Here is a 71,213-nt window from a genome sequence, read left to right on the forward strand (position 1 = left end):
TTATGTATGCAATGAGTTGCACTAGACCGGATATTTCATACTCGATTTGTAGACTAGCTAGATACACTAAAAATTCAAGTAAAGATCATTGGAAAGCTATTTGTAGAGTGCTTGGTTATCTTAAAAGAACTAAAGATCTTAGACTCTTTTGTAATAGTTTTCCTAGTGTTCTTGAGGGATTTTCAGATGCTAGTTGGATTACTAGTATTAGTGAGCAAAAACCAACTAGTGGTTGGATTTTTATGCTTGGTGGTGGAGCTATCTCATGGGCTTCAAAGAAGCAAACGGTGATAACTCATTCAACCATGGAAGCTGAATTTATTGCACTATCTTCAGCTTGTAAAGAGGCTAAGTGGCTAAGAGATCTTTTACTCGATATTGATTTTTTGCCCAGACCAATGCCTCCAACAACTATCTTTTGCGATAGTGAAGCTACTATGTCTAGAGCATTGAATAAAGTTTACAATGGTAAGTCTAGACATATTAGTTTGAGACATGCATTTATAAGACAAATGCTTGCGAGTGATGTTGTCAATATTGTGTTTGTAAGAACACACAAAAACTTGGTGGATCCGTTGATTAAACCTCTAACAAGAGAGTTAGTGAATATGACAACATCCGGAATGAGATTAAAACCCATATACTAAAATCACTTAGCAATGGTAACCCAACCTTTCTTCTAGTACTACCCCTAGTTTGGAAGGTTTAAAAGGTAATAACAAGTTGCTTCAAGTGATAGTGAACACTACATTTTTGTGTGTAGACCGTTCCAATTAGTAGTGTTATGTGTTACTCTTAAGTGAGTAGGATGAGAAGTAACTCTTAATAAACATATTTCTTGTGTTTTATTTGTTAAAACTAGAAAGATAGTTTACCTATATGGTCATAGAAGTGGTGCCGCTTCTAACAAGAGTTTTGGGTGATCTCTTGTATATGATCATGAATACGATGAGCACATGGCCAGTAATAGTGCTACAGATGGTTGTGAATATATAAATGCTACATGATTCATGTATGTAATATTTCTTATTTTTGTGAATCTTGGTTTAAGCAATCTAGCCACCAAGGGTTTCACTTAAATGTGTATTTCGGTTTGGAGACCAGAAGACTCCTTAGGAGTTAAGCGTGCCCACGCTTAAAGATCAGAGTTCCAGTTACAAAACAGAAGACTTCTTATGAGTTAGACGTGCCCACGTCTAATCCGGAACGAGTTAAGCATGCTCACGCTAAGTGATCACGCTTAAAGATCAGAGTTCTAGTTACAAAACAGAAGACTTCCTATGAGTTAGACGTGCCCACGTCTAATCCGGAACGACCAAATCAGATCGAAACTTAATTTTTCAGCAAGGGAAGTTTAAGACGAGAGTTACTTTCCTTGATGCATGAACTTTCAATGTTAGTTTGGCTTTCTATTTTGCAAACTAAGTGGGGGATTGTTAATGTAGTTTGCAAAATAGGAAAGGTTTGCACCTTTTGAAGCACCCTTTCACAGTGAAACTACATGTTCCTTTGAAAGGGTACATGTGCACAATTTCTAACAGTTTTCTGAACATTGTGGGTGTATAAATCAATGGGTTGAACACCAGAAAACTAACTAAAGCATTTTTATTCTTGACTAGACAAATCCAAGAACTTGCTACTTGGTTGTCTAATTAGAATTCATTGTATCCTAGAATTTTTGCCCAGAGACCGGATTAGTGCGATAGTGGGGGCAATCAAACTTCAAGAAAAGTGATTACACGCCTTGAATTCTTCAAGTTTTGATTCCCGTTTATATAAACTTGTTTCTAGTGAATTCTCTCTTGAATTTTTCTGGTTAGACTCAATACACTCTTGTACTCCTATATTATTTTCTACAGTGGGCAATCAAAAAATATATGGATGGCCTGCTTCTTGCCGGGGGAGGAATTGTGACAAGTACCGAACCTGTGCAATAATAATTACTAAAAAGTTTCAATTACTACTACAATTAATTATAGAACAAATCCAAGTACTGGAGCAGGAACCCTAGGTGTGCAATGGGTTACTTGATTCACCCTGTTTTTGAAGAGTTTGCTTGATCCGATATACCAGATTTGCGCAACGGATCCTCTGTACCACAACCCTGTCTCACACCCTATCCCACCCCTCCTAAACTTGCCAAGTGTCCTTTTATTAACCCAATCCTGAAACAACCCAACTCGAACCATGTTTATTTAATTAACCGATTAATCGGGCTGAGAAGCTTAATCTCTATAACCAAAATCAATTAAAATAAAAACCCAAAAAACAAAATTAGAGATTAAACAAGGCACAAAAAAAAAACCCCACAAGGCCACGAAATCGGTTTCCCATCAGATTTCACTCCTCCTCAAAAGCTTCATCACAAAATTCGGGCAGGACAACAAAGTGCAATTCAACGCAGCAGGCCACGATTCTGGTTTCCCATCAGATTGGTATCCTTCTCAAAACCTTCATCGCAACGCAGCAGGGCTGTCCGAGTTCATCATCTTCACCATTCAGCTTTGACGAAATATTCACGGATGAAGCTTCGAAGCTCTTCCCAAACAACTGACAAATTTAACCAAAAAGTAAAGGACAAATTTACTTCAGTACAGAACATACTGACATTTGTATTAATCCTATGTTACACGGTCAAAGTAATTTTGATAGTGGTAATATCAGCTAAAAAAGGGAGCAAGTTCGCAACTAATACCATTTAGAACTCTGAGGTCTAGGGAGTCAATATCAAACCCAGCGTGTTGCTTTTCCCTACCATGTTGCTTTTCATACCACTTTGGTGATTCTATATTTAATATTCTTCTTATTAACCAAACTCTTCATTGTTTTTGTAATAGTTAAAAGCCTGGATAGATATTTTCTCCTTTCAAAGACACATCAACAGGTACAATACAAACACAAAAAGCACAAAAATTTGTGAACAAAAACATCTTAAGCAAATAGATCTTCAATCAACAGAGACCCAGAAAAATAAATCCTAAAACTTAACGAAAATCATCAAAGAGTAAGTATTTGAAGGAACCCAGCAATCCCTTTGCATAAATTCTTTAAGTTCAGAGGCTTCAGGTTGACTTCAGAGGCTTGTGCTGATGTTTACATGAATAACGCAATTCGTTGCATATGAAGCGCCACATGAATAACGCAATTCGTTGCATATGAAGAGTACGTATTTGAAGGAAAATTCATCTACGTACCTTGCTCCGTTGAAGACTAGCTTTAGTTTAGGAGAAAAGGCTTTAGTTCTCAGACCACAAAAGTGTTAATCTCTGGAGGGATGCGTTGCGATGAAGCTTTTGAAGATGAATGGTGAAGATGATGAACTCGGACAGCCCTGCTGCGTTGCGATTCTGGTTTTGAGAAGGATACCAATCTGATGGGAAACCAGAATCGTTGCCTCCTGCCCGAATTTTGTGATGAAGCTTTTGAGGAGGAGTGAAATCTGATGGGATACCGATTTCGTGGCCTTGTGGGGTTTTTTTTTGTGCCTTGTTTAATCTCTAATTTTGTTTTTTGGGTTTTTATTTTAATTGATTTTGGTTATAGAGATTAAGCTTCTCAGCCCGATTAATCGGTTAATTAAATAAACATGGTTCGAGTTGGGTTGTTTCAGGATTGGGTTAATAAAAGGACACTTGGCAAGTTTAGGAGGGGTGGGATAGGGTGTGAGACAGGGTTGTGGCACAGAGGATCCGTTGCCCCAGATTTGTCTGTAAAAATATTAAATTTACGTACAATGGCAAGTAGGGTCGATTCCACAGGGAACGAATAGGAAGTGGTTTCTTTCCAAATCAATAGAATAAAAGAGAGAGATAATTAATGGGGTGAAAGTAAAAATAAAATAAATAAAATTCAAGAGCTAACTCAATAAGTGCAATTTAGTAAAAATAACAATTAATAAAATTCTACCCAAAAGATCAACTGTTCAGGCACGGTCCAATTAAATGCTCATCAATACAAAGATATTTCATCCATTCGTCACTAGGTTGGTTACAGCTATCAACAAGCTCTGACAACCAGTTCTTCCTTACTTTTTTGACAGTCAAGGTACGACCATTGACTGTTTCTCTAATCAAAAAATAACTCTAGGTACGACCGTAGGAATTTAATTATCCAATCGCATTAAAACTAGAAGAACCCAACCCTAATTAATAAATACGCTAAGAGGATTTATTTAAACTAGATCTTGCGTTTCCCCAACATAAAATCAATTATGGTGGTCGTCACTAGTTGTCAACTAAACGAACAATTACGGATTCAATTTAGTTAACATGACAGTATGCTATTGAATTAAATTAAATATCCGGCCGTTGATACTCAATTAATAAAATACCCATGAACAATTAATCCAGGAAACACACGAATAGCAACAAGTTGGAAGAAGTAATGAAGATTCGATTAGATCTCACAGATATTATGGACCGCGCCTTCGCGTCGAGTTTTGGGTAGAGGAGAAACCTAGCCGCTCCTCATCATATCAATCTCGCGTGATTTGATTGATTCCATCCACACAATTGCCAAAGATTAGTGAAGATGAATTAACGACGGAACCGAGGAGAAAAGCCTCCTTTCACTTTGTTTCGTGTTTATATCCAAGCAAAAGGTAGAAGCCCAAGTCTCACAAAAGGCGTACGAAACACAAGGAACAAAAAAACGAAAACTCCAAGTCGTCTTCCAGGGATAGCCAGCGAAAGCTACTCCCAATTGCCCAGAACCAGAGCTAAAAGTCAAAAGGAAAAAGACGTCTGGCCCTAGGAAAATAAAACTAAAGCTAATATATCAATTACACGTGAATCTGGCCTTGCTCCTATTGGCCGCTGAAGAGCCAGAAGGGAAGACGTCTGCTCGCAGGATAAAAGCTGATCTCCTAATTGATCGTGAATCTGGGTTTTTTTATTCTTTCTTTGTAGCGTCGCCAGGAGAAGAAAAGACGTCTGGAGCAAGGTTTACCTGAGGGTTCTAATCCCACACCTCTGGTCCACGTGGACCCGGTTCCTTAATTGGTTCTCCTGCTGTTACCAAGCCCGCGGGTCTAGCTTTTAGGTGAGTCTCCTCAGTTTCTGGCGTGAGCACGCCCTGAAACAAAAGGTTTTCTGGAATTTTGTCTCAAAAAAATTATTTTAACACCAACTACCTGCAATTCACACAAATATTAAATATCAACAAAATCTCAATTCTTAGCATCATGAGTAGCCAAAATTAGGACAAAATGATAGTGCAAAATGTGTAAAATAACCGCTCTATCAAATCCCCCCACACCTAGACAATGCTTGCCCTCAAGCATTTCGGAGCTCAGAAGCACAACCAAAAAAGCAAAGGTTATGCAGAAATTTATACTAATACAAGCATCCCATCTTCCTGACAATATTGCCGAAATTAGAACACACCGGACAGGTGGTAATTCAAAGAAAACGTATGAATACTGGGAACGCTCAAATCAACATCACGGAATGGCATTATCATAGGCTTGCACATTTATCACATCTCCACCACTTGAAAGTGAACTAAATACACAAATCAAAGGGACTTAGTTAAGGTTGTAATGGGGTTTAGGTAAAAGGTAGGATAAAGAGGTAAAAATAGGGTGTAGTGTGTCAAGAGAATGTCTACTATCCACCACATCACCACAACGCTTCATCAGAAAAATTTCACGAGCAAGGCATTTTCATTTGCCATTTCCACTGTGCAAGTGTCGAAACTCTTCCCCTTTTCTCTTTTTTTTTTTTGTTGAACAAGCGGCTCGCAAGGCGTGGGCACGTCTTGTGGGCCGGAGTCTTCTACTCACGAGTTTTTTTTTTATTTCAGATGCACAGAGCACATACAACTTCTATTCCGACAGCACTTGCCACCTTAGATTCATTTGCCTTGCACAAATAACGGAATTCAGACATCTCTTGACGACACAAGGTTAAACAAGAAAGTCTAAAAAGGTCATGAGTTATCAAACACGACTAATCGAACAATAGCGAAGGATAAAAGCTCAAATAGGTTCACTATGGGGAGACAAGATGAAGGCATGGTTTGTAGAAAGTTAAAGAATGTTAGATCCTAAATGCCCTTATCATTTCAAATGCATCTAGTTCAACAAAATGTGGTCTCGACATGTATAAAATAGCAAGTTCTAGAATGCATATACCATGTGTGATACCCACTCAATCAAACAAAAGCAGAGCAAACAAGAATAATGTGCTCATGTAAGGTTCAGATGTTCCCAAAAGTTCCAAGACTGGGTAAAGTCCAGCAAATTCAACATTCAACAAAACTGTCAAGGCAAAGCGAAATGCATAGCTAGTATATCTAACCACATACCCATGCACCTTGATTGTGTTATTCATCATAGCAAAGAAGTCAACTAACTACACTCTTTTTCTTTTCCTTTTTTTTCATTCTCTCTCTTTCTCTTTTTTTTTGAATAAGAGGAATTAATAGAACCAAAAAGAAATAATAGCAACCATTCCCCCCCACACCTAAAATCTACATTGTTCGCAATGTAACATAACCAAATAAAGTGCAAGGTCAAGGGGAGCGAGACTTCCCTGACTCCTGAGAAAGTGCGGTTAGATCCTAAGGAGGCCGAGGATGTGGCGGCTAGAATCCAATGTGAGCATAGAAAGCTGCTTGATTTTCTGCCTGAATACGGACGAAGACCTATAGCGCTGCAAGGCGACCATCTAATCTCGCCACCTAGGTGCCCAGCTCATCGAAGGAATCCTGGAGGTTTTGGTAACGGGATTTCCAAACAGGAGGAGCATGATAGGAGAACGGATCCGCCTGATCCGAGTGCGGTGGAGGCTCAGTGGATGGGGCAGTCGGAGGAACTCGGGGCCGTGGCCCGCCATCGCCAGGGGACGTGAACTAATAGACATCCCCTACTTTGAAAATAACCCCCATCCACTCCAAACTGCGCAAATCCAGTGGCTCAATTTTCCGAGCTAGAGCGAAGTTGTGCTCTTTATCGAGATCAAGCACTCCCACTCAAATGGCCAAGTGAGTAATGAGTGAGCCCAGAATCACCGGTTTATTACGCTTTTGAATGACCGATTGCATCTGGGTGGCCACCCAACATCCAAAGTTAACCTGAACTTTGTTGCGCATGCACCAAAGAAAATAAAATTTCGTCTTGGTAAGAGTGCCAGAGGAATCCTTCCGCCCCGAGAAATTGTGAGCCAAGAACCTGTGGATAACCTTCAAGATCGGATCCTTAAAATGAGAGGCTTTGGACTGACTCGGATTGTAAATCTGACGATCCGTGGACCACTCCCTCCAAATGTCAATGTAGTCAGTAGAGAACGGTCTGATGTAGTCACACGCACTGTTTATATATGCTCCAGATGCAATGGTATCCTCACTAACAAACCCCAAAGTCAAATTAAACTCATTAATGGAGAAACTAAACTGGGTACCTCTTAACCTAAATTGAATAATTTCCAGCTCATCCAAAGTGATGAATTCACTTCTGATGAACTCGAAGGTGGAGTAGAATTCACAACACAACTCCTCAAACGTAGGATAGTCAATGATTAGATACTTTTGCCAACCTATTACCGAGAACAACTGTTCAACTTCTCGTGCAATTTGTAAATGGTCCAGGGTTGGGGCATGAAAACACTTACAGGGAGCAAAAGGCCGGTGCACCAATCTATTGAACCGGTCCTGTTATGCCCTTGTAAGGTTAGTAACCGGTTCCCTCCATTCCCCAAGAGACATAGTGCTCTTATTCAAACCCAAACGGGACCGAATGGGGGGTTGAACCGGGGCTCTCCTCTTACGAGGTTGGGACCCAGATGGCCCAGCAGTTGTTGCCTTTTTCGGGGGTATTCAGAACCCACAGAATTGAATATAATTAATCACAAAAATAATTAGGCAACCACCAAAAGTGGTAGGGGACTACAGTCAACAAATGAAACTTCAACAATCAACAGTCCAATGGCAAAAGATACGCAATTACCTCACCAAACGACGACAAGGCAGCAAACACATGCAAAACGGCCCACTAGCGTCACTAGGCAACCAATAAGTAAGATAAGCAGGATCGAGCCCCCAAACAATGAAGTCAGCATTCAAATATGTCCAATAGAGGGGAATTACTAGCCACGTGTACCAAATAATCGATTCACCAGAACCCACAGATATAGCAAATCCCAATTCAAGTCAAAAACAGCAATAAAATTCCAAATGCGAAGATCGACTGACCAAAAATTCAATAAAATAGGGGTACCACTTTTATTTTCTGGTCCACACTGGAGGAAATCGACGCAGTAACCACGGTGAAACAAAGGCTTGCGATGAAGGCATACGGGAGAGGAGAATACGCTGCTGCTGTTGGTAGAAGACAACTCGCGCGCTGTTAGAGAGCTGTTGGCCGAGTGGGGCGTGCGGGCTGGCGGTCGCTACTGACTGCTGCGCGGACTTGCTGGCAGCTCGCGCGTAGGTGGACTGGGCTGGGCGTGCAGTTGGGCTGGCTGTGGTAGGGGCAGTCACACACTGGAGTTGCGCACGCTATCGCGTGCCTGGGACAGGTCGTGCACAGAGGCGCGCGCTGAGGGGTTCTGCTGCGTCGCGTGCTGTCGGGCGCACGGGAGCTGCTGAGGCCGCCCGGAGGTACTTAGGGCGCGCAAAGGTTAGGCTAGATCTGGGCATCGTGCGTGCTGGCGTGCGAAGGAACTGGGCAAGCGGGCAAGTTGCGCGCGCGGCCTCGTACAGTGGATCTGCGGGGCCTCGCGGACAACAGCGCGCAGGGGGTGTAACTGGTGGTGCGGCGCGACGCTGATGAGAGCAGCGGCACGTGACGGCAGCTGTCCCTGGAAGGCGAAGTGGGTGCTGAGAGCAGCGGCGGCGCACGGTGGATCGCCGGCGACAGTCGACGGGAGTGGCGGTGTGATGGCGGCGACGGACGGCAAGCAAGAAAAAGGAAAGAAGAAGGTGAAATGGAAACTAAGACAAGAATAAAGGAAATTTCAATGGGAAAAACTCAGACAAAGGTTCTTGTCAAGACCAAACAAAGAAATATGATCTTGGTCAAAAAAAAAATTCTTTTTTTCTTTGACATTCGTTATCGGAAGGGTTGGAAGGCGTTAGCATACCTTGAAGGACATGGTCTTCTGACCGACGCATCCTAACGATGCCCGAAAAAATTTGTGTCAAAGCGTGGGCACGCCTTGGAACTGCCAGTCTCTAATTTGTTCAGGGCCTCTGGTGCACTCCTTCCAAGGCGTGGGCACGCCTTGGAACCCTTAGTTTTCTGTTTATCACCAAAATCAATTAAAATAGAAAAAATATAACTGAAAAATTGCAAAGTAATGAAAATTGACCACAACTAATTTTATATTCCTTGGGTTGCCTCCCAAACAGCGCGCCTTTCTTCAACGTCTTTTACTAGACATGGCCATCAGTTGTTTAGACCTCCCTACCTGGATCATCAAGAAATATAACATCCACTTGCTCACTATTAAACCCTTTATACTAGGGTTTCAAACGGTGACCATTGACTACGAACTTTTTCTCCGTCTTTAAATTTTGGATTTTCACTGCGCCATAATGAAAAATATTACAGATAACAAATGGACCAATCCAACGCAAACGCAACTTACCCGAAAAAAACTTAAATCTTGAGTGATAAAGGAGAACTTTTTGCCCTACGACAAATGACTTCCTCGAGACTTGTTGGTTATGAAAGATTTTGCTCTTCTCCTTATAAATTGCGGCGTTCTCATAGGTTTCATTCCTTAACTCATCCAACTCTTGTAATTGGAGTTTTCTATGCCCTCCGGCCTCCATAAGGTCCATGTTACACCGCTTAAGCGCCCAAAATGCTGGATGTTCAAATTTCACCGGGAGGTGGCACGGCTTCTCAAAAACTAACCTGTATGGGGACATCCCAATCGGTGTTTTGTATGCGGTGCGATAAGTTCAGAGAGTATCTTCCAACTTCAAACCCCAGTCCTTCCGGTCAGGCCACACCATCTTCTCCAGGATTGACTTAACCTCTCTATTCGACACTTCGGCCTGACCATTCGTCTGTGAATGATAGGGAGTGGACACTTTATGGAGCACGCCATACTTATGAAACAAAGCAGCAATCATCTTATTACAAAAATGGGTGCTCCTGTCACTGACTATAGCTCTCGGCATTCCGAAACGGACAAAAATGTTAGATTTAAGGAATTCTGCAACCACTCTCGAATCATTAGTTCGGGTGGCCTTTGCCTCCACCCAATTGGACACATAATCGACAGCGAGTATAATATATAAGAACCAAATGATGAAGGAAAGGGACCCATAAAATCCATACCCCAGACGTAGAAAATTTCAACAAACAATATTGGGGTTTGACTCATTTGGTCTCTATGAGAGATATTCCCCACCCTTTGACATTTATCACAAGATTTACAAAATACATAAACATCTTTAAACAGGGTAGGCCAATAAAAACCACTTTCTAACACCTTGTGAGCCGTTCGCTTTGGACCAAAGTGCCCCCACATGCAAATGAATGACAAAAAATCAAAATAGAATGAAACTCACTGGCACTTACACACCTTCGTAGCACTTGATCCTAGCACTGCCTCCACAGGTAAGGGTCATCCCAAATATAATGTTTGGCATCACTCTTCAGGTTATCTCTCTTAGTCTTTGGCCAAACTGCAGGCAATTGATTTGTTACCAAAAAATTTACAATATCTGCATACCATGGTACAGACGAATCAATGGCTAGCAATTGCTTCTCGGGAAATGACTCTCTCAACGGCAGATCTTCCTTATTCGTGAGCAATCGGCTCAAATGATTGGCCACTAAGTTCTCGACTCCACACTTATCCTTGATCTCTAAATCGAATTCCTGCAGGAGCAGGATCCACCTAATGAGTCTCGATTTTGCATTCTTCTTCGCCAACAAGTACCTCAAGGCTGCATGATCAGAGAAAATAATTACTTTCACACTTAATAAATATGACCTAAATTTTTCTAGTACAAAAATAACGGCTAATAATTCTTTCTCAGTCGTGGAGTAGTTGAGTTGGGCTCCGTTCAATACTCTCGATGCATAGTAGATTGCGTGTGGCGCTTTTCTAATTCTTTGCCCCAACACGATCCCTGCGGCATAATCACTTGCGTCGCACATAATTTCAAATGGTAGGCTCCAATTTGGTGGTTGAACGATGGGCGGCGATGTCAATAACTCCTTCAGCTTATCAAAGGCTACCTTGCATTCACCAATAAAATCAAATGGCATGTCCTTCTGTAGCAACTTAAACAGGGGTGCTCCTATCGTTGAAAAGTCTTTGATAAACCTCCTATAAAATCCTGCATGGCCCAAAAAATAACGTACTTTCCGTACACATACGGGGTAAGACAGAGCAGAAATAAGGTCTATTTTAACTTTATCTACCTCTATTCCCTTAACCGACACAACGTGCCCTAAGACAATACCATGTTCGACCATGAAGTGACATTTTTTTCAATTAAGAACCAAATTCGTCTCTATGCATCTTTTTAAAATTAGAGCTAGATTATCAAGGCATTTATCAAAACTATTCCCGTATACACTAAAATCATCTATGAACATCTCAATAATCTTTTCTATATATTCGGAGAAAATACTTACCATACACCTTTGAAAAGTTGCAGGAGCGTTGCAGAGACCGAAAGCATCCGACGGTAAGCGAATGTATCAAATGGGCATGTGAATGTAGTCTTTTCCTGGTTCTCTAGTGCTATCGCGATCTGAAAGTAACCTGAAAATCCATCCAAGAAACAATAGTAAACACGACTGGCTAATCGTTTTACCATCTGATCAATAAAAGGGAGAGGAAAATGGTCCTTTTAGTCACAGAATTTAGTCTCCGATAGTCGATGCATTGACGCCAACTAGTAGCTTTCCTAACCGGGACCATAACACCCTCCTGATTTTCCTCTACGGTCACTCCCGCCTTCTTCGGGACCACTTGGACAGGACTCACCCACGGGCTGTCCGATATAGCAAATATAATCCCTACCTCGAGGAGTTTAAGTATCTCCTTTTTCACAACTTCCATCATCAGGGGATTCAACCTCCGTTGCCCCTGTCTTACCGGTTTCGCACCATCTTCGAGTCGAATCCGGTGCATGCATAGGGATGGACTTATTCCCTTAATATCTGCTATACTCCACCCAATTGCCTCCTTATACTCCCTAAGGATTCGCACCAGTTTGTCCTCCTGACTTGGATACAAATGTACAGAGATGATTACCGGAAGCGTCTCCCGGTCTCCTAGGAATGCGTACTTTAGATGTTTTGGGAGAGGCTTAAACTCCAACTCCGGTGCCTGCACAACTGAAGGAAGTAACTTTTTCTGAATTTCTGGCACAAAAAGGGAAGTAAGCTCATACTTCGGAGAAACAGTTGAAATTGAGTGCAGGGTTCCAACTGCATGGTGTAACTCAACCCTCATGTCCGCATTAGGGGTTGCACCCAACTCGAGATGCTTGGCCAACGCCACCTCTAGTGCGTCTTCGCCATCCAGTTCGAAAGTTTCCTGCACAAGAGGCTCAATAACACTCAAAGTAAAAACTGAGTTAGATTCCTCTGGATAATTCATCACCTCAAAAATATTAAAATTCACAGTTTCACCATCGAACTCCATTGATAAAGTACCATCATTCACATCTATTTTAGTCCTGACAGTGCTAAGAAACGATTTACCTAACAAGATAGGTGACGGATTTAACGACCTCTTATCTCCCATATCCAGGATATAGAAATCTGCAGGGAAGACTAATTCACTTACCTGAACCAAGACATCCTCAACTAGCCCCTCTGGGTAGGAATTGGTGCGGTCGGTTAGTTGGATTATGATAGCTGTTTCTTTTAAGAGCCCAAGATTTAGGGACGTATAAATGATTTTTAGCATCAGATTGATTGACGCCCCTAAATCCAACATGGTCTTCCTGATCGACGTATTTTCAATCTTACAAGGGATAGTGAACATACCTGGATCCCCACATTTGGGTGGGAGTTTTCTTTGGAGTATGGCTAATACGTTTTCTCCCACTACTACTCTTTCATCCCCTCTCAACTTCCTCTTATGGGTGTACAGGTCCTTGAGGAATTTCGCTTACTTGGGCACCTACTTAATCGCCTCCAACAAAGGGATGTTGATCTCCACCTTTCTGAATACGTTCAGGATCTCTTTCTCCTGCTCCGCCTTCTTCGTCTTCTCCAACCTGCATGAATAAGGTGGTAAATTAGATTTAATGGGTACAGATGGAGTAAGAATTACCTCAGGGTTGCTAGGGATGCGTCCTTCTTCTTCCATCTCCTTCTCGATGTCATCTTCACTCTTACTTTTCAGGTTTGTGGCTTTAGGCCCTTCCATCTCTTTGCCACTCCTTAATGTCATGCCACTTACATTCCTGGGATTTGTCTCAGGTTGCGATGGCAATTTCCCATAAGCGTGAGACTCCAGACGATTAATGGCAGTTGCCATTTGACTCATTCGAGTTTTCATGTCTTTCATGTCTGCTTTGGTGTTCTGTTGGAATTGAGTAGTGTTTGCGACCAGGGCCCTAGTCTCCTGCTGGAGTTGAGTGGTAGTCATGGCCAAACTCTTGACAATTTTCTCCAAAGAACTTCCTGAACTGGAGGACGAAGGTTGAGACTTTTGTTGCCACGGTTGTTGGAATCCTAGTGGACGATTGGGGAATGGATTCTGTGGCTTATTACCATAACCGAAATTGGGGTGGTCTCGCCAACCCGGATTGTATGTATTAGACTATGGATCGTACTGTCTACGAGGCGCGGGCACGCCTCCGGCCATGTTCACTTGTTCAGCCCCATTCTCTTGCAACATAGGGCATGAGTCGGTGGGGTGGCCCACATTTGTGCAAATTTCACAGGCCTTAGCTTGGTGCATGTTTTCCACGGCTAATTGTAGAACAAAAGATGTTAACTCTGATATCTGCTGCTGAATGAACGACGTCTCTACCTCGTTAACCCTACGGGTAGGGTTACTCTCACGGAAACCAAACTGTTGAGAATTTTCCGCCATTGATTCAATGAGTATCCATGCTTCTCGTGGTGTCTTGTTCACCAGGGCTCCCCCACTCGCAGCATCGATGATGCTTCTATCAGACGACTGGAGTCCCTTATAAAAATATTGGATCAACAGTTGTTCACTAATTTGATGCTGTGGGCATCTAGTGCACAACTTATTGAACCTCTCCCAATAGTCGTATAAGGATTCTCCAGGATATTACTTAATGCTGAATATCTCCTTTCTCAGGCTTGCAACCTGGAATGCTGGGAAAATTTTTTTTAAAAATTTCTTCTTAAATTGGGCCCACGTTGTAATGCTACCAGCAGGCAGGTAGTACAACCAATCCTTCGCTGCATCTTTGAGGGAGAAAGGGAAGGCTCTGAGTTTAATTTGCTCCTCAGTAATTCCTGGAGGCTTCATACTGGAGCATACCACATCGAACTCTTGAATGTGTTTATGGGGTTCTTCACCCGAGAGGCCATGGAACGTGGGCAGGAGATGAATTAGTCCCGACTTCAGTTCAAAGGAGGTATTTTCAGCCAAAGTTGGGAATGTGATGCACAAAGGTTGTTGGGATAATTCTGGAGCAGCCAACTCCCTTAGTGTTCTTGCATTCGCCATAGGGATGCCCTCTTGGCTTGGGTCACTTAAAGTTTCACGACTTGAATCTGCTGATTCAACCTCAGGATCCAGTTCCTGAGATGCAATGCCGGATTGCTCCTCCCTGAGTTATCTGGTCTCTTTCCTAGTTTGGCGCGCAGTCTTCTCTATTTTTGGATCGAAAATCAATTCGCCTGTACGAGAAAAGTGAGGCATAAACTAGAAAAATGCCAGACAAATTCAAAGAGAATAACTTAGAAAGAAATAAATTTAACCAAAACACCGCTCCCCGGCAACGGCACCAAAAATTGACAGGTGCCGAACCTGTGCAATAATAATTACTAAAAAGTTCTAATTACCACCACAATTAATTATACAACAAATCCAAATATTGGAGCAGGGACTTTAGGTGTGCAATGAGTTACTTGATTCACCCTGTTCCCGAAGAGTTTGCTTAATCCGATATACCAGATTTGTCTATAAAAATATTAAATTTACGTACAATGGCAAGTAGGGTCGATTCCATAGGGAACGGATAGGAAGTGGTTTCTTTCCAAATCAATAGAATAAAAGAGAAGGATAATTAATGGGGTGAAAGTAAAATAAAATAAATAAAATTCAAGAACTAACTCAACAAGTGCAATTTAGTGAAAATAACAATTAATAAAATTCTACCCAAAGGATCAACTGTTCAGGCACGGTCCAATTAAATGCTCATCGATGCAAAGATATTTCATCCATTCGTCACTAGGTTGGTTACAGCTATCAACAAGCTCTGACAACCAGTTCTTCCTTACTTTTTCGACAGTCAAGGTACGACCATTGACTGTTTCTCTAACCAAAAAATAACTCTAGGTACGACCGTAGGAATTTAATTATCCAGTCGCATTAAAGCTAGAAGAACCCAACCCTAATCAATAAACACGCTAAGAGAGTTTATTTAAACTAAATCTTGTGTTTCCCCAACATAAAATCAACTATGGTGGTCGTCACTAGTTGTAAACTAAACGAACAATTACGGATTTAATTTAGTTAACATGACAGTAGGCTATTGAATTAAATTAAATATCCGACCGTTGATACTCAATTAATAAAATACCCATGAACAATTAATCCAAGAAACGCACGAATAGCAACAAGTTGGAAGAAGTAATGAAGATTCGATTAGATCTCACAGATATTATGGACCACGCCTTCGCGTCGACCTTTGGGTAGAAGAGAAATCTAGCTGCTCCTCATCATATCAATCTCGCGTGATTTGATTGATTCCATCCACACAATTGCCAAAGATTAGTGAAGATGAATTAACGACGGAACCGAGGAGAAAAGCCTCCTTTCACTTTGTTTCGTGTTTATATCCAAGCAAAAGGTAGAAGCCCAGGTCTCACAAAAGGCGTACGAAACACAAGGAACAAAAAAACGAAAACTCCAAGTCGTCTTCCAGGGATAGCCAGCGAAAGCTACTCCCAATTGCCCAGAACCAGAGCTAAAAGTCAAAAGGAAAAAGACGTCTGGCCCTAGGAAAAGAAAACTAAAACTAATATATCAATTACACATGAATCTGGCCTTGCTCCTATTGGCCGCTGAAGAGCCAGAAGGGAAGACGTCTGCCCGTAGGATAAAAGCTAATCTCCTAATTGATCGTGAATCTGGCTTTTTTATTCTTTCTTTGTAGCGCCGCCAGGAGAAGAAAAGACGTCTGGAGCAAGGTTTACCTAAGGGTTCTAATCCCAAACCTCTGGTCCACGTGGACCCGGTTCCTTAATTGGTTCTCCTGCTGTTACCAAGCCCGCGAGTCCGGCTTTTAGGTGAGTCTCCTCAGTTTCTGGCGTGAGCACGCCCTGAAACAAAGGGTCTTCTGGAATTTTGTCTCAAAAAAATTACTTTTAACGCCAACTACCTGCAATTCACACAAATATTAAATATGAGTAAAATCTCAATTCTTAGCCTCATGAGTAGCCAAAATTAGGACAAAATGATAGTGCAAAATGTGCAAAATAACCGCTCTATCAAGTTGATGAGAAATTTCCACGGATGTTACCCCATCATTAATTGTCACCTACAAAATGATCCTTCCTCTCCTCTCTAGCTTTTATATATACATATATATATATATATATATATATATATATATATATATATATTCGTGGTTGAGATTCGAAAGGTGCACATTTAGCATTCGTACATAGGACAAAGAACATCTTTCCAAGGAAATTTCCCATTCACATCCACAAGATGTTTTAAACGTCATGATCTTGAAGCCATCTACAGAAAGAATTAGCCTTTCAACATCGTTGGAGTTTGGAGTGCCTGGGCTGTCTTTAAGAATGAAGAATTGAATGTAATGCTTCTAACAGCCAATGTAGAATGGCCACACTTTAGCAGCTTGATGCCATGGAGATTGCAAAGAAACAGAGGATTAAGTAAAAGATTAAAGTTGGGCTTCAAATTCATGAATCTAAACTTTCACATGTAAATAAATATTCACATTGTCATTATTATTACTAGACCTCTTGAAAAATGCAGAGTTTCATTTTCTTTGATGAATTTCGGTGAAGAGTTTATTTGAAAGAGTTATTTAAAATAATATCGTGGCACTTTTTGTGATGTGATGCATGTAAAATAGAAAGACGATTGATAATATAACTAAAAAAAAAAGGTAATTGAGAAACGTGCTTATAATTAAAAAGAGTTAGCAAATAAATTCATATCCAAACAAACCAATTTTGTACCTTGGATTGCGTAAAGTAGATGAATAGGACTACATGATGGAACTAACTAATATAAGCCTCTCTAACTCGAACGGGTTCAGACTTTAGACACGATCCCAAAGTAAGGATAAGTCAAAAGTCTTGATGCTACCGGTTATGCATCCAAAAATCATATGCCCAGCGGCCACGGCAATGGCAACTGGCAAGAAACAAACAAAAGATTGAAACCCATTTTTTGTCATTATATCTCCAAAGATTCCAAACCGCGTATGCCAACCTGTGGACAGGTGGCTTCAATTCAATATTTACCTAATGCGTGTGTTATATAAATCAGTTAGACTCAAACTCAAACATTCGATTCTGAGAGATTTTGATTCTATCTATCCAGTCATGTTTTTATGCTAAAATCTTTCATAAAAGCCTCTGTAGAAGCTGCATTTTGCATTCAACTTTGTCAGTCATTTCTTGTAGAACACATCCCGACAGTCTATATTCCAGAATCTGCAAAAAAAAAAAAAATGATGATTCTCGCCTTTGCACGAAAACTGAAAGCTCCATTCTCTCGAGAATTTCTATAATCACGTTATTATTTTTCTTATAATCACGTTATTTTTTTTTTTTTTGTGTTGCAAAATTGATTACAACAAAAGAATCTTGAAAATTCCTATAATCACGTTATTATTTTTCCTGTTATCACGTTATTATTTTTCTCGGTGTGTTGCAGAATTGATTACAATAGAAGAATCGACGTATGCTTCTTATAAAAGAACAAGTCTACCAGCCACAAAAAAATCAGCACGCGTGATGGTAAATTTAATCGTTCCCTTCCCATACAACAAAACTGTACACGTTAAACAAGAGTATGAAAACTCATTGTACCAATGGTCTTTAATAATTGAGAAATACAGAAATTTATGAAGTAAAGCAAGACCTTTGCAATTCTTTGATGAAATCTTAATATTACTAAGTCTAATGCAAATGTGAAACTGTTGCAGACAACCAAGCGTGCAACGGGGACTTTAGTTACATGGGTTGAGAACTGCGGTGTTTGTACACAAATAGTCAAGGCAGTAAACTTTATAACATTAGGTTCAAAAAAAAAAAAAAAAAAAAGATTTACAATAATCACAGGCAGACAACCTCCCGCAATGTCATTCATAGTTGTCCAGAAAACCAGAGGAGCTGTTGAATTTAGTCTCCATGAACCATAACTGACTGAAAAGGTACCCTCTTCATTTCAACAAATGTCGAAAAATCCTGGTTTATTGGCTGTTTCCATGGCTCACCATCCATCTGCATGAAAGCTTCTTTCCATTCTCCCCCTCTGAGCTCAAAACGAATAGCTGAAGCCTGGAAAAGCCATTAGAACTAAGACTCAGTCGATCGTCAAAGCAAAAATTTAACTCCAACCAGCAAACCTAATTAAAGTGCAAAGGTCATGACCATATTTTATTTTATTTGTGCTAACACTCTGCTTGCAGTACCTGTGCAATGTGTTTGGCAGAGATCACTTCAGCCATAACCATTGAAGCATGCCATCCATGCTTCAGACCAAAAATTTCTAGCAAACCATCATCAGCATGCGCTTCAACGAAGCCTTTCTGAAAAGTAACAATTGAGGAGAAGGAAACCATATCAACATACGATAACATGCGTTCTTTGAGAACTATCTACGAAAGCTTCAAATCAAACAGTGTGTGTGGTGAACTTATGATTTAGATGCAAGAAAAAGGCAATGCAGAAGCAGCAATTCGATAGTCGAAAACAGGGAAAATATATGCAAATATCTGCAATCTACAGCAACTGTATATAACCATTTTAAAATGTGTTAAGAGAAAAGGTGAAAGTAGAAATAATTACACAATGGTATATGTTGCACTTTAGGAAATAGGAAGAAACAACAGTTGGAGCTGTTTTGCAAGTTCTACTTGATACTCTTAATCTGGATTTTAATTACAATTATAGTCACTAAATCATAAATAGATCAAAGGACTACAACATGTCAACAATTAAAATAGAAGTCCAGAATGGTCAACCAACCAGGTTACCACCATTTATGGTGATAGATGACATACAAGGGTACCATTAGCCCATTACAGTGCAATCGATATAACGTTTATTTGCATCAAAAAAAAATGCTCAATTATAAGAGAACCATTTAGTCTTTGCCAACCTTCAAATCTTTTCTGCAAGAGAGGTGGTGAGAGGCACATTACCGTTCTATTCTAAGCCTTGGGTTGGAACGACATTTACCTTTTCCAAATAGTCTGGCTTCAAATTTCCCCATGGGTTTCTTCCACTTCCATAACTAGGAAGATTTAGAGCAACTACAGATCTAACACTGCAACAAGAAATCATTACTAAGCTGAGCATATGCAAATAACAGCCACAAACTTCAGTTATCAGTTGAAAATTGTGCTACATGAAGGTTAATAAAGATAAGCCACAATATGCAATAACCGAATTGGTAACGATGTCAGGTCAAAATTGGCGGCAACAGGCTCGCATTCCAAACCGGCCCTACTACAAATAGTGTCCACTAAAAGAATCTTCTAGATGAAATGGCTTCTTCACACTGCCAGAATCCTTTGATTTGCTTACTTATCACTTGAGATCATATACAAAATTTGCATGAGAAACTTATACACCAGAAATCTGTTGGCCATCTTTGTGGATGTCACTTGCTTTGGATGTTGCAAGTAGCCGGGCTTAGTGGGGCATAAAAATCTTTAGAATATTTATAACCAATGCATGTAGAATTTTTATACCAAATCATCATGTAAGCATAAGTCAAGATGGTTAATCACTCATGTAATTTCATTGAACTCATTACTCATCAATACTACTTAGAATAACTTGCCTTGTATATTCAAAGAGATCACTGTACTTCAACGAATCCTAAAGAAAAAAAATAAAGATAATTCTATATTCTGTATCCATGCATCATTTTGTGTTAATGACTCGGGTACTTTTATTGATAGATTTCTTATCAACACTAACCATTAAATTTGAGTTCTGCAACATCTACAACATAATCTTAGACGTGCTAAATGCAATTATGTATCCGAGCATGAACAACAAATTGAGTTCTCAGAAACAACCATTAAAATCACCAAATATTTATATAGTAAAACAAACCTAGCTGGGATAGGGATTTGCTCCCAGTCTGAACAATTGACCTTCTTTATGTGTATCCTCAGAATGTTCTTAAGTCCCCTACATCGAAAAATGAATGGCAAATATCTAGTTAATTAACCAAGACAAACATACCCTATATGACTAAACAGCCAAGCTATAAATAACCTCAAAATACTTGTACAATAAGCAAAGCAACAACAGTATCAGATATCATTATTACAGCTAGTATACTTCCCAATTCTGGATAAGTCAATATTGATTCTCAGAAGAAAATACAGGAAAAACTAACACAAGGAGTACACAGGCAACTATGGTTTAACCAGTTAAGCTGTAGGTATTACAGAACATTGTGCTATGCTGACATGAAATTGTGTATGAAAGATATGGAAAACCAAACAAGCAGAACTGCAAACACATGAAACTCAAATAATAGCTAAAGACCTACTACTGCAAATATGGCAGATATAGTATCAACATACAAAAGCTACGTCAGTTAACAACCAAAAAGCCCTTGTTCAGGATGCTTCTTTCTCACAGCAGAAAGGAGAAGCTACTTTTAGCATTTGTTAACAATGCATCCAAAGACTAACCGAAGAAAAACTCCCTCCTCATCTCTTCCAAATTTCAAGTAGAATATAAGATGCATTAGCATTTTATGACAATATTGACATACATTTCAAAAGAGAGTAGATAGCAAAAGATGACTTTAATGCACCACTCCATAAAACTTTCAGACTCGAATTAGATGTGAACATAAAAGACAAACAGACAAAACAAAATGGCAAATCAGAGGAAATTACATCCTGACCTCAAACTTGGATCACTGCTGCAGGGTGTGAAGAACCATCCTTGCTTGCAACTATATCCTGAGTAAATTAACTGCAGCCGAAGAGGTAAGCAAAGACTATTAGTATTGAACATGCTAAATTTAATAAATATAATTTCAGCATCAATCATAATGAAGCTTCAATTACTATGTCACCTAATAACTTTTATTTTCATGAACGAAGATCAATAATGCTAAAAGAAGCCTACAAGAGTTTTAGTATCATCTATATTCAAATAGATATCACAAAAAATTTAATACCATTTTGGAATTAATACTTCATAGCTGAATTTATTGACTAAACTTTTTTGTTTTTGGACATCTATATATTCTGAAGAAACTGAAGGACTTCAACTCACAATTAGATGGAAAAATTATTAGGTTTATATATTTACATAAAGCACATGTGAATATGTGTAAGCTATAAAACCACCAGAGACAATAATGTATGAAATGAATAGTGGATAGACCCACAGAAACCAGAAACATTCCAGTGACAAATTCTCAGAATTTGATGTATTATCTCATATAAGCTGAAGCAACTGAAAAGCCCCATTACCATATGGAGCTAAAATTGAAGAAGAATCTTAGTGGGAAAGTTTAACATGCATATAATCCCAAAATGATCAAAAAAATAAATTTACTAGCCATTCATTTCACCAGAAAAGAAATAACTTGACAAACAGTCATGAAACTATAGAGGATGAATTATAACAGAATTTACAACTGATTTCCTTCAAATAGTTAATAGCAACTGTGAGGTATCATTGGATGATGCCAGTTTATTTAAATGAAGATATATAGGCAATTGATCCTATTTAACGGCAGAAAAGGTAGCCAAAACATGACTGATATCAGAAAGACAAACAATGGGGCTCTTGAGCATTCTTAAGAATAGACTCCGATTACCTGTTGACAACAACTTCAGAAAGTAATTGATAGGCTGGAAAAATAACTCAAAAATTTTGTAACTGAAGTCAGAAAAGTTAAGTTTTACATACATTATCCTAATTATGTAATTAAACCTTTTAACTAAACACAGAAGGGTGCCACTAACCTTGTTAGAGAGAGGACCTTGAGCAAGATAAGGCTTTTCATTGCGTAAATGGTGGAAGCCATAGGCAACCTGGGCATCCATCCCTGTAGTCAAACTGAAAAAGTGAATAATTTTACCATGACCATCTGTCTTTCCATAAAAAAGACACAGATGCAAAAAGATATCACAATCATCGTCATCATCATAGCAATGAAAGCAATGGAGAAATTTTAACGTCATTAACTTCACAATAGTTCCTGTTTTTCTTTTTTTCTCTCTCTTTTGTTTCCAATACATATTTCCTCAGCTCTTCAAAAGGTGTCAGACTTAGAATGCCAGGAAAATAGTAGATCTTTTGAAAGCAACATTCGTTTGAAGGAAAAGAAATACAGAAAACAAAAAAGGAAGATGGCTTAAGGTATAGGACTGTTCTATCGCTGTTTATTAGCAAATTAAAGATTTGGGCTTCCTAGGTTGAGGATATATTCAGTAACAACTGTAACATCAGGAAAAAGCAAATTAGCTTCAAGAAAATCAACTTAGTAAAACAACAATAGTCTAATTTTTTTGGCCTATTGAGGCTTGCCTCTAGTTTATCTTAGAGACAGCTACAAGCTTCACCTTGTTGGAGAATATGACAGAAGAAGACGATATACAAGGAAACCACAGTACAAAGTGGATTGTAAGATACAAGAGATCCATCGTACAATATGATAACTTATGAAGTCGTCAGAAAATTAATCAGAAGATCAAACACTTGCTAGAATAAAATCACATGCAAATTTGTAATCTTTCTTCAGATTAAACAAGGATACCTATGCTAAAGTAATTATAGAAGACCCCTTGATAGCAAGACATCATCTCCGGCAGCTCCCCTTCAACCTCCAATCCCTTCACAACACAGACTAAGGTTGAATCACGAAGAAAAAAGAGTGCAGGCAATAATTCAAACAGAGCTAATTTGGAATAACAACTCAAAGAATCAGGAAGGGAGACAATAGAACACTTAGCAAATTCAGTTTTGACTGAAACCAGATAATAACAAAAAAATGAAAATACAGAAAATGATCTTCACCATACAATTATGCATATCCATACTTCTGTACATGAACATCATATCTATAGACACAAATATACTCAGATGTCCACCTATGCACATGTATGTCACTGATAAACAGCTTGGTTCCCAAAAATCCACCCTTACAAATTCCACTTCCCACCCAAGTGGACCCAAAACAGCGAGGGGTAGAGAGAGAGAGAGGATGAAGAACGAAACAGCAAGAAGGAGAGCATAAAAAATGCATTTATATAGTGGACAGTTACATCTGCATTAAAAAACCTTACTAAAGAATGCCGATTTACACTGTCATGTTATCGCCAAAGGAAGTTCACGAGGAAAAGAATCCAAAAGAAAAACCAAAAGCAATCAAACAGTGAACTTTTTCTCCCTGAAAATGTGGCATCATAATTGTGATAACTAGGTACAAGGAAAAACAAATCAGGACCCCAAAAGTCTTGGATGTATTATAAAAACCCAATACTTGGCTTAGAACTCTTCTACTTAAATGAGTAAAAAGGAAGACACTATCAAGCGCCCAAGTTTCTTTTCAAAAAGACAGGAAAGTTTCAAAACTCTAAGGTCCAGACCTGCATTTCATACAAAACTTCCCTCGATGAGACCGGTAAATAATCTTCTCACCTTTGAGCATACTTTCCAATATATACTTGAGCGTCATGAGTTGAGTCATAAAGAAGCGAATGAAAATGACAGGACAATTCTGTTCCTTTTGCCAATGGCAGGGATCTGCATCGTGATAGTCAAAACTGTGCCCATCTACCTTTCTTAGTAAGGTACAAAAGTATACAAGTATATCAATATTGTCTCCAAATTACTTAAGTTCCTGAACCTGTGGAAAAGCTGAAGGCCTTGTGCAAAAGTTTTAGCTTAACCCTCCGGACAATATTATTAACATGACAACAAGTGGATTTCAATTTATGGACTCAGGATTAAAAGAGGCAATCACTATCTACTCGACATGATATTCAGCAGATCTAACACTTGCTATCAACTATATTATAACATCCCGTAAAACATTTCTCATCCTACTCTTTCTAATCTTAACAGTAACATGAAAGGATGAATGAACTCCTATACATCTAAGTTCAACAGCATCATGACAATTTGCAGCCAGAGAAATGGGTTAAACTACATGGGCAAAAAAAGCAAACAATCAACACTAACATATTTCTAGTGCAATTTTTTTAACCACCTCATCAAGAGCTATCTCTTCACACTGCTTCAAAGAATAAGGAGTCTCCAATGCTTCACCAGCAGGCATTGATAGAACAAGATTCCAACTGCATATGAAAGTACATTCAGAAAACGTCTAGGAAGACCATATTTAACGAGGTATTTTGACTGAAAAAGAAAGGATGGTTACAGAAAATGCATAGACCCATAAACAGAAGCTTCTCAATTCCATTATGAGTGCATAAGCATCTATATAAACCATTAAAGCAGAAAAAGGAAACCAAAAAAGATGCCACTAGGTTACTTTTGAATGTTTTCTACTTGTCAAAATGACGATGCAATCAGCAATCAGATCCATTAATAGTTTTACCATCCATTTGTAGTTTTGCTAGTTAAACATATAATAAGTACAAGAGACCTCTATTGACAATATTTCAAACATGGCTGAAGAGATACAACCCTTGCACCCCCTCCCCCACTCCAAACAGAAAATGGAAGAAAACATTTTCAAGTAACCTAAGGCTCTAACATATCTAATTGGGCTGTTAAATTTCAACAAAATAGAGTTCAAACATGTAAAAAGTTGTTGTGAAAGAAGCAGCAGAATCAGAAGACAGAATATACTAGGGGGCAAAGTAATCACAATACTAACCTATCAAGCCGGCATGTTGGACCATTTGGAACGCTATCAAGTGTTCGTTTGATGGCTGATTTCCAGTTAAAAGGAAATGAACCACCCTGAAACAGTTTAAGAGAAAACTCAGGAATGACAGAGAGGAGAAACCCTGGAAAGTAGATGCAGATGAAAGGCTTACCCAACCAAAACTCCTTGATAGATCATTTCCTGTACCAAGTGGAATAATTGCTGTAGCTGGAACTGGATTGCGGCCCTGTTTATGCAGCTCCCCTAGACATCCAAGCACCCATCCTACAGTTCCATCACCACCTGCAACCTGTCAAATTAGCCTACCAACTTAATCTCCTCAAACTGAGATATTCAAAATCTTAAGACAATAGAATACGCGGCATTCTAGCTGACAAATTTGAGCAAAATTTCAATGCTTAAACAATATATTCAAAGTTCATATAAAGAAAAACTTTCAGTTTGAAAAAGCATCCATACCACCACCCTAAGCTTCTGTCGGACCTCATTAGCACAGCTGTCGCCAAGAGTAGAGAACTTCTCCAGGCAACCCAATCCATACTGAACAAATTCATGTGGCTTCACAAGGGATAGGTCATAAACCTGGCAGCATTTCAGAGAAAGGAAGCAAATTTATACCAAAGAGTAATCACAATTGAGGAGAGGACACAGAAACATAAGGGGATAGCAAACAAAACCTATCTGGTTAACGTTCAAGCTGTAAAGTTTTGGGTTCCAGCTCGAGATGAGTTTAATGTTGTTGACAAAAACTTCATGGGAAATGGGAAGGCCACTTTGCAAAGCAAACCATAATTTCAAATTATCTCCCGTGGGAGAGAAAATATTGATGATGCTCAGTGAATGGCATGTTCTAAATTGAGAAATACCAAATTTCAAGAAAAAAAGTTGGTACACCAGACCTTTTGCTTTCCTAGAAGTCGAACTAAATTTTTGATATTTAAATCTCCAAAAATGAGAGAAAGTAGATAGATTTCACTAAAGTTCGTGAATCTATCCAGGAAATCAATCGAAGGTAATAAAAAAAGAAAAAGTCTTAAAGGTTTTTTTTAAAAAAATATAGTCTACTAATTCAAAGTACATGATAAATTACGATGTTTGTTCTTTAAAAAAGAGAGAGAGAGAGAGAGAGAGAGAGCTTATATGCTCCTGGAGCAAATTTAACCCTTTTCACTAAAGATTGAAAAATGCATTGCTTATTCCTGATCCTACAACGGGAGGTTAGATACTCTCAGTCCCATGCTCTAACCCGGCTTCCTCCTCCCTCCTAAACAATTTTTTTCTGAAAAACAAAAACAAACAAAAACACCTTTTGCCTGATACTTACCACCAACTAGATATAGCAAAAATTCCATGGCAAAACCTTAAAACTCGACTTCAATAAAATCCCACATCTAAGTACAAACCCACTACCAAACCACATTCCACCCACAAACCTAACTGTCCTAAACCAACCTCCTTCCCAAGAAAAAGGTACAAAAAAAAATGTAAAAGTTAAAAAAAAAAAAACCTGAAATCACTAGTACACTAGGACAAGCATAAATCATTCTGATAACTAATAAATTCAAAAATAAATCTTTTTGAACATTACCACTTCAGCAGGTGCACACGGGTGGCTTCCCAGGTAGTAAGAGAACTAAATGAGAAGACAAAGCAGTCTCCATGTACCAAACCAGCTAGTGGACCCCACACAGTACGTGATTACGTAAATATACACAAAACCAGTCATACATAAACGTATGCAAATGCCAAAAAGGAACAACCAAAAATCGGAAAAAAAAATAAGAAATACAAAAATAAATTTAAAAAAATTGAAAAAAAATGGAGGAGGAGGAGAAAAAGTCAAAGACGGAGCCACCTCTGACCTGTTCTTCACCCATGAGACACTGCAACCGGTCTTTAAGCTCCGGCCCATGTCGCCCACCGCTTTTGGAATTAATAAAAACGATAAGTGGGCCCTCCGGCGGGGTCGAAGCCTCGGCGCCGGCAGCATGCGCGGCGTCGAAAAGAACCTTGGCGGCGGGGGCATTTACATCTTTAGCAAAAATGGATTCTTTCATGGCTATCCGTAGATATTCCGGAATAGTGATCTTCTTCCGTAGCTCCTCTTTTGGGATCCGGATACCCGCCAGAGTGCACCCTTTCAAGGACTCGATGACCGACGACCTCCCCGACGACGTGGCGGCACCGGCGAGAGGTTGCCGGGATGTTGCTGACGATGAGTTGGTGGTATCTCGCGCCGAGGATGCTGCTGCTTTCATCCTCGGTGAGTCCATTTGGTAACGGGTGGAGCAGAATTACGGTTCCGCCCTTGCTTAATTTTGTGGGAATGGGAATACGGGGGGGATCAGATGCGGAGAAGTTTGATGTTAGATATTGGAATGAACAAGTTCGGATTCTACATATAGAAGTCAAGTATCTACTGTATTCACAGAGACGAATTCTACGTATCTCTGTATATCTGTACGTCTATTACTAGTATAAGTTAAGAGAAGAGAAGAGAAGAGAAGAGAAGAGAAGAGGAGAGGCAGAAGAGGGAGATGGATAGGGAAAGAAGAAGGCTGGGAAAAATGGTCGGACTTTTGAATTATGGTTTTGTTTGTTTTCAGTGGAGATTTGCTGGATTAGATTGACCTCGTGGACAAAGTTATCTACGGAAATGACACCATTCTGTTTCCAATTAACAGTGTACTATAAAAACTTCTTTCAGTTCTAGTTTTTTAACTGATTTTGCTTCCAACCGTCATCCTTGCGGAGTGGACGCGGTGAATTCAGGTGTCATTTGCTCGTAATGTAGAGCACACACAGCTCGTTGGATTCTGTAATGTGGGTAAGCATGCAAAGATTCTATTTAAGGTTGGTGGCAAAAAGAAAATGATGAAGAGGAGATGTTTTTCGGGTATATATGGGATGGTACGACTGTGAATTAACGTGTTTTTATAAAATCACGTGCACTATTTCGGGTTTGGGATGTTTTCTTGTGTTATTTGGTATGCAAGTGTACAATGTTGTCAAATTAGTGACTGATTAATTCATTCGCGTACATCAATATCATATTTCACATACTTATGAGTGCATAATATATTATTTGATTTTGCATCAAATATTATTGTACTGATAAATACAATAACTAGACGATATTGAACAGAACGTAATAATTTGTATTTTCTTTCAAATCTTGTACCAAACCAGGATTCGCCCAATAAGGAAAAGAATCACAGTACATTTTAATAAATTAATATGTTATTTCATCTTTCCTATTATTATTTTTTTTTATAAAACAAAAGCCAATATTATTATTAATAAACTAATTGAAAATTGTCCAACACGATTTATTTGACAAAAAAACTGCAATAATAATAGAAAATACATAGAACATATCACAAATTCATTTGATTTGAAAAATTATTAAATTTAACAAGAAAGATTACATTATGAATCACATACTATCACAATCTGATTAATTACAGGAATTGCACCATAAATATCTGTGCATGTATATTCTCACGGATCTACAATTCAATTGGTTCAAGTTCAAAAATGATGTTAAAATCTGACGACGAGAAGATTTGAAAATTTTCAGATCTAACGTATAGAGACCATTGATTAAGTAGATACAATTGGTTAAGTAGTCATTTGGGTACAAGAAGATTCTTTCTTTGTAATAGATTCCAAATGATGTAGTATTTGTTAAAGTGCTGGCAATAGAATGAACTGTGTGGGCCACAAGCACTGATGGTTTGGTAATGACATCAATGGTGACTATTTGAGCGCATCTAAATTTTGATGCAATTTAAAATCGTTATCAAACAAGGACTTTCGTGAATGTACATATCCTTAGATTCCTTTCCCTAGCGGTAAATATTCAGGGACCTCATATTGTTCACCAAAAAACATAGAGTATTATTTGGAATATTTACTGTAGTATTTTTTATGATATGATGTATGCGAGATAAAAAATAATTGAAAATATAAAAGATGAATTAAAAAATATGTTTATGATGCAAGCGAAATATTATTTGGGATAATTTGGCAATCCAAACACACTCGGTACCATTAATTTGTTTAAAACAAGGAAGAAAAACACCATTTATTTTAGTACAAGGGAGGTCTCAAGAGAACTCCAAGTTTTGAACGGAGAAGGGGGAAAAATTAAATTTGAGAGTCAAATCAAGAAACTCATAATTTCCTGATTAATATCTCCATCAAGTGTAGAACTCGAAAAATTTCACCAAAAATATATAGGAGATATATTGGATAAAAATTAATGTATATGTAGAGGCAATTTACACACATACATAAATGGCATATGTTAAAAAAAATGATAACAGCAGTTGAATTTATGCCTCAAATAATAAAGATCATCATTTTTCATTGGTTATGTTTAGTAATGAGAAAATTTTTAGAGCAATGTAATAGACCATTTGGTTTCATTGGCCTATTGTATATGCCATTTATGCATCATGAACACGAGGACCACAGGTGGCGTTTATCAAGGATTGAGACGGCAGTCAAGTTGTACCACATTAATATCGAATAGTACTAATACATTTCTTAATCATCATTTGAATGGGTCTGAAAAATGGAGCTGTTGCACTTGCACAGTTGCACTTCTGGAAAAAAGAATAGTAGCAATAAGTTGGTTATTAAACGCCCCCAACTTAATGTCCAACATCTAGAAGCAGCGGCCTTTCACAAAAATCAACTCTGCAGGCTTCTCTTGTGGCTGTTGGATGACTTTGAATCTCTATTCCTATTTCATTAAACTTCTTATCGTATACGCGGAATTATGGATCAACTGAGGTGTGTGTATATCTAGAAAAGAAAAATTCGAAGCTGAATTGCCAAAGTCTATAAGTCAAGTCAATGGAACGGGACGGTCTTCCTCGCCAACAGTAAACATTCATTTATTAATTTCATGAAACTTCAAGTCCTCGTATTTGATCTTAAACGCAAAAAGAAAACAATTGATAGGAAAGTTCGCATACACCTTTCCTCGAGAAATCACGCGGGTCCGTTGAATGGAAGTGTAGTATTTTTTTTTTTTTTTTTTTTTTGTCAACTACGGTACATTTGTATAACCTACTCTATCCTAATTTAGGGGGAGGGGAGCCTAAAGAAACTGTTGTAGGGGTTAGTAGGTATACAGACCCCAACTGAATGGAAGTGTAGTAGTTCTGTATAATTTTCAATTCAAACGGACTCCGGGTATGACAGTTCGATTTAATCGGTCCAACTCATGCACTACAAAAGAAAATGGGGGAAAGAGGGGTATTCCTGTAGTTTGGCTGAGAATGTAAGGATTAATGCGGGAAAGGGACCAAGGCAAAGACGGTTACAAGCTCTGGTGTGGCGGGAGAAAGTGGATTTCCGGCTTTCCCACGAGTTGGCAGCCGGTACTGAGTTCTGAGTTCTGAGTTCTGACGCGACCCAGGTGTGGTGATGAAATGATTGTTTAGTCATTCAAAGAAAGTCGGCTTTCCAGTTGCGTGGTTTCAAATCCGGGAATCATTCCCTTCCCTTCTCTATCCCTGTCTGTACCTTTTCTTGCATTTTTCTTCTATTCTTTCTTCTTCTTCTTTTTTCTCTTTTTTTTGGGTAAGTATCTATTTGTTCTTTTCTTTCTCTGGGGAAATCGTTACTGTATCTAAGGTATTTTTTAATGTATTTTTCTTTCATGCTTTTCCTTTAGGATATCTAATCACTGATGAAATGGAGATGGATTGAGTCGGTGAAATATTCTGACCTTATTCATGGGTTTTGGAATGTTGCCATTTTAATTCAATTCTTCTAAAGAGGAATGAGGAAGCGTGACTCTTGCCAAATCTATTCAAATACTAAAATGTGATTTTGCTTTAATAAATACCTTCTGCATTCAACTTTCCTCGAAGCATTAAACAAACAAACAAACAAAATGTCAACAAAAACACCTGTAGTCACATAACATCAAAGTATGCATTATTCATATTAAATCGATAAGAAAAGCAGTACAAGAACGCAGAATTTTGTTTTTAATCCCTAAGGTTGTGTTTGGATTGCATTTTCCATGATTTTTCATGGAAAAATTACTATAGCGATTTGATGTATGTGAGGAAAAAAGATAATAGGGAAATGTGATCACGAAAAACGACATAAAATTTTCCGACGAAAAACTGCAATCCCAGAAAGTTTCCCAATTTTTTCTACAAATTGTGTTTATTAATCATCGTAAGTAAATTCCTTCCTCGTGGAATCTCTTATACCTAAACGAATTTGAAATCAATTTTTAGTTTAAATTTACTCATTTTATAATCCATCATCTAAGATCCTTTTTCGGATCCAAACGCAACCTCAATTGCGTGGTAATTTTAATACTTTAGTACCATTTTGTTTATTAAACCTTAATTAATTCACTTCCAAAAGTATAGGAATATTCCATTAACTAATCACAGTTCACATGCATGACTTATCTTGCGCAATGACTGAGGATATTTGCGAATTGGTGTACACTATTTTTAAAATTTTTTATTGCAGCAAATCTTTTGGTCCATGAAGTACTCATAAACACGTAATTGCAAATGAGATAAACTATCTTATCAAAACCAAATAAGTTACTGAACTCTTATTAGAAAAACCAAACCCATTAAGCATATATCGAACTACGAACCAAGAATTGTTTAAATACGGAGTCCGATGGGCAAGATCCATGAATCATCATGAAGTCTTAAAGGTGTGTTTGGATTGCAGATATTCAAAGAAAAATTGCTACTTTTTTTATAAACATATTTTTTAATTATTTTTTTGTTTCACGTATATCAAATCGCTATTGTAATTTTTTTTTATTTAAATTCAGACAAATGCAATTGAAACAAAGCCTAAGTTTAACAAGATCGAGAAGTCACTGTCTCTGATTTTGACAAAAAAAAGAAAGAAAGAAAAGAAGTCACCAGCTGATTGACTCATGTTACTAAATGCCTCTTTTTTATATATATATATTAACTACTGATGAGGACAATGAAGGGTTTTGTTTGGATTCACATAATTTCAGATAAAATAATTTACTTCACAAATTTTAATTATCTTTTTATCTTTTCAATCACCTTTTCATCTCACATACATCACATCATAAAAAGTACTACGGTAATTATCTCAAATAAATCATTCAAATAAACTCCTATTCAAACAAACCCGATATTCCATAACGACATTTGTCTTGATTCCTGAAGTGTCATCTCCTTTTACGGAATAAAAATGTAATGTATGGTTGCAGACCAATTCGGAAGCCAGTAGTTTTTTTAATATATAAAAATAATTTAGATTGCATAGGTTTTCCTCCGAGATTATTTGTTTATAAATCTTTTTTATCAGAAGAACAACATGCATGAATTCCAAAAATGGTTTTCATTTTAAAAAAAATTTAAGCACAAGTTTCTTACCAATTTTTTTTCTCTTTTTGTAAGGTAGTTAAAGGTCTTTCTCTCTTCCTTTTTCTTTTATGCCAAAAAATATGAAACGGACATTTCATGAATTCATTTATGAGCAAACCTAAGTAAGATGTTCTTAATGGCAACTGGCCCTCTTGTCGTTCAAAATTCATCTAAAAAGGCTGCAATTGGATTGAATACACACACGGTCAGAAAGTGATATACATATGTATACAAAATCCCACTTTAACACAAGGTGCAGTCAAAATGGACCATAAGCCTCACAAGTTCCCGTTTAAACCAATTGAGGTAGAATGGTTATCTTATCATTTTTTTTATACCACAATTCGCCTCATTTACGCCCTGTTTAAATTTATTTATACTATACTTTTACTTATTTACACCTCCAAAATAGAAAATACTGAAACCAGGAGAGGGCAGCAGATCAAGTTGGCTTTGCCCAATCCCAAACCAAACCCCGGCTAAAGTTTCAATCACGAATTTCGTTGGGTGGTGGGGTTCATAGTTAAAGCTACAAAGGCAAAGTACCATGCATTAAATATTTAGAACTCTCGCCCACCAACAACTCAAAGCGGGCCCAGCCAGAATAAATTCCTGTCGCCTTTCCGTCTTCCCCACTTTGGAAGACATTTAAGGCGTTAGGTTCTGATGCCCTTTTTTTTTTTTTTTTTATAAAGCGTCTACGGGTTCTGATGCCTAATGCCATGTACCAAAATAGTCGAATATTAAATGGGTGCAATAGTCTAGTACCTGTCTACAGGTTGTTTGTGTTTTTTTCTTTTTTTTTTACCATGATAATATTTATTCTATTTTACGGAGAGGAGAATTTAAAGAGATTATAAAAGGAATTAATAGATATATAGAGTTGACTATATCAAATGAACGATTTGATATTTTTTTTGAATTTTTTTGAAAAAAGATCAAAGAGATGATATAATACCTCTTCTTTTTAAAATAGATGAGATTCAAACTCTGATCTATGGTCCAAAGACAGACTTAGGTTTGATGGCCTCTGAGCTTTACAGGTTTGTTTGTGTTCAGAATTTATCAACTGCATTTGGTTGTATAAAGTTCCAAGGTAATATCACACGTGAGACAAGAAGCTGCTCATTTTGGTACAAACGTACCGGCTGTCGGCTGATGTTACTATCATCAGATTAATACTTTCTATTTTAAGGTTAAATTATGCGAAATTGGGGGCAATGAATAAATTTCTTTCTACATTTTGGGTGACAGGAAATTGTAGGGGCAGATGTTATACAGAACGAGTACCCTTCCCCGCTCCTTACCCTACTATACAAAAGTTTTTTTTTCATCCTCACTCCATCCCTTGTTGCCCCCCACGCCATCCCACTACTCTCGCAGGTGCGCCCATCTCAGTCTACTATCATTTTATTTTTTATTTAATTTTACTTTATATATATAACACTAATAATAGTTTTATTAATCAGCCATTTGAATTTATTAGCAAAAAATTGAACGTGAATTAAAGTTTAATAATCACTTTGATCTTTTGAATTTATTTCTCCATATTTAATACCATATACATAATAAAATCCAAGCTAATTGCTATTGTTTCTTTATGAACAACACGCAATATGTGAAAAATGGCCAATGAACATAATAAGATAATTATTTTACCACAATAAATTTATAATAGAAATTACATCATTTTATCACAACAAAATATCATGTTATTTACAATAATAATAATAACAACAACATAGTACTTATTTAATGTTATACATATAAAGAATATACACATATATTATGCTATATTAAAATATGGGCCGCACCCTTTTAAAGTAGGGGTGGACAAAATTATCTGCTAATCCAAAAACCTGTTATATCCAATCCAATTCGATCTGAAAATTAGCATACCTGATTTGATCGAGTCAAAAGAGGGTCGGGTACCTGCTAAAATGTAGGGCGGGTTAGGGTCACATAATTAAAAATTCACGGGTACCCAACCCGCTCCGTGTACATATATATATATTTTTTATTATTTTTATATACATACTATAAAATAATAATTTAGAGTTAAATAAGAAATTTCATTGAATAAATTACATTACAAATATGAGATACTATAGTTTATTTATAAGATTCATTTATAAAGGTCATGATCTTATATTTTATAGAAAAGTGTTTAATTAATGCGGAACAGATATTTAAAAAAATGTGCTACTTATTTCAAACTTTTATTAATTTTGAATTTTTTTTTAATTTTTGTCCTTTATCTTGTATTCTCTTCGCATGCTTATTTCTTGGTGGGAGACTTATTTTGAGAAAAAAATCTTTATTAAATCTTATATGAATGTGTAAAATATAAAATTAAATAAGTATAAATTATTTTTTAAAAAATTAAATGATAAGTAGGGCGGAACGGGTATCCGTTGATTCGACCCTATCTCAGCGGGTATTCTATAATTGGGTACCCACTGATATACGGCGCAGATATCAATCAAAAAATGACTGACTTGTAAGGTACGGGTCAGATCAACCAAACAGTGGACAGGTTCGACCCGCGCCCACCCTTACTTTAAAGTAGAAGATTTTTCCTCTGCGGGCATTTAGTCCCAATGTGATCCCCAAGAAGGCGGGGTTTAAAACATTGAGAGGGTTCCAACTGGGTAAACGTAGCTCCGCCCAAGTTTTGAATTGCTAAGCTAAACTCCCGTTTTCATTACAGAATATCATGTGTAGCATATATATTACATGCACCATTATAGAACATTCTAACACTTCCTCAATTTTGTAGGTCGTGTCAAATGGATGGCATGAGCAGATTCATTAAAACACAGGAGACCACGATTCCAAGGAGATTTTGTCATCATACTCAAAAGTAGTTGCAATATTTCAGATAAATTGGGAAGACGGATCAGCTCAAGCATATGCACATGTAATCTTAATCGGAATCTAGCTACACGACAGTTAATGTCTTTTTATATTTAAAATTTTATTTTTGTACATTTAACATGTATTTACTTTCGCTAGCACAGGACAATCTTTATTACATTGATAACGTGCATAACATTAATCCCTCTACTATTGTTAACATAAGCTTCGAAATTCACAATTTTGATCAGAACTGAACTACGCATGAATTTATGAGCAGTAGTAATTGGTTAGTCGATCTGTACAACTATGTGCTTGCAATTCATAAACAAGGAGAGAAAAAGATGAAAAAAGAAGAAAAGATACGCGTATGAAGTACAAAGCCTTGCACTTGTACGTCAGGAAAAGCTGGACTTGCAACATTTGGTGGGTTGGTCGGACAGTTGATGATGGTACAAAAAATATGTATATTTCTTGTCAATCTGGCTGGCTGAAGGAGGATAAAGTTACTTTAGTGAAGGTGGAGTGGTAACATCAACCGCTTTCATCTGTGGGGCTACAAGTTGCATCAAATTATAGCGTGTGGAACTATTGAAGGAGGAATAATGGACAAGCCACCAATGAAAAGTAACAGTAGTGTGATAAATTTGTCTTTACACAAGTAAGGTGAACCAAGACAAGACCAGAACAGGCCAGACCAGACCAAGAATGGGGTGTTCTTGAAAAAAAATGATGCTGTTTTATCATGTGTGTTTATAAGAGAAGCTATCATGACTGTAATGCTCTTCCATAGCTTTTCTCAAGAATGCAGAGAATTAGAAGTGCAGCTCTTCACACTAAAAGAGAATCACAGCTGCAATATTTTATTTTATTTTTTACTTTTATCTTTTTTTGAAATCAATCAAAGGTATGAAGAACTTTGTAGTTGAGATATTGATCATTGATCATTGAGTTCTCCAGATAATAATGTAATTCCATTTCTCTACCAACATGTCGTGAGTGTTTATTATCCCAGTTTGCTTTGGGCTGCAAGCATCACCTTGGTCCATGCTATATATCTTATATCGAACGGGGCTCTTTCAGGTTATCTTGGGTGTCAGCTAGTTGCTTCTTTTCCTAGATTCATCAATTTCTCAGTGTTTCCAAAAATCTACAAAGCGATTATATGCATTAAGCATCATCTTTTGGCTCCGTACCGATCCATGCCCTGCTTATAGTCATATCAAGCATGTTTGGCCCATGAATATGGCAGCAATATTCATGTCAGTCCAACTTGCAAGATTGAGAGTGTTGCTTGGACTTGGACCTGCGTCAGTATAATTCATTGGAGACCTCTACAACTGTAAGTGGTATTGTAATAAATAACTCAATGGTTGAAATTTAGTCTTTCTGTTCTTGGATTGCAATAGATATTGTTTGATTTTGGCGTGTAACCTAGCCCAAATTGTTGTTTTCCAGTTGTTATTCAATTTTACACATTTGACGTGTTCCTGTACATAAATGTATTTCTTCCAGTTCATGCATTGTATCAGAAAGGGCAAAAGTAAAACAACTCATTGCAATGGGCTGGATCAGTTAAGAGAGGACAGGACAGGACATGGCTATCGCCTTGGGGTATCACCAGCAATAAATTCAACAAAAGAGCATTCAGTTACATGTATTGATGCTCATTTAAGCTCAATAACTGCAAAATGCTACAAAATTTTTGAGTATTCCCACTACACGGAATCATGTACTCTGATTCTATTGGTGGTTTGGTTTTGAGATAAACATAAACTGGCTTTCTCAACTATAACATCGCTGTTGCAGTCAATTCTGTAAGAGACATCCAGGCCTTCCAAAATAAGGTGATAAATGACATCGTCCGAAGAAACAGACTCCTCCCCACCTCCCTGTCCAGAGATTTCATCATCTTCATGGTCCTCCAATTTTGCAGCAGTGTCATTTATGCTGTCAATTCCAGTCTTAGTTATGGAGTTATGTGGTTGGATTCTTTGAGATACTGATCGGATATCCCATGATAGCACCTGCTCTATCAAACCTTCAAATTCATGTTGGGAGGTATAGAGAGACCTTTTTTCCTGTAAAGGGAAAGTACTAAGCTTTTAGTAGTGGCAGGAGACACAACATGATCCCAATTAGATGAGCTATTCACTAACAAACGTGTCTGAAAACTGGTTGAATGAATCTTCCATTTGATGGCTAGTTTAGAAGAAAAGCAGTGTTTACAAATATCCATCGCCAGACTTTCTTAAAAGTCAATAGGTTTTTCATTTTCTACTGGAAAATACCTTTAGTGAAAGAGACATTAATTGATTCACAAGAGTGCAGTTCAAACCCAACACAGAAGCATATAAACCAAATTTACAACTGTATCTTATCAGGGGAGGTAACAAAGTGAATTAGTAGCCAAGTAAGATACATTCACCAAGCCAAATAAATGGAATTTTCAATGCAATGAGTTATTCTTGCAGAAATTTTATAGCGACAAAATTGCCTAGTCATTTCCAAGACTGAAAAGAACGACTTCAAGGCCATGAAATAACCCAGCAGCAGTAAGAGAGACAACAATCATTGAAAACAGAAATATGAAAATAGAAAATAAAAAAACAACATAAGAAGACTCACCACTACTGGCCAACAATCAGCTATACTGTCAGAAAACCCCTGAGAGAAATTAATGGAAGCTACTGCCAACAAGTTGTCTGCCTGTAAATCAATTTGTTATGGCTTTTTAACAAGAAGAAGGTAACAGAACAAAATTTCCAAATTGGCAATCCTTTTTTTTCCATCAACAGGACAGATAGAGGTTTTCTTATGTGCTGTTTACCTTATTTTGGTTATTGCACTTTAGAAATTCATATAGACTTTTTTGTGCTCCTTGAAAAACTATGATATGACCAAAGTAATTCCTTAGCATACATCACTGTCTTCATAAAATATTTCCATAATTTTGATGTCTAAAACCAAAATCTGTATCCATTATTCACACTTCACTGCGGTGCCAGAGAATTAAATCAACTATTCGAGCCTGCTGTTTGAAAAGGAAACTACCATTTTTAACCTGGATAGCCTCGACAATGACACCTTAATCAAAACATGAGATAAGGCATGGCATTCAAAATGTACCAGCAATGTTAAGCAATCTTTCAAGTTGCTCATCAAGTAAGGTGATTCAGGTCTACAAAGGAAACTCATTTCATGAGGATACTGTACACTAATTTAAGACAGTCATCTAAACTGTGCAAATTGCATCAATAAATGGTTTATCATATTTACTTTTTTCTTTTTTGGTTACATCATATTGACTTACATTAACATAGAGATTGTTTTCAGCCTTAACAGCCATATGACTTGTAAACCTAACTCCATAGTGAGTGTAATTAGTGTAGTCAAAAGGTTTGCTTTAGTGCCCAGTAATAAATGGCTTCCAAGTACATACGCACCAACCAATACATCTTCACTACCAAATTTTAACTTGTAGTTTAGACTAGTTCAGTTACTTTCAGACTGATATACCTGGTGAATGTTCTTCTCACGAGAGATTTCAAGAATTGTCTTAGTCAATGAGATTGAAGGAACTGTTCACCAGCAGTAAGATAAAAAGTACAGGAAAAGGCCCCAAAATCTTAATGAAGTAAACTACAGTAAACTCAAATCTGCTAAAAAATTGGAGCATCATAGCACCTCACTAGTACAAGCTATATCTTCCTTTTCTCTTTGTTTCTCTCCTAGTTAGAGCTAAGATATTCACACCAGAGGCTCATACTAGCTGTCGGATACCTATTTCAGCCTAGCTCTATTTCTGGTGAAGCATCAATATTATGTTTACAATGCAGATCATACATCAAACCAGAGCTAAAGCATTTTATGCCCAACTGAAACATTTTCAATGTGTTAATTGTCCATGCTACATCTGATATTTGACATCTCTAATGTATGAATAGTAATGGAAATGCTATCAGATGAGAATTTCAGGAGTACATCTAATGTGTGGCTGAAGACTAGTAATAGATAATTCACAGGGGTACCTTCACCCATTCAGGAACTGCCGCTTCACTTATGCTGTCACAGTATGGAAGGTAGGGCTTGACATCCAGAACAGGCTGGTAATGATGTAGAAGTGATAAGCCACACTAGTGGGATAGTGTTACGTATAAATAGAATACTGTACTGTGCATGTAGAAGTAGTGTATATCGAACTGAAGAATAATGAAGAGAAACTGTAACTTGGTTTAACTAGTAATGAAGTAACAGAGAAACTAACAGTTCCATCAACTAGGTCCACACCAGAAAGTAAAACTGTTTGTCCTTCCACTGAGTCCACCTAAATCATAGATAGAGTGCACTGACATCAGCTATTAAATTCTCCATTTGCCACACATGTTTAACTTTCCCTACATGCATCAAACTTTAAGAGTTCTGTTGCAGAAACAAAGGACAAAAGGATATCTTTTATTTCAATGCATCATCCAAAATTTTCTATTGAAGTGCTGTTGGAGACCTGAAGAAGTCTTTTGGAGTGCCAAAAGAGTTATTAAGGTCTCTAAAAGTCTTTCAAAAGAACATCTGCTTCAAGAAAAGTATAGGTTTCTGTACTTTTGGAAAAGCTTCTCAGAAAGTTAGGTATATGAAAACAAAAGCAGGCTTCAAAATAGCAGTGTTTGTCAATTTCCATGATATCAACACAAACCAGAGGTGGTAAAATATGAAACCTATTAAACCTGTTTCTTCGGCTTTGGTTATACATTTTTGGTAACTGCTAATCATCATACTGGGATGAAGCCCACAAACTTCAAATGCCCATGCAGCATAAGCACATGAAAGGGTGAGCTTGCTCATGTTGATTGTTCGGAGCATATGACCTCTGACATACATGATGTGTTAGTGTAACAAGCAGAAATGATTGTACCTTTGCCACAGTGAGGCCAATAGGGCATGGGCGATGAGGAGATCTAGTGGCAAAGACCCCTATCCTCTCACCTTTCAATCTCGGTACTCTTACCTATTTATTGGATGGACTCTAATGTGAGTACAAAACATGCAAAAAAATGAATTAATGCAAGCAAAAGAGAATAAATTCATAGTACAAAACCTTAGCCTTGAATTTTGACTGGGATGGATGCTTCCACAACTTTTCCAGGTCAGTGTTGAGATGGAACACATAAAGAATCCAGCAATGAGAATACCCTTCAAGACCTTCAAGAGATGCTGAAGGAACCCGAGCAGCATCAAACTTTAACCGTGCCCTTGCAAGAGGTACAAGTAAAGGCTGTCTTGGTGTCCCATTTCTGGAAAAACAAGAAACATACATCAGTGAGAAAAACCAAGATAGCAAGGTTATTATGGCACTATATCTATTTGCATTTGACAATTTGATGTAAAAAGCACAAAACAGACACTGGCATAATAAACTCCAGATGGGATGATGGATAAAACATTTTAATTAGCTAAGCTGGTGATGGTAACCCAAAAATTTCACTCACTGAAGAATGTCCAAATCTGTTTCAGAAATTTTCAATCTGCAACTTATGAACCTGTGTTTACAGGATTTCATTGTCCCTATCCTACTGCTCTCTCGGTCTCTACCTGGTCATTAGAATAAAAATGCACCAACTATTGTAGCATGCTTATGAAACCGTATCAGATATAGTGATGGAGATAATGGACATAGCATCACCATCCAGTATTAACAGACAATCTTAGCAAGTAGTTAGCCATTTCCTTCTTTATGTAGTCTACATAATGTCAGGATTTTAAGTACCTGGACTTTTAGATTGAGGGAACCTGGGGACTTTTTACTGTCCTTCACAACTATACAGTAAAAATAGCTTTTTTCCTTTCTTCCTTCTTTTTGCTTATATACCCTGCATTTACATAATATTTGTGTTGTCAGAAAGATTCAATTTCCACTTTCATGGTTCTTGCACATCTCATTCGTTCTTTCCAATGAAGGATTCCAAACAACATATTACAAGACTGCAGCAAAGTGTGAAAAGCTAACATTGCAAACTCAAAGGGTTTGGTGCTCGATATCTGAACAATGCATTACTCAACAGGCAAAATTTTACAGTTCCTTGCTAACAAAAAATTTCACTATGCATACTTCTCCTGATTACCTTGTAGAGAAGCAAGACTGGATCACTGCAATTGGTGCCATGGGATATGAACTCAACTCGTAACTTTCTGAATTTTGCTGAACCAGTGCTTTCCTCAAAGCCTGCAACATCAATTATGAGAAAAAAAACGCTTCACAAGACAAAAGACAAAATGCATTATGTACCAGAGATCAGAGTATCACATGAATTTAATCAGCCACAATTTTCATCAAAAAGATTAGTCTACATTACGAAGGTGTGATGTTCTCCTCATATCTGAGGTTTCTTTCTTTAGTTTTATATGATGGAGAAACAACCTCAGAAAGGCATTATGTAGCCGTGTAAATACAATCCCTCCCTAAGAATTACCCGTATAGCAACAAGTTGTCTTTCCGATTCTAGGTCCAGATCAATGAAGCAGCTACAGAGTCTAAAATAGAAAACTTACAGACACACAACTAACAAAATTCCCTTAATTAAGATTATACTGTTGAAGACTGACAAGCAGAGTGGAGCATCGGTACAGGAAGAGCCAAAAGAAGAATATATAGCTACTTTTTTTATTGATTTTGAGCATTTAGCAATAACAATCTGTTAAACGAGCTAAAGGGCAGCTCTTTCCCACAAAGATTTTTGCTGTGATGTAACTGAAATTCCAACCTCTACATTCATCATTCTGGGCATGGAAATTTCTTCCAAATTTCTGTTAACTGACGGCAATCAATAGTTAAAACTTAAAAGTCCATCCAAAAAATTCACTCACATTAGTGGGTTCTGATGACTAGAGAATCTATTATACCTGCTGAGCTTTAATTCGGCCTTGCCTCTCGGCAGCACACTTTTCCAACGCATTCTTAAGGGATGCTTCAAGTCCTTGAATTCTTGCGTCCTCACCGTCCTTCGACTTTCTTCTCCAAAAATACACTGCAAACCCCCATGGCCACAACAAAGACCAAAACTTTAGAGGGTTCTGTGCATAATGACCAATACTAAAGAGAGGATATAGGAAGAATACCAGTAGAAGCAGAGAGTGTTGCAGCAGCAAAAGCAATGGTGAGTGTTAACCATTTGGGGTTGTAGACCGCCATGAACTGAACTGGTTAATGGTAATAATCAGAATTCTCACCTTCTAGTTTATTTGTTAAGAGGTTGCATTAAGCACCCTTTGATTTGCTTCAAATCACGCTTTTAGTTTATTAAGCTAAGAGGTTGCGTATAATTACATTAAGCACCCTTTGATTTACTTCAAATTATGCTTCCAACTGTCCCCCTGAACCTTTCTGGGACAAGAACCTTTTCACTGGCCCGGGATTGCACTAGAACTATTGAATATAATATCCGCTTGCATTTGAAAACTCCGTCACCATTAAAATATTCAACTTTAATACCATGAAGTTTGTTGGTTTCAATCATTTTTTCCCCCTTTTTCAGCACATGATCAGACACGCACCTACGGAGCAGAATTAATTTAATATGTCTTTTCTCTCTTAAATCTGGTATAAATTCCACCAAGTACTGCCTTTTTTTTTTTTTTTTTTTTAACTTCTTCTTGATATAATATGCAAACGTTGAATAAGTTGAATATGCATCTGGGATTGGAGGCTTCAAAATGTCTACAATTTAGCAAATTTCTAGTTATGTGGCGAGTGGTTTCAACCATTGTGTTTTTTCTGGTATTGGTGATATTGTCATTCTTGCAAAATAGAGGGAAAGAACAGGTTGGTAGTAGGTAAGTACACAATAAAATAAAAATCATGCCTTTTCATCTGAGTTTGGCATCTTTGTATTCTTGCAGTGCTAAACTATCTCACACACTGAAAGAAGAGAACAAAGAAAAATCCATAGTTTTATATGCATCAGTTTTCAGTGAAGTAGTTAAAACGTTGACTGCAGCAGGTAATGCATATTATACCGTTAGACATTTTGTTGATATTTGTGGTATTCATATACGCATGTTGGAGTCTTTATTAGTGAGGAGGAAAATGCAATGATGTTTGTCAGATGCTTCTGAGAAAAAATGTGTTTTGGTGTCTAGGCTGTGCTTGTGAAATTCAAGATTCTTTCTATCCTTTGAATTAGATGTTCACAGAGATGAGAGAAGGAGACAACTTATGCTGTCAATCTCTTTCCTCGTTGTTGGCTCTGTTGCTGCTCTTGTCATTGTTGAATTGCTCTGATTGGTACGATTGGTCTTCTGGGGGTGAATAATTTTAACCTCAAATCAAGTTTTCAATTACAGAATCGAAACTTGCTTCGTACTGTCCCTGAAAGTTGCAAAGATTTTCGGCTTCAGTTCTTCATTTGTTTCCATGAGGTCACCCCTGTTTGTACTGATTTGAGCATATTTCAAATATTCTGATTGTTTCATGAAGATTGAGAATTAATGTAACTAACAATTTGGTGATTATTTCCCCTAGTTAGGATCTTTGTAAAGTTTTTCTTGTTTTCTCTTTTTTCCCCCTCATTTGTTATAAGTTTCTTACACTTGAATTAACTTGCCCATTTGAGAACCCTGCATTTCCTCAGATGTAGATTAATTTTTTTTTTATTGTGATGCAGTAAGTTAGAAGGTGTCCAAGCTAACACTACAGTCTGTTCAGAAATGAGAAAAAATAATTGCTCTTGGGTTCCAGTATTGGAGGAGTTCACTTTTATTGCTAAGTCTGCACCGTTTAATAACTGTCATGCTTCTACCATTGTTGAGGTAATACTGTTTAAATTGACATTATTCAGTCAAATATAATATTTTCTGTGTTTACCACTAATCAATTGTTAATCCGATAGGTTGATAAAGGTCATTTTTTGGTTGCTTATTTTGGTGGCACGGTAGAGGGAGCCCCTGACGTGAAAATTTGGATACAGACATATAAGGTAATTATATCCTCATCCAGGAAGACTTTGTCAGTGAATTGTGTTACATTTCTTTATAGTGCCGAAGAATGATGATGATATGGATCTGCATTTGAAGGATGTAAGTTCCTCTGTCTAATCTCCGGGTTGAAAAGATGAATCAACTGTGTTATTTCTATTTTCTTCTTGCTTTATTGTTTTTGGAGGTCTTCACTTGAGAATGACTAAATGGTACTTGAACGTGGGCACCATTACCTAGATTGCTGTTTTTTCTATCATACAACATCGGAACTTAATTCAACTTAGCAAGGATTGCATCAATATACAGCTTTCTTCTTAGCATGCCTCCAGTCAAAACTGATTGACATCTCTATTAGAGAAATGTTCATGTTGGTTTTTGTTCTAAGCATTTGGCAGAGAAGAACGGAACCACCCGCCATCAATTACAATTCCTACAGCAATAACGTTTTCCTTGATTATTCAGTGCATAATGAGAGATTATTCTGAACAGGATGGCCTTTGGAACCCTCCTGTTATTGCAGATGAAGAATACAATGTTTCAATGTGGAATCCTGTATTATTTAAGCTCACCTCGAATGAATTGCTTTTATTCTACAGAATTGGGCAAGACGTTCAAAAGTAAGTCTGCAGGCTTTTCATGTATGGCAGTACTGAATGACTTTTATTTTCATACGATTAATATAAACCCTCCCATGATGTTTGGTGCTTTAAATAGTACTACCTGGGTACACGCTTGAAGCCCATACTGGCAATCAAGGACAGGGTGAAAGGATGTTAGAGTTGAAAGAATAGTTTTATAGACTGGAGAGAGGTTGGATATTAGTATGTATAAAGAGCAAGCGCTAACTTGACCTAGATAAGATTGGAGGTCGAGTGGAATGAATGCTAGAGTGTGGAAGTGAAGGGTCCCTGCTTTGTATGGTCTTGTTTAAATAGGAATATGATGCATGAGAAGAAATTGTGGACTTTTGTGCTAGGAGAGCAACCCTCTTTCTTCTAATTAGCAATTTGGCTAATAAAAGAGGACATAGATCACCCAAATATTTGTACAACCTGAATCTGATGTATCCTAGTATGAAGCTGATAACTCCAAATATTTGAATTTGATTATGTTACATGCGTTCATCAACACAGCACTACGTTTCTTGTAAGAGAAGTACCATACTTGGTAAGCCAACTAATACATCTGATATCTTCTGTTTTTCTTCTTTTAACCTGAAATAACACTGGAAATAGTTACATTTGCTGCTACATGAGATTATTTAAGCACGTCTGATTAGTTGATAGACAGGACAATCCTCTCTTTTTCCCGTACCCAAAATCAGCAGAGTCTAATCTATATTCGTTGGATGGTCATGAACATAGGCTGTACTTAAAAGCCTCTTTTGGTAGAATCTTTTGTTGTTTTTGCAAATCCGAGTTGAGGGAAACAATAAGCCACTTGAGCACATTATCATTTTACGTAGTTGCCTGTTCCTTTTACTGGATCTGCGGCTTGGAGATTGGACATGGGATGTTCAACTTAATTGGGCCCCTGAGAGACAAGAATTGAAAAGAGACGGAGAATTTATCCACTTTAATTTTCCCATGTGATCCATGCGTCTTCAGTATTCTAAAAGTATCAAGTAACCTTCTGCTTATGATTTCATAAATATCAGATGGAGTGGATTCATGAAGCGGTCTGATGATGGAGGCATCACTTGGAAAGAAAGGGAACAACTTCCTCCCGGTATTTTGGGACCAATTAAGAACAAGGTACTGCCGAATTCGCTGCTATTATGTTGATTCTTTTGAGCTGTGCTTTCTTCACTCACTGATTAATGTTTCTCAGCCCATCTTGCTTGCAAATGGGGACTTGGTTTGCGGATCTTCTGTTGAGAGTTGGAATTCTTGGGGCGCTTGGATTGAGGTTGTAATGATATTTCACTATGCCGTGACTTCTATCTCAATCTTGTTTTGAAGGAACCCATAGAGATAATTGTTAAACAAGTTTTTCCTCTGAAACAGATAACTTCAGATGCAGGTAAATCATGGAAAAAGTATGGACCAATATACATTGAGAATAATCCTCTCAGTGTGATTCAACCCGTTCCGTACCTGACTGCAAATGGAGCCTTGCGCGTGCTGCTGAGATCATTTACAAACATAAGTAGAATTTGTATGTCAGAATCTGAAGATGGAGGTCACAGCTGGAGCTTTGCAAAGCCTACAGAACTTCCGAACCCAAACTCAGGTTGTTATTGAAATAGCATACCTGCGAATGGACATAGATGATAGATCTTTTTAGATTATGGTGAAAGAATGCAAGTAACTATACATAACATCCCTGTCCCAGGTTGAATGTCTTGCTTTTCTTTTCAGTACATTCCAAAGTAATCGCCACTTTCCTTAATTAGAATATTACCAGATCCCAAAAATGTAATGATCTCCTGCGTTTCCCATTGTCTTTATTAGTTTCAATAACCTACCATAAACTTAAACTCTTTCTCTTGATATAGTATCCTAGCTTCTCCAGTCAAACTCAGACACTAATTAAGTCTGAGGGGAGGTGACTAACCTGTTATAAGAATTTTGTACAACTCAAGGTTATGTACTAGAATACTGTCATGAGAACTTAAATCTAAGATGAGTATGAAGTTGGGAACTAGCTGATAGAAAGTAGGAATACCTTTTCTATGACATACACGTATTGGTCCATTTATTTCACAGTTTGCAGGCATTATGTTTTTATAGATTTGAACCCACACAAGAAGCAGATGTTGCTCCAGGTTTAAATTAATTCCATCTCCTGAACAATTTACTTAGAATGCAACCTATTTGATATGACATTGTGAAATTTTTAGTTTATCTTGTTAATGCTCTTCAATCAGGAGCGCCTTTATCTGGACCATACCATTCGCACTAGAAATGATTTCTAATTTGTCTTGCCCGCTAATGTTTTTGAGTTTAATGGTTAGGTATTGATGGGGTGAAGCTGAGAGATGGACGTCTTTTGGTAGCTTATAATACAATCTCGAGGGGTGTCCTCAAAGTTGCTGTCTCCCCTGATGATGGAGACTCATGGCAAGAGGTGACAACGCTAGAGGAGACTGAGGGAATGGAGTTTTCATATCCAGCTGTTATCCAAGCTAGTGATGATCTAGTTCACATCACATATACGTACAACAGGACACAGATTAAGGTAACAAAATTTTGTACGATCAGGTGATGCATTATTGTTGTCGATCCAATGTTCATTCCCTTTTTTGTTTTTTCAGCATGTAGTCCTTAATCCCATTTGATCAAGTGGCGCATTTTAAAGTCAACTCGTGGATGAAAGAAGGTACTTTGTCTGTCTCTATGCAAATACTAGAGTTACATGTTATTAGCATTTCTAACAACTGCTTCTTGAATTTTTTTTTTTTCTTTTGAGCGATCATTATATTAGCCCATTTAGATGCAACTGTATTTGCTTCTGATTGTTGGCTGGTTATGAATTTTGTGCCCTTTCAGCTTAGGGCCTTGTGAAATGATTTTTTGACTGTTCATGCAAGTTCTTGAATTTTACCCATTGGATATGTAAAGCTAAAAGTTATGGTCCTAGAGTAAATTATATTCGCGATATGGTGATATGAATATCTAGTGGATGTTCTTCATTTTAGATTTCCTTGCTTTTTTGCCCCTAAAATTGTCGAAATCAGTTTTGGTGATGTTCACTTCATACAAGTGAAGTTGGATAAGCAACTTCTAAAGCCAACCAACTTGGGTCAATATCTAGTGGATCTTTTGATAGCCTAAGTCATGAAGTTTTAGTTACTTTGGGAGGCTAGTTTAGTTGCTGGCTTGTTGCTTCTCCATGTAAGCTACTTCATTTTCACATTGGTACGGTTAGTTCAGACTGTATGCAACGGTAAAAGGATACTCAAGAGACTTGAAGTTGATCCTGAGCAGTGGCCGCTGGATGCTCAAACGAAGAGTTGCTGTTTATGAATCGTGGATCTTCCTTTGTTCAAATGATGATAGACCCTTAATATGCTTTGGAGCTCCATTTTTTTTTTTGGTGAAAATTTGGACAATTTGGATTGAAGTTGTTAAAAAAAAAAAAGTGATGATATATGTGGACCTTGTGGTGAAAGATTGGTGTCAAATACCTCAATGGATAAATACGCAAGAGCGACCTTTTTAGTACAAGAATCTCTTGCAGGAACTTCTAAAGATGTCATGAAAGCTCAGTTAAGTTGGATGTTGGCTCTTAACAGAGTTCGAAAAAGGGATTCTAAGCAAATAGATAAGCAAAGGGATACCTCTTCCACCGGCAAAAGATGCAGCCGGCCAAATCCAATAGCAGAGCTGTTGCTTTTGATTTTTCTACTTTGAAAAGCTGAGAGCTCAAGTCGATCAACATCTGCAGCATCCCACAAGTTCAGGAACTGATCATGACAAATGGTCGGTAAATTAACATTATCCCAATGGATAACTGATTGGAATTTTGTAGTTTGGGGTGTGGGGAAGGACTTGTCCGGCAGAAACAACCCATTAGCCGACCTTAACAGAGGAAGTTGAATAAAACTTTTTTGATTGTCTGCATTTCACAATTCTAATGGCATAAACCTGTTGATCATCTTTACAGGATAAATATTTGAGTGAAATTTGGCTTCCAAGTAGGTAATAACACAGAAACAAGCATAACACAGGTCATCCCTCTGTCACGGTGACCCAAAGAGTATTATAGGTTAGAACTAAACTAATCAAACTTAGAAAGATCCACTTAAAGCTCAAATAATTCCTTCATTCTCTGTTTGTAGCTGTTAATAAGTACACTATTATTACTCATGCAAAGATCCTTGTGTTCTTTAACTACTGCGCTGCATGGACATTCTGGTTACATTTTTCTTTGATAATTTTACCAGTTGCTAGTACTATCTTCTTAATGACTTCCAACTTTTTAAATTGTGTTCAACAGCTCAAGCCCTTGAAATTGATTTCAGAAATGGTTCTTTTTCTTTTTCTTCTTCCTTTTTTTTTTTTTTTTTTTTTTTTGTGTGCAGGGTTTTATCGTTTTATCGCAGGAGGGAGATGAGGATTGGATGCATGGAAAGGGGTTGTGCTTCGAGTGATGAACTTTTTTTTTTCCTCTAGTTGTAACTCAGTTAACCTTATACTGAAATTCAAAATACTACTATTTTCTGAAAAATCTATTTCTAAATAAAAATAGAAAACTGAAGGAAAAAAAAAAATCCAAGGAGACAGTTGTGTATAAGAAAAGGACATGTTAGTGGAAATGATCTGGCCTCTTGTTTGAACTGGGCTCAGCCCCGTGTGTCACGTGTCAGGACTCTCTTCCAAATAGCCCAATAAAGGAAGTTGTTGGTGGGTCAAGCCCATATAATGTTGTACTTGCCCAATAGATTCAGGTTGGTCTTATCTATCTCAGGAGCCGCTATTGGGTCTACAGCGACAAACCAAAATGGTGGGGTTTACCTTTTCCTGTTTGTGGGTCTCGCTAGTCCTTCTGGGATAATTATATGATACAAAAAAGTCAAAATCATGGGAGGCAATCCGTAATCGCTGGTTAAAGTGATTGAAGTTTGACAAATTCCATAAAGAGAATAAATAATATGCTTTGCATTTTTCTTATGGGTAAATCCATGCCTCCACTTTAGTCGACCAGTGACTTGTATCAACCTTCAGTCGGTCGATGTTTGACTTTACTTTCCTTCCAATTGACTGGTCCTTGGACAAAAGAAGATTATTTGGAATAATTTTTTTTTTAAAAAAAAATACTATAACACTTTTTTTGACATTACGTATATGAGATAAAAAAATAATTAAAAAAATATTTTAATAAATTTTTGTAAATAATCCATTATTCAAACTAACATACACTATAAGTTGTATACAAGTTCTTGAGACTACTTTTTTAAGATTTCGAACCGCCTTTCAAAGTAGCATGCTTCCACATTACAAATAAAATATATGTTATGATATTATGTCTCTTTTTTTTTTTTTTTTGGTAGTAATGATATTATGTCTCTGAAAAATTGATTAATAATACCATGTACGACTATGTGAGCCTAATTAGATTACATAAAAAAAAAAGGACCCTACTATTTGTTCTTCGATTTGTCTTCCCTTTTATTTGATAAATTCAAAGGACTAGATAATTTGTAAAACAATTTTGCGATCCCAGAACTCGCATTGTTTATATATATGTGGGTATGTATATATATATATATATATATATATATATATAATTAGTTTACAAGTATGATGCCCATGTTGCCTCCCCAATTTTAGTTCCAACCAGATTTGGGAGCAGACTAGTAGCTGGGAAGCCGAAAATGGAGAGCAGAACATGGTCAACAACCAATAATAAAGTTCAAAAGCAAAAAGAACGCGTAAATGGAAATTGGAAATCGATCTTCACTTTGCCTGAAGAAGTCAGCTGCCTCCAAACGTTCATATATACTCTCGCTCACATGCTGTTGCGAGCATCTAACCAAAACTACACTTCAACTCGGATTCCGGGGGGGGAATAGGGATCGATGCATGTTTTCCGCAGACCTCACTTTTTGCATTAAATGAGAAGTGTCACTTTTCTTTCTTGACCAGAAATAAAGGCAGATCGATATACACATTTTATTTCCTGCCCCTTTTTGCTGAGACTGCAGGGCCAATTAATGGGGTAGGAACCGAAAACGAAAAGTAGAACTTAGATCCCAATGTTTACCAGCAGCCTCTCGTAATGCCAGGGAGTGCGGGAATCGACATTGTTGACTTGCACATTTCTTTAGGCAAATGCTAAACAGTAAACACACAGAAGCCACAAACTCTTACCAGTCCATTTCTCCAAAGTCCAAACCATTCCTTGCATCCACATTGCACTGGCTTTTAACAAAAAGACTTGGAAGAGGTGAAAGAAAAACATAAAAACTTTCATGGCTTCATCATATGCATTTATGCTTGTGCACCTCCATTCATTGTATTCTAACTACCCAAATTAAATGAAGTAACTAAACACAAGCATTTTTTGTCACTAGTATTGATTCGCATTCTACAGGTGGGACAAAGATTAAGGTGATAGAAACATAAAGACCAAAAGATAAAACATAAATGAGAAAAATAAGAAAGTACAAGAAACTTTAGAGTTGAGATTATGCTGTAACATTTTTTTTTGATGTGATATATGATAGATAAAAAGATAATTAAAAAAATAAAAAATTAATTAAGAAGAATACATGTGATGAAACGTAAAATTTTTTTTTTAAAAAAAAAACAGGACCTATCCAAACATAGTCAATTGTTGAGCATTTCAACGAACAACTTCACATGATACTATACTACTATTAGTAAATAGGACTTGTATTATTTTCCCTCAAGATATATGCCTTTCCATATTAGGTGGTTTATATAAACTGTCTAATAAGGAATTTTCTCACTAACAGATTCATTATCATCTTAAATCTTAATCTCCTTAGCAAATGGATTATATTGATTGTGAAACCATACCTAAATGTCTCAATAATTATCTCTCTTTGAAACACAAGAAGTTAACGAACGGAAATTTGTAGAACGTCTGGAAGGGAAGTTTATTGTTTAACTAATTATAGCAAACCCCGGATACCTCAGTGCAATTCATTAACTCCCATACAATTAAACTGACGTGTTATTTCCTTGAAGTGCCACTTGGTGCTTGCTTGGCTTCTTAATTGCCTGCCAACTGTTTTTGTCTGGATCAAAGTTCGGGTTTCCGTCCAAATTGGCAAGTTCCAAATTATGGTCGACGGATTTCATTTCCAAGTTTCAGCGATCACAGGCATTGAACTTTGTGTTTGCAGCTGGGAATTCTGCTGTCTTTCCCATTTGGCTGCCTAGCTTGCCAGCTACTCCTCTTGGGGACTTGATCTTTACTTCTTTTGCCACTGGCCTCAAATTTCAGCAAAATCTGTTGCTAAAGATCCCATCCACACATAACCCTGCCTAAGTATTGAAAATCCCAACTTCGCCTTCTAAAGTTGTGAATGGTCATTTTGTCTTCTTGATTTGTTGCATGCATGCAACATGCCAAGTGTCCTGTGTCGTAATTGTTGTGTGTGTGTGTGTGTGTGTTTTTTTTTTTCTTTTGTTTTCATGCTGCCTTGGTCCCGCCAATGAAGTAGTTGTTTTTGAATTTTCTTTCACAAAGATTGCTAGATCGTTTTTCCAGGAACTTTGATATCTTGGCATCTAATTTGCATGCCAAATTTCATTAGGAGCAGACTCCAACAGAGGTACGTAAGGGTAGGGTTTTGGATGTATTTTTGTTGCGGGTTCAATGTCTCTTGACTTTGTTAATGGCTCCAAAATTTTCTGTCGACTTTGCTTTAATTTCGTGGCTTGGTATTTGGATACAGGAATCATTTTATAACGCGATTTGGATCTTATATAACGTTTCTATACTGGTTGATGAGTAGTTTTACGCGTGAAACTTGTCGATTTTTGCTGAAAGATACAAAGGAAATAATGTTTGGATAATATGCTACAACTAATTAAAGAATACTCAACTTTCATTGTTCTTCGATAATAAATTTAGTTGAGCTCAATGCATGGCAAAAAAAAAATTCAGGACAATCCACTGATCGACAGAAATTGTGAATATTCTTAGAATAAGTGATATACCTTCTGGGATAGCAAGTAATTGAGGTTTCAATAAGTCTTAATAATTGAATTTATGAGCCAAAACTTTAGTGTTTTTAAACCAAAGGTATTTGAACATTGGGTGTATTCAACTCTTTTCTTTGCCGAACTGTTGTGGTTAACTTCCTGAGCAAGGAAGTATTAGGGAAAAGCAGAAAAGAAGTAAAGCAAGATTGAGAGAGAGAGAGAGAATATTAGAAAGAAGATCGGAAATGAAATGAGAGTGAAATTGATTTCCAAAAGCTGTTGAACCAATACATCCTTCGGTTATTTATACAAGACTATGCTTAATGCATGCAAAAACGTCCAGCTAACAGAAAAGATTCCTTCTAACTAACTCCTCCAGCTAGGATGCCAGCTTGGCATAACTGACGAATGATCTTCTTGGATTTTGCCAGGACATAACATTGCCCTCCCCTTCAAACAATCCTAGTCTCTAGGATTTAATTCTGGAAATTGCACTCGGATAAAGGACCAGTCTTCCCAAGTGGAGTCATCCTTGCCCAAATTCTCCCATTCAATCAACACTTGCTCAACTTCTTGACCCTTCCTGTAAATGACTCTTCTGTCTAGAATGGCCTTGGGAGCTACTTGAACTCTCCCTCCACAGTTGCTTGGGGGGGTGTAGGATGGATTTGGCTCCCATTGGCAGACTTCTTAAGGAGAGAAATGTGGAACACGGGGTGCACTGAACATCTGGCAACTTCAGTCTATACGCCACTGATCCCACTTTCTGCTCAACCTGGTAGGGTCCATAATACCTTGCAGACAACTTCAGGCTTCTCCTAAAAGCCACGGAAGTTTGTCTATATGGCTGTAGCTTGAGGTACACCCAATCTCCCTCCTCAAAATTCCTATCCGTCCTTCTCTTGTCCGCTAGTTGCTTCATTCTATTCTGTGCCTGCAACAAGTTTTCCTTAAGTAAGGTATTCCAATCTACCCTTTCTCTGGTCCAATCCTTCACTGCAGCAGCTAGTGTTTGCGTAGGTGATAGAGTGAGCTGTGAAGGTTTGTACCCATAGAGGGCCTGAAAGGGAGTCATGGACAGACTAGTATGGTAGTTAGTGTTGTACCATCACTCAGCCGTAGGTAGCCACTTCTTCCACTTTCCTGGTTGTTGCATGCACATACTCCTAAGGTAAGTTTCCACACATCTGTTGACTCTCTCTGTCTGACCATCTGATTGGGGATGGTATGCAGAAGAGAAACTAAGTCTAGTTCCCAGCAATTTGAAGAGCTCCTGCCAGAAAATGCTGGTGAAAACTCTGTCCCTATCAGACACAATGCAAGAAGGCAGTCCATGGAGCTTGAAGATTCGATCGAAGAAAACTTCTGCAATCCCCTTAGCCGTGTAATGAGAGGTTATAGGGATGAAATGTGCATACTTAGTGAACCTGTCTACCACCACATAGATGGCATCACTTCTTAAGGACTTAGGCAAGCTTTCTATGAAGTCCATTGAAATTTGCTGCCAAGCTTGATCTGGGATGGCTAGTGGTTGTAGCAGTCCAGGGTATGGACAATTCTCAGACTTGCTCTTGTTGCAAATATCACACTTCTCCACGTAAACCTTTATATCCTTCCTCATGTTAGGCCAGTAAAAGAAAGGTTTCATCCTCTGATAGGTGTCTTGAATCCCTGAGTGACCACCCCAGCAGGTATCATGAAAACATGAAATCAAGTTTTGCCTGAGGTCAGATCCTGATCCTACAAAAATTCTGTCCATGTGCCTTATGACTCCCTTTTGGTACGTGTACTCAGGGTGAGAGTTGGTACCTGTGGTCAAGGCTACCACCAACTCCTTGATACTATCATCACCAACATAACTGTCAACCACTAGCGAGAGCCACTGAGGTGCAACTGCTGACATTGCATGCACTTCTACCATCACATGTTCTTCTCTTTTCTTCACTCCATTCCTTCTGTTCTCCTAGAGAGAGCATCAGCCACCACGTTCTCTTTTCCCCTTTTATATTGAATTTCATAGTCCATTCCCATCAACTTTCTGTTGTAATGGTGTAGTGATTTTCTGGTCAAGTAAGTACTTCAAACTCTCATGATCAGTTTTAATCACAAAGTGCCCTCCTAATAGATAATGTTTCCATTTCTGAACTACAGTCATTAATGACAGCAGCTCCTTCTCATATATGGACAAGGTCTGGTTCTTTTTACCCAATACCTGGCTCATATAGGCTATGGCCCTTTCTTGCTGCATCAAAACAGCTCCAATGGCAGCTTGGCTTGCATCAGTTTCCAAAACAAATGGCTTAGTAAAGTCTGGTAAAGCCAAGACTGGTGTAGTGCTCATAGCTTCTTTTAACTTCTGGAATGCTTGATCTGTTTCTGTACTCCAAGTGAACTGCCCCTTCTTAAGCAGCTCAGTAAGGGGTCTGGCAATCACCCCATAGCTTTTCACAAACCTCTTATAGTAACCTGTCAACCCCAGGAAGCCTCTGAGTGCTTTAATATTGGTGGGGGCAGGCCAACACAGCATAACTTCAACCTTTGCTGGATTAGCACTCACACCTGTCTCAGTGACTATGTGGCCTAAATACTCTACTTGATTCTGGCCAAATGTGCACTTGGACAATTTAGCATAGAGAGAGTGTGTTCTTAGGGTGATCAATACCAAGGACAGGTGGTGTAAATGAGTGGAAAGGTCAGGGCTATAAATCAGGATGTCATCAAAGAATACAAGGACAATTTTTCTAATGTAAGGTTCAAATACAGAATTCATTAAGGCTTGGAAGGTAGCAGGTGCGTTTGTTAAACCAAAAGGCATAACAAAGAACTCATACAATCCAAAATGTGTTCGAAAAGCTGTTTTTGGAATGTCATCAGGAGCCATTCGAATTTGGTGATAACCTGATTTGAGGTCTATTTTGGAAAAAAATTTGGCTCCATGTAGCTCATCAAGGAGATCATCTATTATGGGAATGGGAAATTTATCTTTGCTGGTCAAGCTGTTCAATTGTCTGTAATCAATGTAAAGTCTCCAACTGCCATCTTTTTTTTCACCAAGAGAGCTGGAGAGGCAAATGGGCTATGACTTCTCTGAATGATACCAGAGGTTAACATTTCCTTGACTTGTCTTTCTATCTCTGTCTTTTGGGAATGAGGGTACCTATAGGGTGCAATTTTGAAGGGTCTAGCATCTGCTTTAAGTGGTATTTTATGGTCATGAGTTCTGGATGAGGGCAAGGTTTTTGGATAAGAAAAAATGTCCTCATATTCAGCCAGTAATTCAGTAAGAGAGTTAGGTACACTAGTCACCTGACAGTTGTGAACCTTCACCATACAAGATTGTTGCAGAGCTTTTCCGACCCTGTGCCGGATGACTTTGCCAGCAGCCTCTCCTTTCCTGAGTTTCACCTGTGCCGTCTCAGAGTTCCCCTTCAATAGGACTTGTTCCTACTCTTTGTCAAAAGTTATCTGTAATGCTTTAAAATCGAATGTCAGGGGACTATACTTCTTCATCCAATCAACTCCAATTATCATGTCGTAAGGTTCAAGATCCAAAACAAATACATCATGCTCAAATTGATGGCCCTGGATCTCCCACGTTATCTGAGGCACCCACTGATCACAATGCAAAACTTTACCATCTGCAATTTTGACTTTGAAAGGTCTATGTTTCCTGATTTTCTCAGGATATAACAGTGCAACTGCAGGTCTGATAAAACAATTAGTACTCCCACCATCCACTAAAACTGATAGTTGATGATTACCATACAGTCCTTGCATTTTGATGGTGCTAGAAGACAACTCACCTGAGACAGAATGCAGAGCCAACACCACTGCTTGATCTGCATTAGTACCCCTGTACTCAATGACCTCCTCCTCTTCTCCCTTATCCGATTCATCCTCATCTATCAGCAACATGTGAAGCTCCTTGTTCTTACAAGTATGTCCAGGGGAGAACTTATCCCCACATCTAAAGCACAGATGGTGGTCCTTCCTGTACTGAAACTCAGAGTGTGAGATTTTCTTAAAGACAGGCTGCGAGTCACTCTTTTTCTTGGTTTCTTCACTATTGTTTAGTTGTATCCTCCTATTTCCATTGACGCCAGCGTGTCCCCCACTGAAACTAGATGGCAGCGGATTCCTATAAGCCACTCTATTATTTTTGAAGAGTGCTTCCAAGAGGTGCTCCTGCCACCTAGCTTTCTCAAAAATCAATTGAAGAGAGTCTGGTTTGTGCATTTTCACAGCAGACTTGATTTCATTCTTTAATCCACTCAAGAAGTAGGAAACGTAATAGGATTCTGACAGATTGGGAACCTTAGCCATCACCAATGCTCTAAGTTCCTCAAATCTCTCCTGGTAAGCTAATACAGACGAGGTCTGTTGCAGCTTGTTGAATTCCTTAATGGCATCATCCTCTCCCAGTTCTCTAAATCTTCTACAAAGTTCCTCCTTAAATTCGTTCCAACCAACGCCTCCCTTGTCTCTTTTGAAGTTTTGGTATCATAGGTCATCTCGCTCTTCCAAGTGTAATTCTGCCATATCTACCCGGCTCTCTTCAGAGATCCTGCAAAGGTGGAAGAATTTTTCGCACTTCCTCACCCACTCCCTGGGGTTGCTCCCATTAAATTGGGGAAATTCCAGCTTGGGAACAGCCACAGTGTAGTGATTCCTCACTGCTACTCCCCCACTAGTTCCTCCTTCCACCATTCTCCCAGCTTGAGTCCCACTATTGTGGTTCGGGCTCCCCAGATCCCCCTATCTCCATGCACACCCCCGCAAAGTTATTGAACTGATTGCTCATATCCGCCATGAATGTCTTCATCTCCAATCTATTGGCTTCCAGCAGTGTCTTCATATCTTGGAAGGTATCTTTCACCTTTTCTTCCAATGCTGCTGTAAAATCCAAAACGGTCTGGATCCGTGCCTCCTGTTTGCGCAGCTGTTCTTCGAAGCTCTTCATCCTGGTTCCTTCGGCCATGGTTAGTTTCAGCTGATAGTCCAAGGACCACCAACTCTAATACCACTGTTGTGGTTAACTTCCCGAGCAAGGAAGTATTAGGGAAAAGCAGAAAAGAAGTAGAGCAAGATTGAGAGAGAGAGAGAGAATATTAGAAAGAAGATCGGAAATGAAATGAGAGTGAAATTGATTTCCAAAAGCTGTTGGACCAATACATCCTTCGGTTATTTATGCAAGACTATGCTTAATGCATGCAGAAACGTCCAGCTAACAGAAAAGATTCCTTCTAACTAACTCCTCCAGCTAAGATGCCAGCTTGGCATAACTGACGAATGATCTTCTTGGATTTTGCCAGGACATAACACGAACCCATCAAAAAATTTTTGTATTTGTATTTTTGTTTTGCTAGTTTCGAATGATGCTAGATTTTTAGTTGAGAGAAAACAAGTGGAAGACTCAGAGGAGATCTTTACCAGTACTGAGCTTACAAAACCCTAATAGAAAATTGAGGATTTATTTTTTTTATGTGAAGGATAATGTTTATGTTCACTTGTATCTTTTTACATTTCCTCCATTAAACAAAACATAAGTGGATTGTTGCTTTTTAAATTGCTTAAATTAGTTTTACAATATCAAAAGTGAATGCATTATGAATGATGAGACATGGGATTCCAGAAGAATGAACTTTCAGGAACTTAAATTTTCAATTCCTCATGCTTTTGACTATAAAACTAAATACCAAAACACCTGCAAATCATTGCAATTAATTGGAATTCCTAGCAACTGTGACCTTTAGAGATAGTATTGATTGACAATGGAGATCCCAAATCGCAATTATGTCAGAGTTTTGTCCTTCAACTCCCACCTCTATAATCCACGATTTGTCTTTTTTTTTTTTAAAGAAATTGCACAATTTGTCCAAAAACATATGTCAAGCACTTGGGATACAGAATATTAGGCATTAAGATATATAGCAAATCTCAACCCAATCTCTTTTTTAGTGTACCACCACTTGTAACTTTTGAAACAGCTTAGTAGAATCCTCTTTCCTTGTTCTCCAATTATTTGAACAATATCCACTGCATATATCAATAGGAAGTCGAGAATTCCACCTCAGTGGTCTTCATTTCAAAGCCATTTGACAAGTTATCATGCCCCTTTACACTCTGTCTCAAAAACTACATACAAATAAGGATTGAAAATAAACCATTGAACAAGAGAGTTAAAGTTCATGCCAGTCCAACAAATTATTGTTCAGACAAGCTATATAGACAGACATCGGAATTAGATTATAATGTGCAAAAAAAATTAACAATATTTTGTAGATTTTGTGATTTTATGCGTATCCCATTTTTAATGGTTTGGATGTGTTAAATATATACAATGAGATAGCTAGGAGACCAAGACGTACGTAAATTTTTTTTACTCTATATTTTATTGAGTATAGAGCGTGAGCCAAATGAATTTGTCTAGTTAAAAATGAAAACTAGTACTTACCCAAAACCTGTTACTTATATACCTCAATCACTAGTATAATTCCATCAAACACAAAATATTGTACCATGTTTTTTCTTTTCAATGTTGTACCTTGTTACTGGTGAAAATAATCAAGATTATGAAAAAATGTATATATATAAATGTATTGGCTGTGAAAGACACACTTTGGAATCTGCTATTCAAACATGAAATAGAAGTTCCAATGAGAAACAGCACGAAGAAAAATAAATATTCACCCAGTCAAAATTAAATCCATTATTTACAGGTTTTCTAAGTCTACTTCTCAAATGGAAGGAAGAATTAAGTCTAAAACACTATTGTCTTAGTTGTTCCCTAGACGCTAAGTCTTGGTGTTATTTCCACGTAAGCACTTTTGACTATAGAATGAGAATCATGGAAAAGTTGTTATGATAATTAGTGCTCAAATCTTATGAGCCTTAGTGCAGGGTGATCACACGTTGTTTGATTAATGCAAGATTAACGCAGGTTTAGATTCTTTGAGAAAACACAAAAAGAAGACAATCCAATCAGAGAATAAATCATCCCATCTGTTAACGTACGTAAGTTGTTCTCTTTAGAGAAAAACAAACGTAAGGAGCAAAAGCTTTAGAAATTTTCCAATTCAGATTCTTCAATAGGAAGATATGTCTGTCTCCCAACTATACCCACTTTATACATAAATCCATGACTACAGAAAATGCATCATATGATTCTATATATATATACGTGTGTGTGGACTGCACTGACAAAATATACAATTTTCTTAGTGAAAACATGCACTAGTATAATGTTTAAAGACTAGTTTAAACCACCATTTGAGTACATTAAACTTGATTAAACAACACTAATTAATCAAGCTGTTATTAGGCTTGCATGATGCTTCCGACATGGCTTCAGTTTGTTATCATGTGAGGGAAGTACGGGATCTGCATTAGAATACAATGGCAAAATCTACTAGTTCTCCGACAATATCTACTTTCTTATTATTTGCTAATTAACCCATCTCAAACTTTTAATTTTATCATTTAATTGTTTATTGTTAGAAGAGGAGAATTGGATGAGGGGATCACAATTCTTTTCTCACCAACTATCAGAGCTTTACCATGAATTTACCAATTGTCAAATGAACAATTTCTACATTTAATTTTAACATTTAACATAAGTACGCATTTTGTATTCCTTTATTAGCTGCGTGGTTCGTTCCGCTCCTAAAAGTGTCTTCGCATGAATACAGAGCCCAAATTATGGTTTCAAAAGCTGATCAAGCATAAGAATTTATTATCTCGAGAACATGTTCAACCTTATATATGACATATATCTTAATTTTTCCAATGGATGATGTGATTGTTAAAATTTTACCCTAGAATAACAAAGAAAGATGTCCACCAACTATTATGAAAGCATTTCTAAGAAAAGTTTTACCTAAGAACTACAAAGAAAGATGGTCATCTTAGTATTTGAAATTTTATTTAAGAAAATATGTATTTTCTATGAGATCAATTTTCTAATACAGAAAGATATTGGATCACAAACCAAATTGACTCTAGAACACTATGTGCTTATGGCATTTAATTTCTTCTACTGAAGGACCTTTTGAGGCAAACATGTTGATCAACTAAAGAAATCATGAGGAATACATGATGTCCGCTCTCATTTAATTTTTTTTTAAAAAAAAGGTAAAACGAGGAAATCTGTCACGGTAGAGTAGATGAGAAGATCGAGAGTTAAAAAAAAAAAGATTCGAGATGTGTGATTTATACGCAATGTCGTTGATTGAATATGTATAGGACCACTTGTTATTCACCCTTCGTAGCTTCTTAAATTGTGGCCTAAGATGTTGAAGTTTCATATGCATGACCTCCTGATTCACAATCCTTAGAATCAAATTTCTAAAGCCTTGTCAATTGGATTTAGAAGCTTTTGCATCTAATATTCCTCACTTTTGCACCTGTGGGAAGCTAACTGATGACTTTCCCTTCGGAATCTTGTTCAAAAAAAATTGCTATTCCCACTGAAAACTGTAATATTAACACTTCACATCGTACGTATAGGTTTGGAATCAGATAAGACTCCCTTTTGGGTCGTCATCTTTGATTCTTTGTATTAATGAGCATTTTTTGTATTAACACTTCACATATGGCTGCATGGTGCACTCGTCTAGTCTGACAGTGATTCAGTCTCCGTCAAGTTTTTCCGACTTCCATAGAGTAGATTTTCCCCTTAGGTGTAGGAGTAAACTAGGTTGAAATAGGTATGCCGTTATGCAAAAAAAAAAAAAAAAAAAAAAAGAGCATTTTGTAGTTACAAATGTCAGCAATCCAAACAAGCCAGTATTCTTCTTATCTATTCAGCAACAGCATTAGACTGAATATTTACTAATTTTAGGTGAATTCTAACTCGATTGATTGTAAGGTATCCTCACCAAATGTGGACATTCAATGGTGACCCATCGCGGGCCGTCAATAGAGAGTGATATAATGCAATGAAACTTTCCACATAAGTATTGATTACTTTTGATCCTTCATTTCTTGTATTGTACTAAAATCTTGGGAGAAAATAATCCCAAGATGGGGCCATTCTAGACAAGGAGAATTTTCAGATGCATGTGGCTTTTTATTTGGTCATCCTTATGGCTTCGACAAGAAGTCGATTGTTGTCCCCCGTGTCAATCTTTACGACTAAAGTTTCTCTTATTCGGATTCGAGATTGTTTGGCTTTTTTTTTTTTTTTGGAGAATAATATTATAACAATTTTTGTAACATGACACATTAGAGATTAAAAAAAAAAAGTACTAAAATAAAGTGTTTAGTGAATTATACAAAAGAAAAAAATCTGAATAATGGCCAATCCAAGTGCACATGGAGTTTGGATTGTGTGTTTTTGAAGAAGAATAGAATCTTAGAACCTTTTAGACAACATTGTGTTAAAAAAAATACAATTAGAAAAGGTATTTGAACTTCATTTTTGAAAAACAGTCAATCAACAGATGTAGTTAGAAGGGTTGAAATTGAACATCTGATTGTTCTCCAATATCTTTTGAATGCAACGAGACATTAACAAAAAGAACTTGTTAGGGACAATAATATTTGGAGTTGAGTAGTTCTAAATCAACTAAAAAAGAGTAGCTTGCTTGCTTGTCAAGAATTTGACTGGGGAAACAGAAATTACTTGATAAGTACACTGATTCACTCTCATTTTTAGGACTTAATTTTTCAAGTTACATGAGCTGATCTAGCATCTTTTTTCTTTTTTTCCTTTTCCTATTTTTGGGTATATATTTAAAAGAGATCCACACTTCTCCTAGTATGCAAGCAACATTATCTATATGCAGAAAAACTTGGTCCAAGAATAAGTATAAGAACATGGATGTGGACACAAAAGACTACTTTTTGATTGTTTAACAAAGTTCCTAGCATTGAATCTGCACCTAATATTTAGACAACTTGAATGTGGAGGATAAGAAGAAAGGCCCATTGTGCAATTATAGTGATAGACATCTCAACAGTGAATTTGCTCCTCCTGATTATTAAATGCAATTTCAATAATGAGTAGTACTTATTGAAATATAGATAGATATATATATATATGTTTATAATGATGAAATACATCCACTCATTTCATGGCAGATATCTTCCTGGACGAATCTTGAGTAACTTTGTTCTTGGTTTTATCAGCAACACCATTCCATCTAAATAGCAAAAAAAATAAGCACCACCAAGTAAGAAACATTTGCATGCATGATCATAAACAACTTCAATTCTGCAATTTTCTGGAATGACTTATATCTTACTACAATTCTATCACTCCTCTTCCCTCTCTCTTTGCATCTGATAGCTAGGGTGTTAATTGATTACTCTACACGAAGAGGCTAACATTCTCCATGTTACGTGAAAAACAAACAATTCGTACGTCCCAAGTTTTTATATAATCGTGCATTAGGACCATAAAACTTCTAAAAGCAACAAAACTACGTTAGAATCTAATGCAGATTTATGCAAATAGTAATTTCCAGTTTGCTGTATTTGTGCATGATATTGATCCTCTGAGAAGTTTAACCATTTTGGAATAATTCAAGCCAATTTCATTTTGTCGACATTCTTGATGAAATTTTTGGTGAAAAGGCCAAAATGAGAGGTCATAATGGACATGTGAAATTGACATAGCTAGAAACTTCAAGTCGGGAGTCATTTATTGCTGTGGATCGACAAATATGCAGCTTGTAGAAAATGGGAATAACATTTACAAGCAGGTCATATTCTAACTATGACACCGATGGATGGAAACGATGGTAGGCATTTTGCATCAAATTAAGCCAAGTGCCGACATTCTTCAATATGCAAGGGAAAGACCATTCTTGATAAGTGAGATGATGAAGGAGTTCTTTTTCTTTAACATCTTGTGAGCACAATATGTTTTGTTTCACTCTGCTCTTAAGTAAAATATTTCTTATCCTTCTTCATGATAAACTAGGAGATGGGGCACTCATCCTTGTTAATTTCTTATAAGGGCTCGGTCAAAACTTTACAATTTAAGGATAATTTGACTTTTTTTCTAATCTTAATATGGATTATAACTTGGAGAGCAGATCTGGTCACACGCTGACAGGTTTCAAACAAATGTTTTGATGGTTATTAGCTAGCAATGGAATCATTTTAGTTAACAACTAGAGGAAGATTGAAACAAAAAAAAATAAAAATAAAAAGAGAATAGAATTCAAGAAGTTGCTGATCATTGGTACAAACTTTCACCTGTGGATTCAAGAAAGCGTTTTCTTCCAATTACCGCATAATCATTCAACGTAGGTCCCTTGGGTAATAAGAATAACATGGGATACAAGGTAAGACTTCCTCAACTTTTGAAAAGAGAAGAGTTTATACCCTAACTTTAAGGCTTAATTAAGCATTAATCAATCTAACTAATCAAACCTAAACTTTTGTTTCCACGCCTTGATGTAGGGTTTTAAGTATCTTACGTTTGCTTGTCCTCCTTTTACATGTCCATCCAAAAGGGTTAGTGATTCATAGTGGTTCATTCTGAATTTCTCCTAGAAAGTTGAATTCTTGTGTGTAAAGCATACAGGTTTAATTAGGGACAAAACACCATTAGTGGAGGAAAAGTTGTTGGCTTTTTCCTTCCGGCTTATTTTAAATAGGATTTTTCTATTGTTAGTAACTCTTAAGGATACTTTTATGGAACTAAAAAAAGTAAAGTTAGAGATGCCATGTTCTTTTTAACTAAGCTTTTGGCATCTCTTCATTGTCCCTAGCAGTAGAAGCGGAAAGGAACTTTGAATAGATTTATGACGGGCCGGTGCTTTCATCATCACGGACATGCAGAGCCTTTGGCATATACAACACCTGTTGCAAAAGCATGGATTTGAATCTTTCAAAAGTATTTATCAAGGCTAAACATTATATCTAGAAGATGTTAATTAACACACGCAATATAGCTCAACTAAGACTTTAAGGTAACCAAGTGATAACATTGAAATAACACTTGTTGGACAAAATTAAATTGACCTTTCTTAATAAAAAGTAGTAGTTTTTCTGATTTTTTTTAGAATCAAGCTAGTTTTCTTTCAAGTTTCACGAACGTCACATGTTGTTTCTTGTTATCATTGACAATCACATATACTGGTAAGAAACTGGAAAGATCAACATCAAATTTAATTTTGTTATGTGTTTTGTGCATAACAGCCACAATATTGAGAGAAAAGATCATGGATGTTTAACAAACATTACCAACTAATTTGGAAATAGTCTTCACAGGAATCACTCACGAGTGAAACAAAGCACAAGAAACAATTCACCTATAAGAGGCATTAGTAAATTCTCATACTAAAACATTCCCATTTTACACGGTTCATCTTGTTATGGAAATAGAAATAAAAAATTTTCCCGGGGGGGGGGGGGGCTCCAATTTTTTTTTTCTCCATTTTCCTTTATAAGGGGCTAATGTTGATTGACGACAGAAATAGGATGGTATCCAGTGTAAAGAAGGTTCATTAAAGTATTATTGTGTAGTCCCATCAAAAAAAAATTTTTTTGAGAGAGAACCTATAACAATTAAAGTCTACACCTAAATCCTCCCAACTTTCCTCTATTTCTTTTTTGCAATGATGACACAATACTTCTATTGTAAAAAGGGGGAACCAATGGTCATCTTTTGCTTGATTGGTGCGTCTCTCTTGCCTAATATCATCTGTGATCAAAAAGCAAGGCCTCTTTTCCCTATTATAGACTAACAATGTACATGAGAGAGGGAAAAGGACAGACTTTGAAAGTCTACCACTTGCTTTGAGTATAAGAAGCTACCGAAACCTTTTGGAGGAGAGGAGAGGGAATGGCTCTCAATTCTCCCCATCTGTGAGTAAGTAGTTGTTATGCATATGTTTGCTTAAAGTTTGACCTTCATGCCATGATTACACACACACACACACACCAAGAGATAGCAATGTACACACATCTGCATAAAGTTGACGTGGGGCTTGGCTTGCACTAGTGAAAAAAAAGAGTTTTGGGCCCTCTTGTCTCATGATATTCCATCAATTAGCCTTTAGAGAAGCCTTTTAACGATCATAATCTGATCAATTGCAAATTTGAACTCGAGCTAGGGTGGTTGCTTATAAAACTTGAAAGCTTAATTATGGGACATTGGCCATGTGGAGATCATTTGATGTATATATATATATATATATATATTAGGCCTTATATATATATATGTCAAAACAATGTTTAATGAAATCACCAATTATGTACTAATTAACTAGCATTTTGGAATCACTTTTGAGCAAGAAAATTAAGTGCTAACAAATTGTTAAAAGTCTACATGCACTTTATGCGGCTAGCTGGATGTACGTAGAGGTCATGAACATTAATCAGTAGTAGAAATATTTGCTAATTTAGCAATTAGATCAAAAGGGGAATAATCCTTCGAGTGGAGGGCACTTGTTATTCTAGCAATCTTTGCTTGGATTAGAAAGGCATTTCATTGAATCATGTTCCTCCATTATTGGCAATGTTAGATGGCATGAAAAGGCAAAGGTGTAGTGGGAGAAAAGTTTTCTGTTATGGATGACATCCAAGTACAAAGTAACAGCTGTAAGTGATTTTGGGGTGAAATAATATGAATGGGGAGAGAGTTTGTTTCAATTTAAACTAGTTAGGAAGGAATGAAATGATGGGAAGAAACCTAAGGATGCGTTAAAAGTGGGAGTTGGAATTGAGGGTGGTGAAGAAACCTCAGGAGCTTTTTACAGTGGAAGAAATTATTACGGTATCATGCTTAAGATGTAGGTATGTTTGAGAAAAAAGCAAAGCTTAATCAAGAAAGGTTCCACCAACCCTCTCTTTTGTCCAGAACTTCCCTGGTTGATCTCCAAAAACAAACCACCCCATCGATCCCCACAACCCAAAAAAAAAAAAAAACACCAAAATAAGAAGAAATCCCAAAGAATGAAAGGAAAAACTCAATCGATTGTGCAAAAACTTTATTTGAACTTTTGCATCTCGCGTACAACCTTATTCAATACACAGCTCTAGCGGTCATGCATGTTGCAGCTACCTTTTATTTGCTTCACCTAGAGCCATGATTAACTTGCTTAAGTTTCGTATGTATACAGGTGATCTTTTCCAGCTGTAAATCTTATAAGGAAAAGAAAAGATAACTCTAGCACGTACGTACTCAACACCCGTATAATGCTATAAGATGAGAATATGGTGGTGGAAAATAAGGGGAAGGGAACAAGAGGATAAATATACTACTTGCCATTCAATCAATTTGGAGTTATAAAAAAAAAAAAAAAAAGACAACAACTACCTTTTGCGCCTAAAGACCTACAAAATATTGATGGAAATGGAAGCTAACAGAAGAGAGGTTTTCATTTAGAAAAAAAATAGGTAGAAAGTTGGAATCTTGGTACAGAACACTTTGTTAAAATATAGAATATAGAACTAATCCTAGAAAGGTAACGCATTGTGTTTTAAATTCGCAATATTGACAAGTTCACGCGGAAAATTGAAATTTTTGTGCAAATATATTGTTCAAAGTCACGTCCTATGTAGTTTTCAATAACCCTTTTCAAACACCACTGACCAGCCTCAGGAAAAAGAGGAAGAGAAGGAAAGAATATTGAACGATGGGGAGAAGGGAGGAGATGAATTTGTTGTCTTTTTTCTACTTCATCTAATTTAATCATTCTTTATATTTATGCATTCATTTTGGGCTGTATTTCAATTTGTCCATTTTTACGTCCCCAGAAAGAAAACAAAAAAGCCATATGTTCATTCTTGATTGGCTGTGATCATGGGGTTTATGTTTTCATTTTGAATAAAGATATCGAAATGGGAAACAATTCTTGTAAAATTTTGTCATTCATTAACGACATTTTGAAACTTCAAAGTCAAAACTATTCAGCAAGGCACACACGGTTCGTGGAGAAATTTGAAGACAAATATTTTTGTTTTGCCAAAGCAAAAGAATGCCCAACAAACATAATTCTCCCTAGTCAACAATAAAAGAAACTACTGATTTTCAACTTTACATACAGTACAAGTCAACCTTGTCGCGTGGACGAAGGAGCAAGCAAACCCCATTGAGTTATTCTTCCTCTTAATCATTTGATCAATTGTTTCTGATTTAACAGAGACGAACAATTAACACTTCAGATATGTGCAAAGGCAACTTGTTAACTGAAAATGGTCAAATTGTCATAATGCATCACCATTTTTTTCATCCCAAATTAATCCTGAAAAGAACTTTTAAAATAAGTATATGCCAAATAATTCTGAAAAGCAAAGAATTCCTTTATAAACTACGTCCTCTAATTGACCGCCAATTCAAGGGCAGTTTGGGCATGTTATAAGCAGTGAGAGCAGCTTAGGTTGAGTAATAACATGAAATAGGCATAGGCTCTAAATTGATTCTTTTTCCTTTTCCGTTAATGCATTGATCAGATATTTGATGTAGAGATCCTTTTTTTTATTTTTTTTTTTTTTGAAGAAAGATATTTGATCTAGAGTTGACTCATGAATCAATTTATCAACGTTGGATGTTGTTTGATCGATACTTCACCTACAAATTAATTTGGTCCTCAAGTTAACCAAACCCCTTAGTCCTTATCCCACCAATTTGACGAGAGTATTGTGGTCAAATCATCAAATCCACTAAAAGAAATTTTCAAAGTACCTAATGCTAATTTTTTTTTTTTTTTTGACGAGTGTTCATTGAAAACTATAATATATAAACAATTCATCATTTAAATGCCCAAATTTGTATTGATCATTCAATTTGCATGTATTTATTTTTCTTTTTTGAACTTGTCTAGCGAATGTTGATTGAGTACTAGACAATCCTAATGTATTATCGACGACTCTCTCACCAAAATAAATACTGCTACTAAACGAGAATTTACCTCTAGTGTATTAATGACTTAAATCATAACCAATAAAACTTGTAGTATAAAAATTCTGAATCTTGCATAGAAACGGACCAAGCAATTGCATACACAAAAGGGACAAACAAACAAACAAGGAAGCTATGCAAAGAAAAGATTCGTGAATGGTAATAAATGTGGAAAGTTGATAGTCACCATCTCCTCTCTTTCTCTCTCTTTCTTTCAACTTTTTCACACTTCCTTTCCTTGGCCACTGAAAAAGGGGGTGGACTCTATTTCACGCCTAATTTTGCTTTTTCCGTCTGTCTCTTCTCGCCCACGATATTTTCAGTGCCACGAATACGATGGTCTATTATCTCGCAAGAATATGAGACAGTAGTGCGTGTTTCGACTCCAAACAATAGGGGTGGAGACGACGATATTTATATTTATCGTCACGGTATTTTGAAAAAGTTTGGAAGAATAATAAGTGTGAATGTGAACTGACGGTCAAGATCATCTGACATTACATCTAACCGCTAGATTCTCTGCATGGCAGTGAAACCTGCTTTTTTGGACATGCAGCATCAGATCGGGCAGGGGAATTTTGCTTGGACAATCCAACATAGCCCGCAGGCTTTCGCGTAAAAAGTTAGGATATGATTCTCTCTTCTTTTCTTTTCTTTTTTTTTTTCCTTTTTTCTGTTTTTGCTTTCTAAGTTCATGTGTAGTCTTTTGATTTTTTTTTAAAAAAGTTGTTCATTCTACTTAATTAATTTAGTGGTGACTCGCGTTAAAATTTTTTTTTTGCACTCTTCAAAGAAACAACAACCATATCCGACTTACAATCAAATACTCTCGAGGGTCCGTTTGTAAAAGAAATAAATATTTGGAAAAAAATTATCTAAAATAATATTACTGTAATACTTTGTACGATGTGATGTATAGAAAATAAAAAAAATAGTTAATAATCGTGTTCATAATATAAGTATAACAAAATTTGAAAATCATTTTTGCAAATCCGGATGGATGACCATCATTCAAGACTGATGATTTTTTGGTTGACTTTGAACGAAAGGGAAAAGCACAAATAAATCGAACGCACCTGAATGTTTGTACATGATTTAAAACAAGAAAAACACGTTATTCTTGTTGGTATCTCATGCATAAGTGCGCCACGCTGATTTTGAAAAGTATAAAGTTAAAAATGAAAATTTGACAAATGCCAATTTCATGATGTCTTATGTCTTTTTTTTAAAAAAAAGAAAAACAAAAAGCCACAAATAGGATATGAGAAAGTTGGAAGGTCACGGAACCTACGTTCATGCCTACTAACTATTTTCGTGGTATGTACATGTCCTTTTGCTCTTTTTTTTTTTGACGTCAAAGTATGTATCTGTTCTGAATGAACCCTTGGCACAACTTTTTGTGAGTGCGTCAAAGGAGGCCAAGGTACTAATACTAAATTTTTCCAACCTTATTGCTACGATTACTTTTACCTTCGCCCCCCAATGTCCATATCTGGAAAAAGCCGACGTCTACAATCCTAGCTAGCTATGAGGCAAACGGCAGCGTTCAAGTTCAACATCCATGTTACGATAGATTTACTTTAGATACATTTGAAAGTTAGTATTAAACAATCTGCTTAATGACTGTTTTTGTACTTTAGTTATGACAGGAATCATTTGTATACGTGGTTGATTGATTCCTCACAGTCCCAAACAATACTTACTAATCGCTACTTATAATAAAAGAATAAATCTTATATACTGACAGTGTGTATACATATTATCACCGTTTGATTCATGATATGTGTGTAAGAGTTAAATTTCAAATTCAAATTTTGCATAGTTGTCATTCATCCAACACTAACAAAAAATTAATCCATACCAAAATACTGTATCAGAATGAAGATCAAGATCGAGTTGGTCAATACTCAGGAAAAAAACAACAATAGATAAATAAGTCTAACTACGTGTGATAATACTTGATGACTATGACATATTTCACTAAACTTTGGTAGTATTTTTCTTGGAGATCATAGAAAAGTGATGATGACATATCCATGACTTAAAGATTAGAAAGAGAGAGTGAAGTTTGCGAGAAGCGATAGAATAGAAGGGAAGGGACAGAGGAGAAAGGGGGTGGGGGGAGGAGGTGGTGGTGAAAAGGTGGTTATAGACTCGAAAAACGCGTAAAAGGCAAGTGAGAGCGTGCGTTACCAAAAGGGAATATGATGATGATGATGATTCATTCTTTTGTTTCTCAAGTCTTTGTACCAACAAAAAAAAAAAGAAAGAA

General features: G+C 37.2%; 5 protein-coding genes, 1 long non-coding RNA gene and 1 other non-coding gene across 12 annotated transcripts; 3 read left to right on the plus strand and 4 right to left on the minus strand.

The window, feature by feature from the left end:
* Positions 1 to 10,552: 10,552 nt before the first annotated feature.
* On the minus strand, positions 10,553 to 12,962 carry LOC113696350 (uncharacterized). The gene is made up of 3 exons (XM_027215776.2): positions 11,880 to 12,962; positions 11,607 to 11,784; positions 10,553 to 11,298 (listed from the first exon to the last, which is right to left on the minus strand). Exons 1-3 carry the CDS (start codon positions 12,960 to 12,962, stop codon positions 10,553 to 10,555), a joined length of 2,007 nt encoding a protein of 668 aa, XP_027071577.2.
* A 783-nt stretch (positions 12,963 to 13,745) lies between these two features.
* LOC140009725 (uncharacterized) lies at positions 13,746 to 14,630 on the minus strand. Its single transcript, XM_072056004.1, has 2 exons — positions 14,265 to 14,630; positions 13,746 to 14,117 (listed from the first exon to the last, which is right to left on the minus strand). Exons 1-2 carry the CDS (start codon positions 14,628 to 14,630, stop codon positions 13,746 to 13,748), a joined length of 738 nt encoding a protein of 245 aa, XP_071912105.1.
* Positions 14,152 to 14,258, plus strand: LOC113697631 (small nucleolar RNA R71). The gene has a single exon (XR_003449917.1). It is a non-coding gene; the product is annotated as a small nucleolar RNA R71 (small nucleolar RNA).
* Positions 14,631 to 18,299: 3,669 nt separating the features above from the next.
* Positions 18,300 to 27,778, minus strand: LOC113695993 (diacylglycerol kinase 4-like). The gene is made up of 12 exons (XM_027215271.2): positions 27,098 to 27,778; positions 25,695 to 25,817; positions 25,387 to 25,524; positions 25,224 to 25,309; positions 24,591 to 24,678; positions 23,136 to 23,211; positions 22,342 to 22,424; positions 21,267 to 21,337; positions 20,459 to 20,536; positions 19,574 to 19,661; positions 18,805 to 18,921; positions 18,300 to 18,670 (listed from the first exon to the last, which is right to left on the minus strand). The coding sequence occupies exons 1-12, from the start codon at positions 27,506 to 27,508 to the stop codon at positions 18,512 to 18,514; spliced, it is 1,518 nt and encodes a 505-aa protein (XP_027071072.1). The 5' UTR covers positions 27,509 to 27,778; the 3' UTR covers positions 18,300 to 18,511.
* An 8,414-nt stretch (positions 27,779 to 36,192) lies between these two features.
* Positions 36,193 to 37,712, plus strand: LOC140009507 (uncharacterized). Its single transcript, XR_011816923.1, has 2 exons — positions 36,193 to 36,836; positions 37,010 to 37,712. It is a non-coding gene; the product is annotated as an uncharacterized lncRNA (long non-coding RNA).
* On the minus strand, positions 37,083 to 42,907 carry LOC113695453 (uncharacterized). Of its 2 annotated transcripts, XM_027214565.2 has the most exons (9): positions 42,608 to 42,906; positions 42,392 to 42,516; positions 41,614 to 41,714; positions 40,590 to 40,785; positions 40,407 to 40,499; positions 39,762 to 39,821; positions 39,526 to 39,600; positions 38,123 to 38,203; positions 37,083 to 37,575 (listed from the first exon to the last, which is right to left on the minus strand). In XM_027214565.2, the coding sequence occupies exons 1-9, from the start codon at positions 42,678 to 42,680 to the stop codon at positions 37,213 to 37,215; spliced, it is 1,167 nt and encodes a 388-aa protein (XP_027070366.1). In that variant the 5' UTR covers positions 42,681 to 42,906; the 3' UTR covers positions 37,083 to 37,212. The 2 variants fall into 2 exon arrangements, with proteins under 2 accessions (XP_027070366.1, XP_027070368.1); XM_027214567.2 differs by lacking the exon at positions 40,407 to 40,499 and having other exon boundaries at positions 42,608 to 42,907.
* A 40-nt stretch (positions 42,908 to 42,947) lies between these two features.
* LOC113695452 (uncharacterized) lies at positions 42,948 to 49,831 on the plus strand. 5 transcript variants are annotated; one of them, XM_027214555.2, is made up of 11 exons: positions 43,150 to 43,321; positions 43,832 to 43,906; positions 44,152 to 44,296; positions 44,377 to 44,463; positions 44,954 to 45,081; positions 46,122 to 46,218; positions 46,295 to 46,372; positions 46,471 to 46,696; positions 47,421 to 47,644; positions 47,721 to 47,785; positions 49,491 to 49,831. In XM_027214555.2, exons 1-10 carry the CDS (start codon positions 43,152 to 43,154, stop codon positions 47,742 to 47,744), a joined length of 1,254 nt encoding a protein of 417 aa, XP_027070356.1. In that variant the 5' UTR covers positions 43,150 to 43,151; the 3' UTR covers positions 47,745 to 47,785; positions 49,491 to 49,831. The 5 variants fall into 5 exon arrangements, with proteins under 5 accessions (XP_027070365.1, XP_027070356.1, XP_027070358.1 ...); XM_027214562.2 differs by lacking the exon at positions 43,832 to 43,906 and adding an exon at positions 43,388 to 43,488 and having other exon boundaries at positions 43,294 to 43,310; XM_027214564.2 differs by lacking the exons at positions 43,150 to 43,321; positions 43,832 to 43,906 and adding an exon at positions 42,948 to 43,088.
* Positions 49,832 to 71,213: the final 21,382 nt, after the last annotated feature.

This window comes from Coffea arabica, chromosome 6e (assembly GCF_036785885.1).
Source record: "Coffea arabica cultivar ET-39 chromosome 6e, Coffea Arabica ET-39 HiFi, whole genome shotgun sequence".
NCBI lineage: Eukaryota > Viridiplantae > Streptophyta > Magnoliopsida > Gentianales > Rubiaceae > Coffea > Coffea arabica.

Excerpts from the sequence above, each read along its gene's own strand:
- LOC113696350 (XM_027215776.2), bottom strand. The coding sequence starts at position 12,962 with ATGTTCACTATCCCTTGTAAGATTGAAAATACGTCGATCAGGAAGACC. Across the intron at positions 11,785-11,879 it reads AGGAGGGTGTTATGGTCCCG|ATGGTAAAACGATTAGCCAG; the intron begins GTTAGGAAAGCT and ends TTTATTGATCAG. Across the intron at positions 11,299-11,606 it reads GCTCCTGCAACTTTTCAAAG|GATTTTATAGGAGGTTTATC; the intron begins GTGTATGGTAAG and ends TGGGCCATGCAG.
- LOC140009725 (XM_072056004.1), bottom strand. The coding sequence starts at position 14,630 with ATGGCGAATGCAAGAACACTAAGGGAGTTGGCTGCTCCAGAATTATCC. Across the intron at positions 14,118-14,264 it reads AAATTTTCCCAGCATTCCAG|GGACTCCAGTCGTCTGATAG; the intron begins GTTGCAAGCCTG and ends TATTTTTATAAG.
- LOC113695993 (XM_027215271.2), bottom strand. The coding sequence starts at position 27,508 with ATGGACTCACCGAGGATGAAAGCAGCAGCATCCTCGGCGCGAGATACC. Across the intron at positions 25,525-25,694 it reads GACAGAAGCTTAGGGTGGTG|GTTGCAGGTGGTGATGGAAC; the intron begins GTATGGATGCTT and ends CTAATTTGACAG. Across the intron at positions 20,537-21,266 it reads AGCAGTGATCCAAGTTTGAG|GGGACTTAAGAACATTCTGA; the intron begins GTCAGGATGTAA and ends TTTTCGATGTAG.
- LOC113695453 (XM_027214565.2), bottom strand. The coding sequence starts at position 42,680 with ATGGCGGTCTACAACCCCAAATGGTTAACACTCACCATTGCTTTTGCT. Across the intron at positions 39,601-39,761 it reads TGGACCTAGTTGATGGAACT|CCTGTTCTGGATGTCAAGCC; the intron begins GTTAGTTTCTCT and ends CATCATTACCAG. Across the intron at positions 38,204-39,525 it reads CAGTTCCTGAATGGGTGAAG|GCAGACAACTTGTTGGCAGT; the intron begins GTACCCCTGTGA and ends ATTGATTTACAG.
- LOC113695452 (XM_027214555.2), top strand. The coding sequence starts at position 43,152 with ATGCAAACGTTGAATAAGTTGAATATGCATCTGGGATTGGAGGCTTCA. Across the intron at positions 46,697-47,420 it reads ACTTCCGAACCCAAACTCAG|GTATTGATGGGGTGAAGCTG; the intron begins GTTGTTATTGAA and ends TTTAATGGTTAG. Across the intron at positions 47,645-47,720 it reads ACAACAGGACACAGATTAAG|CATGTAGTCCTTAATCCCAT; the intron begins GTAACAAAATTT and ends TTGTTTTTTCAG.